We start from the raw sequence: 72089 nt of genomic DNA, 5'->3' as shown, positions 1-72089 counted from the left end.
CCAAATAAATAAATAAGTTGAGTAAAAAGAAGCGAAACTTACAATCTCCTCCTCTGTGGACAACATCATCGTAAAAGGCGAGCGGGCACGTCGGTGCTGCTTGCGGATGTCTGGCAATGCGTGTATGCCGGCCGGGGAGGTACAACAGCGGCGTTGAAGGAGGAGGGTGTGAACAAAATATGCCCTAGAGGCAACAATAAAGTTGTTATTTTATATTTCCTTATATCATGATAAATGTTTATTATTCATGCTTGAATTGTATTAACCGGAAACTTGATACATGTGTGAATACATAGACAAAATACCGTGTCCCTAGTATGCCTCTGTTTGACTAGCTCGTTGATCAAAGATGGTTAAGTTTCCTAGCCATAGACATGTGTTATCATTTGATGAACGGGATCACACCATTAGGACAATGATGCGATGGACAAGACCCATCCGTTAGCTTAGCATAATGATCGTTCAGTTTATTGCTACTGTTTTCTTCATGCCAAATATATATTCCTTCGACTATGAGATTATGCAACTCCCGGACACCGGAGGAATGCCTTGTGTGCTATCAAACATCACAACATAACTGGGTGATTATAAAGATGCTCTACAGGTATCACTGAAGGTGTTGTTGGGTTGGCATAGATCAAGATTAGGATTTGTCACTCCAAGTATCGGAGAGGTGTCTCTGGGCCCACTCGGTAATGCACATCATATGAAGCCTTGCAAGCAATGTGACTAATGAGTTAGTTGCGGGATGATGCATTACGAAATGAGTAAAGAGACATGCCGGTAATGAGATTAAACTAGGTATGAAGATATCGACGATCGAATCTCGGGCAAGTAACATACCGATGACAAAGGGAATAACCTATGTTGAATTTGCGGTTCAACCAATAAAGATCTTCGTAGAACATGTGGGAACCAATATGAGCATCCAGGTTCTGCTATTGGTTGTTGACCGGAGAAGTGTCTAGGTTATTTTTACATAGTTCTTGAACCATAGGGTCCGCACGCTTAATGTTCGATGATGATATGTATTATATGAGTTATGTGTTTTGGTGACCGAAGGTTGTTCGGAGTCCCGGATGAGGTCACAGACATGACGAGGAGTCTCGAAATGATCGAGATGTAAAGATTGATATATTGGAAGGTAGTATTCGGACACCGGAAGGGTTCCGAAGTGTATCGAGTATTTTTCGGAGTACCGAGAGGTTACTGGAACCCCCCGGGAGAAGCAATGGGCCTCATGGGCCATAGGGGGGAGGAGGAGGCAGGCCACAGTAGGTGCCCTCCCCCCATGGGGAGTCCAAATTGGACTAGGGGAGCCCCCCTTTCCTTCTCCCTCTCTCTCTCCCTTCCCCTTTTCCCCCTCCGGAAAGGAAGGGGGGGTCCAAATTGGACTGGGAGTCCTAGTAGGACTCCCCCCCTTAGGGGCGCGCCCTAGCCGACCCTCTCCCCTCTCCCTCCTTTATATACGGGGGCAGGGGGCACCCCAAAAGCACATCAATTGTCTTAGCCGTGTGCGGTGCCCCCCTCCACCGTTTACTCCTCCGGTCATATTGTCGTAGTGCTTAGGCGAAGCCCTACGCGAATCACATCATCATCACCGTCACCAGTCCGTCATGTTGACGGAACTCATCTACTCCTTCGTACCTCTACTAGATCAAGAGTTCGAGGGACGTCATTGAGTTGAACGTGTGCAGAACTCGGAGGTGCCGTACGTTCGGTACTTGATCGGTTGATTCGAGAAGACGTTCGACTACATCAACCTCGTTAGGTTAACGCTTTCGCTTTTGGTCTACGAGGGTACGTGGACACACTCTCCCCCTCTCGTTGCTATGCATCTCCTAGATAGATCTTGCGTGAGCGTAGGAATTTTTTTGAAATTGCATGCTACGTTTCCTAATAGTGGCATCCGAGCCAGATCTATGCGTAGATGATATGCACGAGTAGAACACAAAGAGTTGTGGGTGGTGACAGTCATACTGCTTACCACCAATGTCTTATTTTGATTCGATGGTATTGTTGGATGAAGCAGCCTGGACCAACCTTACATGACCGCGTTCATCAGACCGGTTCCACCGACAGACATGCAACTAGTTTTGCATAAATGTGACTGGCAGATGTTTGTTTTTCCAACTTTAGTTGAATCGAATTTGACTGCGCTGGTCCTTGTGAAGGTTAAAACAAGAAACTTGATAAATCACCGTTGTGGTTTTTGTGCCGTAGGTAAGTATTGTTCATGCTCGAAGCCCGTAGCAGCCACGTAAAACTTGCAACAACAAAGTAGAGGAAGTCTAACTTATTTTTGCAGGGCATGTTGTGATGTGATATGGTGAAGACATGATGTGATATACGTCACTGAATGAGATGATCATGTTTTGTAAAAGTTATCGTTAACTGGCAGGAGCCTTATGGTTGTCGCTTTATTGTATGAAATACAAACGCCATGTAATTGCTTTACTTTATCACTAAGCGGTAGTGATAGTTGTAGAAGCAATAGTTGGCGAGACGACCACGACGCTGTGATGGAGATCAAGGTGTCAAGCCGGTGACGATGGAGATCCTAACGTTGATTTGGTGATGGAGATCAAAAGCACAAGATGACAATGGCCATATCATGTCACATATTTTGATTGCATGTGATGTTTATCTTTTATGCATCTTATTTTGCTTAGTATGGTGGTAGCATTATAAGATGATCCCTTACTAAAATTTCAAGGTATAAGTGTTCTCCCCAAGTATGCACCGTTGCGGAAGTTCTTCATGCTGAGACACCACGTGATGATTGGTTGCGATAAGCTCTACATTCAAATACAACGGGTGCAAGCCAATTTTGCACATGCAGAATACTTGGGTTAAACTTGATGAGCCTAGCATATATAGATATGGCCTCGGAACACTAGAGACCGAAAGGCTGAACGTGAATCATATAGTGGATCAACGTAGAGATGTTCACCATTGATGACTACTCCATCTCACGTGATGATCGGACATGGTTTAGTTGATTTGGATCACATATCATTTAGATGACTTGAGGGATGTCTATCTAAGTGGGAGTTCTTAAGTATTATGATTAGTTGAACTTTAATTTATCATGAACTTAGTCCTGATAGTATTTGCAAATTATGTTGTAGATCAATAGCTCGCGTTGTAGCTTCCCTATGTTTTTTGATATGTCCCTAGAGAAAACTAAGTTGAAAGATGATAGTAGCAATGATGCGGACTGGGTCCGTGATCTGAGGTTTATGCTCATTACTGCACAGAAGAATTATGTCCTTGATGCACCACTAAGTGACAAACCTATTGCAGGAGCAGATGCAGACGTTATGAACGTTTGACAAGCTCTATATGATGACTACTTGATAGTTTAGTGCACCATGCTTTACGACTTAGAACCGGGACTTCAAAAATGTTTTGAACGCCACAGAGCAAATGAGATGTTGCATGAACTGAAATTGGTATTCCAGAATCATGCCCATGTCGAAAGGTATGAGACCTCTGACAAGTACTTCGCCTAAAAGATGGAGGAGAATAGCTCAACTAGTGAGCATGTGCTCAGAATGTCTGGGCACTACAATCGCTTGAATCAAGTGGGAGTTAATCTTCCAGATAAGATAGTGATTGACAGAGTTCTCTAGTCACTATCACCAAGCTACTAGATTCGTGATGAACTATAATGTGCAAGGGATAACAAAAAGATTCCCGAGCTCTTCACGATGCAGAAATCGACGAAGGTAGAAATCAAGAAAAAGCATCAAGTGTTGATGATTAAACAAGACCACTAGTTTCAAGAAAAGGGCAAAGGGGAAAGAAAAGGAACTTCAAGAAGAATGGCAAGCAAGATGTCACTCCCGTGAAGAAGCCCAAAGTTGGACCTAAGCCTGAAACTGAGTGCTTCTACTGCAAAGGAAATGGTCACTAGAAGCGGAACTACCCTTAATATTTGGCAGATAAGAAGGATGGCAAAGTGAACAAAGGTATATTTGATATACATGTTATTGATGTGTACCTTACTAGTGCTCGTAGTAGCCCCTGGGTATTTGATACCTGTTCGGTTGCTAAGATTAGTAACTTGAAATAGGAGTTGCAGAATAAATAGACTAGTTGAGGGTGAAGTGACGATGTGTGTTGGAAGTGATTCCAAGAATGATATGATTATCATTGCACACTCCCTATACTTTCGGGATTAGTGTTGAACCTAAATAAATATTATTTGGTGTTTGCATTGACCATAAATAAGATTAGATCATATTTATTGCAATACAGTTATTCATTTAAGACAAAGAATAATTGTTATACTGTTTACATGAATAAATCTTCTATGGTCATACACCCAATGTTAATGGTTTATTGAATCTCGATCGTAGTGATACACATATTCATAATATTGATGCCAAAAGATGCAAAGTTGATGATGATAATGCAACATATTTGTGGCATTGTCTTTTGGGTCATATTGGTGTAAAGCGCATTAAGAAACTCCATACAGATGGACTTTTGGAATCACTTGATTATGAGTCATTTGATACTTGCGAACCGTGCCTTATGGGCAAGATGACTAAAACTCCATTCTCTGGAACAGTGGAACAAGCTAATGACTTATTGGAAATAATACATACCGATGTATGCAGTCCGATGAGTATTGAAGCTCATGGCGGGTATGGTTGTTTTCTGACCTTCACAGATGATTTGAGCAGATATGGGTATATCTACTTAATGAAACACAAGTCTGAAACATTTGAAAAGTTCAAAGAATTTCAGAGTAAAGTGGAGAATCATCATAACAAGAAAATAAAGTTTCTGCGATCTGATCGTGGAGGTGACTATTTGAGTTACGAGTTTGACCTTCATTTAAAAAAATGTGGAATAGTTTCACAACTTACGCCACCTAGAACACCACAATATAATGGTGTGTCTGAATGTCGTAACCACACTTTATTAGATATGGTGCGATCTATGTCTCTTACCGATTTACCACTATCGTTTTGGGGTTATGCATTAGAGACAACTGCATTCACATTAAATAGGGCACCGTCAAAATCCGTTGAGACAACACCGTATGAACTGTGGTTTGGCAACAAACCTAAGCTGTCGTTTCTTAAAGTTTGGGGATGCGATGCTTATGTAAAAAGGCTTTAGCTCAATAAGCTCGAACCCAAACCGGAGAAGTGCGTTTTCATAGGATAACCTAAGGAAACAATCGGGTACGCCTTCTACCACAAGTTCGAAGGCAAAATCATTGTTGCTTAGAACAGAACCTTTCTAGAGAAGGAGTTTATCTCGAAAGAAGTGAGTGGGAGGAAAGTAGAACTTGATGAGGTAGTTGTACCTTCTCTCAATTTGGAAAGTAGCTCATCCGAGAAATCTGTTCCCGTGATGCCTACACCAACTCGATAGGAAACTAATGATAATGATCATGAAACTTCAGATCAAGTTGCTACAAAACCTCGTAGGTCAACCAGAGCACCATCCGCATCAGAGTGGTATGGTAATCCTGTTCTGGAGGTTATGTTACTTGACCATGATGAACCTACAAACTATGAAGAAGCTATGATGAGCCCAGATTCCAATAAGTGGCTTGAGGCCATGAAATCTGAGATAGGATCCATGTATGAGAACAAAGTGTGGACTTTGGTGGACTTTCTCGATGATCGGCGAGCCATAGAAAATAAATGGATCTTCAAGAGGAAGACTGATGCTGATGGTAATGTTACTTTCTATAAAGCTCGACTTGTTGCAAAAGGTTTTCAACAAGTTCAAGGAGTTGACTATGATGAGACTTTATCAACCGTAGTGATGCTTAAGTCTGTCAGAATCATGTTATCAATTGCCGCATTTTATGATTATGAAATCTGGCAAATGGATGTCAAAACTGCATTCCTTAATGGCTTTCTTAAAGAAGAGTTGTATATGATGCAACCAGAAGGTTTTGTCAATCCTAAAGGTGAAGCTCCAGCGATCCATTTATGGACTGGTGCAAGCATCTCGGAGTTGGAATATACGCTTTGATAAGGTGATCAAAGCATATGGTTTTATACAGACTTTTGGAGAAGCCTGTATTTATAAGAAAGTGAGTGGGAGCTCTATAGCATTTCTAATATTATATGTGCATGGCATATTATTGATTGGAAATGATGTAGAATTTCTGAATAGCATAAAAGGATACTTGAATAAGAGTTTTTCAATGAAAGACCTCGGTGAAGCTGCTTATATATTGGGCATCAAGATCTATAGAGATAGATCAAGACGCTTGATAGGACTTTCACAAAGCACATACCTTGATAAAGTTTGTTCAAAATGGACCAGTCAAAGAAAGGGTTCATGCCTGTGTTACAAGGTGTAATGTCGAGTAAGATCCAAAACCCGACCACAGTAGAAAATAGAAAGAGAATGAAAGTCATTCACTATGCCTCAGCCATAGGTTCTATAAAGTATGCTATATTGTGTACCAGACCTATTGTGTACCTTATCATGAGTTTGGCAAGGGGGTACGATAGTGATCCAGGAGTAGATCACTAGATAGCGGTCAAAGTTATCCTTAGTTACCTAAGAGGACTATGGAAATATTTCTCAGTTATGGAAGTGATAAAGAGTTCATCATAAAGAGTTACGTCGATGCAAGCTTTTACACTAGTCGAGATGACTCTGGATCTCAATCTAGATGCATATTGAAAGTGGGAGCAATTAGCTAGAGTAGCTCCATGCAGAGCATTGTAGACATAGAAATTTGCAAAATACATACGGATCTGAATGTGACAAACTCGTTGACTAAAACTCTCTCACAAGGAAAACATGATCACACCTAAGTACTCTTTGGGTGTTAATCATATAGCAATGTGAACTAGGTTTTTGACTCTAGTAAACCATTTGAGTGTTGCTCACATGGTGATGTGAACTATGGGTGTTAATCACATAAAGATGTGAACTATTGGTGTTAAATCACATGGCGATGTGAACTAGATTATTGACTCTAGTGCAAGTGGGAGCCTGAAGGAAATATGCCCTAGAGGCAATAATAAAGTTGTTATTTTATATTTCATTATATCATGATAAATGTTTATTATTCATGCTTGAATTGTATTAACCGGAAACTTGATACATGTGTGAATACATAGAAAAATACCGTGTCCCTAGTGTGCCTCTACTTGACTAGCTCGTTGATCAAAGATGGTTAAGTTTCCTATCCATAGACATGTGTTGTCATTTGATAAACGAGATGACATCATTAGGAGAATGATGTGATGGACAATATCCATCCGTTAGCTTAGCATAATGATTGTTCAGTTATTGCTACTGCTTTCTTCATGTCAAATACATATTCCTCTGACTATGAGATTATGCAACTCCCGGACACCGAAGAAATGCCTTGTGTGCTATCAAACGTCACAACGTAACTGGGTGATTATAAAGATGCTCTACAAGTACCTCCGAAGGTGTTTGTTGGGTTGGCATAGATCGAGATTAGGATTTGTCACTCCGAGTATCAGAGAGGTATCTTTGGGCCCTCTTGGTAATGCACATCAGATGAAGCCTTGCAAGCAATGTGACTAATGAGTTAGTTGCGGGATGATGCATTACAGAACGAGTAAAGAGACTTGCCGGTAACGAGATTGAACTAGGTATGAAGATACCAACGATCGAATCTCGGGCAAGTAACATACCGATGACAAAGGAAATAACGTATGTTGACATTGCGGTTCGATCGATAAAGATCTTCATAGAATATGTGGGAACCAATGTGAGCATCTAGGTTCCGCTATTGGTTATCGACCAGAGAAGTGTCTCGGTCATGTCTACATAGTTCTCGAATCCATAAGGTCCGCACTCTTAATGTTCGATGACGATATGTATTATATGATTTATGTGTTTTGGTGACCGAAGGTTGTTCGGAGTCCCGGATGAGATCACGGACATGATGATCGACGAGTCTCAAAATGGTCGAGAGGTAAAGATTGATATATTGGAAGGTAGTATTCGGACGCCGGAAGGGTTCCGGAGTGTATCGGGTATTTTTTGGAGTACCGAGGGGTTTCCGGAACCCCCCGGGAGAAGTAATGGGCCTCATGGGCCATAGGGGAGAGGAGGAGGCAGGCCACAGGAGGTGGCGCCCTCCCCATGGGGAGTCCAAATTGGACTAGGGGAGGGGGCGTGGCCCCCTTTTCCTTCTCCCTCTCTCTCTCCCTTCCCCCTTTTCCCCCTCTGGAAAGGAAGGGGTGGTCCGAATTGGACTGGGAGTCCTAGTAGGACTCCCTCCCTTAGGGGCGCGCCCTAGCCGGTCCTCTCCCCTATCCCTCCTTTATATACAGGGGCAAGGGGGCACCCCAAAAGCACATCAATTGTCTTAGCCGTGTGTGTTGCCCCCCTCCACCATTTACTCCTCCGGTCATATTGTCGTAGTGCTTAGGTGAAGCCCTGCGCGGATCACATCACCGTCACCGTCACCACGCCGTCACGCCGATGGAACTCATCTACTCCTTCGTACCTCAACTAGATCAAGAGTTCGAGGGACGTCATTGAGCTGAACATGTGTAGAACTCGGAGGTGTCGTACGTTCGGTACTTGATCGTTTGATTCGAGAAGACATTTAACTACATCAACCACGTTAAGTTAATGCTTCCGCTTTTGGTCTACGAGGGTACGTGGACAAACTCTCCCTCTCGTTGCTATGCATCTCCTAGATAGATCTTCCGTGAGCGTAGGATTCTTTTTTGAAATTGCATGCTATGTTTCCCAATAGGGTGTGGGTGCAAAGCAAGGGGGGAAGGGGCGGATTAGAAGAAAATGGGACCTGAAGGGGGATTTAGTGGCCCGGGGGTGTCGGAGTCCTACGTGGGTATTGTTCGGACTCCCTCGGAGGCCCCCCTCCCCAACATTATCTCTATTTTACGAGAAAGGTGCGTCTGGACAACTCGACGGACCGATATGGGCCTGCATTGGATGGTACAATACGTCCAGACCGTGCGGTCCGGACGTATGTGGGCAATTTGAGGGCCCGCATTAGAGATGCCCTGATGGAGAATGTTGCATGAAAATCAAAAAAATTCCTACGAAACACCGAAGATCTAATCTAGGAGATGCATAGAAACGAGTGGGGAGTGTGTCTACCTATCCTTATAGACTGAAAGCAGAAGTATATATAACACAGTTAATGTAGTCGTACTCTTCGCGATCCAATCACGATCCAAACTGATCTAGCACCGAAAGGATGGCACTTTCGAGTTTAGCACATGTGCAACTCGATGTCGTCTCCTCCTTGATCTAGCAAGCGAAAGGGTAAGTAGATGGGATCACAACCAACACGATGGCGTGGCGGTGATGGTGGTGGTGGAGTACCGGTAGGGCTTTGCTAAGCAAAACCTAAGGGGAAGGGAAAGACGTGGAGGGATGCGGCTAGGCAAAGGGGTGAGGCCCTCCCCTTGCGCCTCCACCCTTTATATAGGGGTGAGGGAGAGGGGTTGGTGGCCTTAGGGAGGTGGCTTGCCTCCCAAGCCAAGGGGACGCCCCTCTTATAGGGTTTCCCTGTTGGGAAGCGTGGCATGCAATTTCAGAAAATTTCCTATGCTCACGCAAGATCTATCTAGGAGATGCATAGCAAAGAGAGGGGAAGAGTGTGTCCACGTACCCTCGTAGACCGAAAGTGGAAGCGTTAACTTAACGCGGTTGATGTAGTCGAACATATTCTCAAATCAACCGATCAAGTACCGAACGTACGACACCTCTGAGTTCCGCACATGTTTAGCTCGATAACGTCCCTCGAGCTCTTGATCCACTAGAGGTACGGAGAAGTAGATGAGTTCCGTCAGCACGACGGCGTGGTGACGGCGATGGTGATGTGATCCGTGCAGGGCTTCGCCTAAGCACTACGACAATATGACCAAAGTAGTAAACGGTGGAGGGGGGCACCGCACACGGCTAAGACAATTGATGTGCTTTGGGGTGCCCCCTGCCCCCGTATATAAAGGAGGGAGAGGGGAGAGGGCCGGCCAGGGCGCGCACCCAAGGGGGGGAGTCCTACTAGGACTCCCAGTCCAATTCGGACTCCCCATGGGGGGCACCACCTTTTGTGGCCTGCCTCCTCCTCTCCCCTATGGCCCATGAGGCCCATTACTTCTCCCGGGGGGGAGGGGGGTCCGGTAACCCCTCAGTACTCCGAAAAATACCCAACAATTCCGGTGTCCGAATATAACCTTCCAATATATCAATATTTACCTCTTGAACATTTCGAGACTCCTCGTCATGTCCATGATCTCATTCGGGACTCTGAACAACCTTCGGTCAGAAAAACACATAACTCATATAGTACATGTCGTCATCGAACGTTAAGCGTGCAGACCTTATGGGTTCGAGAACTATGTAGACATGACCGAGACACCTCTCCGGTCAATAACCAATAGCAGAACCTGGATGCTCATATTGGTTCCCACATATTCTACAAAGATATTTATCGGACGAACCGCAATGTCAACATACGTTATTTCCTTTGTCATCGGTATGTTACTTGCCCGAGATTCGATCGTCAGTATCTTCATACCTAGTTCAATCTCATTACCGGCAAGTCTCTTTACTCGTTCCGTAGCGCATCATCCCGCAACTAACTCATTAGTCACATTTCTTGCAAGGCTTCATATGATGTGCATTACCAAGAGGGCCCAGGGATACCTCTCCGATACTTGGAGTGACAAATCATAATCTCAATCTATGCCAACCCAACAAACACCTTCGGAGATACCTTTAGAGCATCTTTATAATCACCAGTTACGTTGTGACATTTGATAGCACACAAGGTATTCCTCCGGTGTCCGGGAGTTGCACAATCTCATAGTCAGAGGAATATATATTTGACACGAAGAAAGCAGTAGCAATAAAACTGAACGATCATTATGCTAAGCTAACGGATGGGTGTTGTTGGGGATATTACCACTAGGTGTAAACCGGCCTATTTGGGCCGGGTTAACTTCATTAGTGGTATAAGCAGATGAAGGCCCAAGGCCTATAGTCGGTTTAGAACCTGTAGCCGTAAACCGGCCGGATATGTAACTTGTATTATAAGTTAGGAACAGAGAGATACCAACCGGGATACGAGTATGGACCGGTTGGGACTCTTCGTACCGACGGGCGTCACCCGTGTATATAAGGGGACGACCCCGGCGGCGGTTCAGGGACGACAGACGACAACTCGAGTCTAGGCGAAGCTTGTTTGCTCCCTAGCCACCGAGACCACATCAATTCCATCACAACTAGACGTAGGCTTTTACCTTCATCGAAGGGGCCGAACTATTATAAACCCCTCGTGTCTTTGTGTCCGCTTTAACCCCTTCAAGTAAACTCGTAGCGATGGCTCCACGACTAAGTCCTTTCGCTAGGACATCTGCCGTGACAAATCCACGACAGTTGGCGCCCACCATGGGGCCCCCGCACGATGGTTTGACGATCTTGGAGGGCAAGCTCAAAGGACTCGAAGACTATGCTGTGGGCCAGATGACCAAGAGTCGGCGTGGCAAGATCTACATCGACAATGCAGGATGGGGTCCCAAGGCCGATTCGATTGAGTACGGGTACCGGGTTCCCTTTGGTGACATACATGTTTTCATCGGCAAGATCGGTGAGCCGGGGCCTGAGCCGGACATCTGCATCAACCTTGTCGAGACGGCTCAGCGCGCGAGATCTACCCAAGCTAAACCGGCCGTGAAGCGTGCCTTCGTTGGGGTCATCCACGGAGGAGAGCATGAGGACGAATCAGAACACGGTAGCGAGACCGTCGTCTATTCCGGCGACGAGTCCTCGACCGGAGAGACCGAATCACTATACCAGTTACAAGACGACCAGGTTAGGGGCTGTTCCGATGGCGACAGTATTCCGGACCCCCCAGGCCAGGTTAACCGGGTTGGAATATTCATGGCCGGCACCCAGGCGGCGAATCACTCTTCGACCGCCGCACCGATGCTCTCCGGATCAGCGGCGGCAGCAGCAGCAGGGGCAGGAGGCCTTGTGCGCCCGCCGGTTCAAGTTCTATCTGATCTGTTTGATGCACTAGCCGCGCTCATGGCAGAGGACAATCCGGCGGATCAGGAGGCCCATAATGCAGAAATTGCGAAGGTGAAAGAGCAGATCGTGCAAGCCAAAGTGGATCTGGCAGCAGAAAAAGACAGGATGGCCGCAGAGCGGGCCGCCTTGGACGCCCAGGCTCATAAACTCATGCTTGACCAAAACGCATCACAGGAGGTCTTAAAGCGGAAGCACAGATCACGCCTGCCGTTAGGGTTTGATCCCCGGAGTCTCTTTCACACTCCAGGAGCTGGACCCAGTAATCCGCCGCAGCACCTGGAGGCAAACCGGATTGAGGCACCAGGACCAGGGGGGACGGTCCAACCTCGCCTGATGGGACCTCCTCAGCAGAACATTGTGAATTTTCCGCCGGTCCAGACGCCCCCAGGTCATTATTCTAATCCTATGGACAACCTTGTTGCAGCTGCCACGTGATTAGAGGCTATCCCAGTCGAAGGGGACTCTCCGCAAGCGATAGAGACGCGCCGGGTTAAGGATCTTCTCCGGACCGCGCTGATTCAGCAGGAAGCCTACTCGTACAGCCGTGATCGGATTCACTCTACGCCCCGTCCAAGCCGGAGCTATAGCAGGCGCATGGATGAACCGGCCATATCGAGCAATGCGCGAGGCCGTGAAGCAGCCTATGGCAATAACCCGGCAGGCGGTGTTCGCGATGCTCAGGATGTGGTGGACCGGGCCCGAGCATGGAGGGAAGCCGAGTTAGTAGCGCAGGATGATGCGGATCAACTTACACCGGTTCGCCCTACCACCTTCGCTGGACCAGGAGTCGCATCTGCTTTGGGAGTGCCTTGTTTAATCCCCGCTTTACGCAATGTGCGCCTGCCCAAAGATTTCAAGGGTCCATGCAAGGTGCCGAGTTACACTGCTGATTTATCCCCTGGAGCGTGGATAGAAAGTTATGAGATGGCCATGGAGATGTTAGACGTGGATGAGGCCGCATGTGCAAAATACTTCACCATGATGCTTGAAGGCACGACGCGTACCTGGTTGAAGAGCCTACCGCCCGATTCTATCGGCTCATGGGACCAGTTGCGGGCCCGGTTTATCCAGAATTTCAAGGATACGTGTAAGCAGCCCAAATCCATAGTAGACCTGGCGGCTTGTGTCCAGGGGGAAGGAGAATCAACGACCCATTGGGTGCGCCGCATTTCGGAAATTTTGCACTCGTCCGACAGGATTAATGCTGACTCTGCGATCTTAACCCTGGAAGGCAACTGCCGGTTTGAGCCCTTAAAATTGAAATTGGGACGCATGAAGCGGTTCTGTAATGACATGGGAACCCTCATGGCCGCTCTAGCGAAGTATGCTGATTCGGACAGTACCAAGGATCCCGAGACTGATGATGATGAAGCAGGGAAGGGAAGGAAGAATAGCAACTCCAAACAGCAGCAGTATAAACCAGCGGGTCATGGAAACGGAGGCAAGCGCAAGGTGGACGGCAGCATGGACTTTGTGGCCAACACTAATACACAGGACAGGGGGCAGCGGCGCAGAGGTAAAGCGGCAAATCGTAATGGGACTCCCAATCCTAACGCAAGCCGTTTGAATTATTTGCTGAATCAGCCTTGCCCGAAGCACGGGACGAAGGAGGTGCCGGCTAACCACCTTTGGAAAGATTGTTATATCATGCAGGAGTTCAAAAACTCTAATGCCTTCCGGTATGATCACGGATCAGGTGGCGGTTCAGGGTCCGGTTTCCACGGGCCGGATCACGATGGAGCTTTCGGTTCAGGTCGCAATCAGGGCGGTCACAATCATTAGAATAATCAGAACAGCTAGCAGCAGCAGCAGCAGCAGTCGGGTTATCAGAGCCAGCCAAAATAGTTGAATAATGGGCAATATCATGTTTTCACAACTAGTTTGGATAAACGCGACCGAAAACTCCACAAGCGAGCGGTGAATTCTGTTGAACCGGCCTTACCACGTTACTTGTGCTGGTCGGAGCAGCCTATCGTGTGGAGCAGAGAGGATCACCCGCCCCGGGTTGATAATCCGGGCTAGCTAGCATTAGTGGTAGACCCTCAGGTGGGGGGTTATAAATTCACCAAGGTACTCATGGATGGAGGAAGCAGTATTAACATACTGTACTATGAGACATTCCGCCGCATGGGTTTAACAGACAAAGATCTCAGACCGTCGAATACGGTGTTCCATGGTGTGGTGCCTGGCAAATATGCGTATCCTGTTGGTAAGATAGCCCTGGATGTGGCTTTTGGGGACAAGTACGACTCCCGGTCGGAAAAACTAACATTTGAGGTGGTGAAGATCCGGAGCCCGTATCATGCCTTGTTTGGCCGGCCGGCTTACGCCAAGTTCATGGCGCGGCCGTATTGGACTATTCATTTTGATGGATCCAGGCAATTGGAAGGCTCGGGGGCTGGAGTCGTATTAACTTCCCCACGAGGTGATAAGTTTTGTTATGTTCTCCGCTTAATGTTCCCTTGTACTAATAATGCAGCTGAGTACGAAGCCTTGCTCCATGGTCTCCGAATGGCTAAAGAGATGAATTTAAGCCGGGTTAAGTGCTTTGGTGACTCGAACCTAGTGGCTCAACAGGTGTCTGGCACTTGGGATTCTAAGGACCCGCTCATGGCTGCATATCGTAGGGAAGTGGATAATATTGCGGGTTGTTTCAAGGGTTATCAAGTGGATCATGTGGACCGTCGGAAGAATGAAGCGGCAGATGCTTTAAGCCGGTTGGGCTCTCAGCGTAAACCGGTCCCGCCTAACGTCTTTTTGGATGTGTTGCACAACCCGTCAGTCAAGCTCCCAGGTGAAGCGGATTTGGCTATTCCTGATCCGGAGGCTCAATTGGTGGCAGCTCTGCATGTTATTCCGGATTGGGTAGTTCCTTATCTTGCGTACATGAGCCGGGGGAGTTACCAGAGGATGAGATTCTAGCCAGGCAGATAGTCCGGCGATCCAAGTCTATGACGATTGTCAATGGTGAATTACATCATTGCAGTGTATCAGGGGCGTTTCAACGTTGTGTTTCTCCTGAGGAAGGTTGTGAAATCTTAAGAGAAATCCATGAAGGGGATTGTGGACACCACGCCGGTTCAAAGTCTCTGGTGGCAAAGGCGTTTCGTCACGGGTTCTACTGGTTGATAGCGCATGCTGACGCGGAGGACTTGGTTAAACGGTGTGATGGATGTCAGAAATTTTCAAGGCGTGCTCATGTGCCGGCTCAAGAATTGAGGATGATCCCAATAACATGGCCGTTTGCAACTTGGGGGCTGGATATGGTTGGACCTTTTAAAAGATCCAAGGATAAGAAAACCCACCTTTTGGTGGCAGTTGACAAATTTACCAAGTGGGTTGAAGCGGAGCCTGTCAGCAAGTGTGATGCAGCAACAGCGGTGCAGTTCATCAAGAAGGTGATTTTCCGGTTTGGTTTTCCACACAGCATCATTACTGACAATGGTACCAATTTATCTAAGGGCACTATGAGGGAGTTCTGTGAACATGAGCATATCCGGCTTGACGTGTCGTCAGTGGCACACCCCCAGTCCAATGGACAAGCAGAACGAGCTAATCAAGAGATATTGCGAGGCATCAAACCCCGGCTTATGGTCCCATTGCAAAGAACACCAGGATGTTGGGTTGAAGAGCTACCATCTGTGCTATAGAGTATCAATACTACGCCAAACCGATCCACAGGATACACGCCATTTTTTATGGTCTACATAGCGGAGGCAGTTCTCCCTAGTGATATCCGGCATGATTCGCCTCGAGTGGCAGCTTATGTTGAAGCGGACAATGAGACAGCCCGGCAAGACGCTTTGGACCTATTGGACGAGGAGCGTGATGTAGCAGCTGCCCGTTCGGCAATTTACCAACAAGATCTTCGTCGCTATCACAGTCGCCGGGTTAGAACCAGAACTTTTCAAGAAGGAGATTTGGTGCTTCGACTCATCCAAGATCAGATGGATATGCACAAGTTATCCCCACCTTGGGAGGGACCTTTCGTGGTCAGCAAGAATTTGCACAACGGGTCGTACTATCTGATGGATATTCGAGAGCATGAAGATTCACGTACATCAGAGGAGGAGACCAATAGGCCGTGGAATATAGCTCATCTTCGGCCTTACTACACTTGAGCCATCGGCTCTATCTATGTACATATCATGACAGTGTATATATTATCTTTGATATAATAAAACCGGAGCCTCAGCTAAAGCGGGGTCTCTGTCTTTCTTATCATGCGTGGTTACCTGGAGTGGTTCTGTTTTTAAAGCAGCCTCCGGTTTTCCCCTTGACATTTGCTTTTTATATATCACTTGGGGCCTTGGTCGTGTCCGAACCAACGCGACACCTTTTGATAGGCGACAGCCACCAGATCACTTGGGGACATGGTCACGTCTGAACCAGTCACGCCTCTTGATCGGCCTAAGGCCACAAAATCACTTGGGGGCTTGGTCGAACCCGAACCATTGCCACGCCTCTTGATCTGGCATATATGCCATGAATCATTTGGGGACCTGGCTGACTTGAATCATTGTCACTCCTATTGGGGGCTTGGTCCTGTCCGACCATGGTAACACCATCTGATCAGCTCAGTATAGCATATTTTTTGCAAATGGTTTTTATCATTGCCTTTGCTTCCATGTTATTTTCATGGTTTGTTTGTTCTTTGTTTTTGTTGGATTTCTTTTATGTCAGCAAACACCCCTTTTTCCGGTTCAGCCGATGGATTTGATTTCCCTTTAATCCGGAGAAGTATGCCCGGTTTACCTTTTCTTTTACGGGAGCTGTTTTCTCCCCCCTTATTGATGGTAATGGTTTATAAAACCTCCGCTTCAAGCTTGGCTAAGCCAGCTTCATGCCCATACATGGCAGGAAATATGAATTGAAGTTTTTCGAACAAAAACTTCAGTACTTATGCGCGAAGGCATATTCAAGGCAGAAGTATTAACTATTCTATTACAAGGCAGCACGGTGCCCAAATAAGATCATTGTTCTTTTGGAAAGATGCCAAAGACAGCTATCCAAACCGGCTTCCGGTTCAAGCCTGCTCTTCATCATCCGCCACTTCAGCTTCCTCGTCTCTACCCATTGGCTGGAAATCAACAGTGGTCCAGTCGATTCCCATTAAAGCTTGGAAAACAACCTCTTCGTGGATTAGGGAAGACGGTTCAATATCAGGAGCGTAAGTGTGCTTACGGATTGGAGGGATTAGATTCTCCGCTTCAAGAGTTGGGGCAGGCACTCGCTTGTTCTGGTCATTGTATTGAGCTTGATAATGCGTCAAGTCTGCCTCTTCAGCTAACTGACAAGCCAGAGGGCGCACTGCACGGTTTATTGCCCTTAAATCCTCTTCGTTAAATTCAGAGCCATCTTCCTTCAGGCTGGGATAGCCTTGAGATGCTTCCACAGGGTCGAAATCTGGCACCCATGCCTTTGCCCGGATCAAAGCGTTAATAGCTCCGGTTCGAGCAGCAGATTTCTTCAGCTCCTCCATCCGGGCCGGAAGCATTGACAACTTGCTAAGAGTGTCCTGGATTAAAGAGGGCGCCAGGTTGTTGTGAGAAGCTGTGGTGATGATCCGTTGGGCTCCGGTATACAATTGTTCCACCAAGGTGTAGGCAGCTTTCAATTTCTTCCGCACATCATTTCCTAAGTGCCCAATACGTGTGCCTACAACAAGATTGGAATGATCTCAAACCGGATTTACGCTACAGCAGGTTCAAATTATCACAGAAGTTACAAGGAGCTTACCAAAGATTGCAGCAGTCATGGAGTGTATTTGTCGCTGTACGGCCGTCAGTTCATCCACCACCAGTTTAAGGGCAGCTTCAGCATTTTCCGCTCTTTTGGTTAAACCGGCCTTCTCAGTGGCCCAGTCAGCCCCCTCTTTCTTGAAGCCTTCTTTCAGCCGTTCAGCAGTGCTCAAGGCGCTAGTTAATTCTTGCTTTGCCTTATCTGTTTCAGCCTGCTGGGTTTTCAAGGCCTCCTGTAAATCGGCAATCCGGTCCTCCTTGATTTTCACCTCAGCCTGCATACAGAAAACGTTTAAGCTTTGCACAGGCGATCCAAGAAATTGAAGTATCAATCACATAACAAAGTTATATGCCTGACACTTGGGGGCTAATGCACCTTCAATTTTTATATATTACTCGATTACAAAGTCCCAAGCTCAATACAAGTATTCAACTTGGCAGTTGGGGGCTAATGGCTATTTGATCAAGTTATGTTCTAAGAACAGTTTTCTATTGGAGCCCCGGTTTACTTATGCTAAGTTAGACTGGCCCTTGCGGGTTATACTGATCGGTTTTAAAAATGTTCAGGATCAAAGTCCCGGTTTGACCAACGTTACAAACCGGCCCTTGGGGGCTAGAAGGATGGAGGTAATGGCAGCAAGGAAAGAAGTAAGTTACCTCAAATTTATCCCTCATCATTTTGACCAGGCCAGCTTCACAGTCACGGCTAGTGTAAAGCCGGTTTAAATAGCCGGAGTGAAGATCTTGGGCACTCAGAGCAGCATATGTCTCTAGTTCAACATCCCATTTTTCTTTGTTCAAAGCGGAAAAATCCTCTTTGATGGTGTGCTTGGTAAGGGTGACAGGATTCCCGGGTTCAGAGTGTCCCACACCGGTAATCACAACATCATCATCTTTGGACTTGCCAGTTTGTGTTGGCGCGGCCGTTTGGTCAGCAGGAGTGTGGGATTTCTCAATCTGGATGGAGCTGGCAGGCGGATCAGCAGAGGCTGGAGTATTAATAAGCCCTTCTTCGGGAATAACATCGTCTTGCAAAGGAGGATCATTGGGGATATCTTCAGAAGTAAACATTTCACGATCCGGCGCTTGGTCATGTTCTGAGGCCACATCTTCTTCAGCCGCTTTATCCAGGCGGGCTTTCTTGCTCGGTTTAGGTTTGGCCCTGAAAGAAAATCAAAGAGTCAAGGAAAAGAATAGGCCATTGCATAGTGTACTGGAAGCATATGTTCAGCTTAGCTTACCCAAGAACCGTTTTTAATGGTGGCAGTTGAGTGGCCGACGATTCACCAGAAGATGAATGAGAAGTAACCTGATAATTGGAGTCGGATGGGTTAAGAGGTTGACGGAAGAAACCCGCTTTAGGATGTAAATCAACAAAAAGGTCAGAGACCTCGGAGCGGCGTTTTCGAACCGGACTGTTAGGTAAACCGGTGGAGGTAACTACCTGGCCACTATGCCGGGTTGTGCGGCGAACTTCATGTTGCTGAATCTTCATATGAAATTTAGGATCCAAATAAGCAAGAGGATGAGAAAATTTAACTTTCCGTTTTGCCTGTCGAAGTTTTGGCAAGGGCAAGATTTCTGAATCAGAAGAGAGAATAGTTACCTCAACGAATTCCGCATTGCTGGCTTCAGCGTCATCCTGACAAGCATCATCATCAATAAGGCGTGTAAAAAATAAGCCAAGCGAGTCAAGTTCTACCTCAAGGTCCGGGTTACCCACATCATCATCAATAGCTGGATCAGATGAAGCGGTGGTTTTTCTCTTATGAGCTGGCTTCTTAATAACCTTGGTCTTGGGACGGATTGGCCGCCCTGCTTTCTCCATTTTTTCTTGAGGAAGTTTCTTGCTCCAAAACGGATTATCGCCCTGGATCAGCAGTAATTAAATGGCAAACATATAAAGCAGTAACCGGTTCAACAATAGAGCAATTAAAATATTACCGCTGGCGGTTTGTTGGTGGTGCAGTAAGGAGGCAGACCGGTTTGAGCACAAAGGTGCTCCGGTTCATTCAGTATCTTTTTCACAGATTCTGTGACTTCGTCATCGGGGAGTTGGATTTTAGTGTGTCGGAGTGGGTCATCGACACTATCAGTATACTGGCACATCAAACTAGAGCGTCGGCTCAGAGGTAGTATGCTCCATGATATCCAACAGCGGGCAAGATCTATTCCCGTTAAGCCGTTGGCCATAAAAGCTCAGAGCTTGGACAATTGTGGAGCGTATTTAATCCTTTCCTTGGCGCTTAGTCTTTGTGGTAAAGGGTGCGTGTTGCTGAGCCGTTCCGGGCGGAAGCCGGGCAAGGGATTTTCATTATCAGGGGAGGTATCCTTGCAATAAAACCAAGTTGCATTCCACTCCTTGGGGTGACTATGGAGTTTGATGTGGGGATAAGTGATCTCCTTCCTCTTTTGAATGGCCATACCGCCCAATTCAGTGTTGGGGCCATCGGTGAATTCAGTGCGACGGTTTAAATGGAAGAGGTCTCTAAACAACTCAACTGAAGGCTCCTCTTGAAGGTATGCCTCAGAGAGCACTTGAAAGTGGCATAGATTGGTAACAGAGTTGGGGCCAATATCCTGTGGACGGAGCTGAAAATTGGCTAACACATCCCGGTAAAATTTAGAACCGGGCGGTTTGAAGCCCCGGGCCAAGTGATCTGCAAAGACCACAACCTCTCCTTCCTGTGGGGTGGGAGGACATTCATTTCCAGGAACCCTCCAATGGATCGTATCTTTACTGTCTAAAGCGCCGATCAAGACTAGATCGTCCAACTGTGATTCCGTGACGCGAGAAGGAACCCAATTGCACTCATACACTTGTTTGGCCATGGCGAGATCTACAAGAAATAGGTGATCCGGTTCAAGAACATGCTGGATAAAAGAAGGTGTTGATCTAAATATGGTAGACCGGAGGCAGTACATATAAACCAGTCTTCCATAATGCGACATCATGTGGATTCTGGCGGTTCAACCAGGGGACTAATGGTATATATCGGTTTGGTAACTTTTTGTCTATGATAAAGTTAAACCGCCTGATCTAAGCATCGGAAGAAATTGAATCTACGGATAACTAGATATGCAGAAACAAGTTTCACAGGATCTTATCACAGCCGCGGATCTACAGCGAGCTCACAAAAATAGAAAATATTCTGGAGAGTAAGGCAGAAACAGAAGTGAACCATTGAGCGGGTATGTGCGAGAAATATATGGACTTAGATGAGAAACTATAGGTGGATGCTTAAAGGCTACTACTAAACGCAACAGGGGTTCACAGATTCATTCAAGGTCAGAAAACAGGTATGAGCATGCGATGAACACAGCGCGAACATGGAACCATAAGAACAGATCTAGGGCAAGAGGAGGAGAAAGCTTACCGGGAACGGAGAAGATGCGGAAAGATGCCGCAATGCTCTGGTACGTTCAGGTTGATGCAGCGGCCCAAGGCGAGGCAGAGGTTGACGGTGGTGGCGGAGCTCCAAGGCTGGCGACGCGAGGAAGACGAAGAAGAAGGGACGAAGGGAAAGGGAAAGAAATGACCCTTCGGTCTTATTTATAAGGCAACAGAGCTAGGTCAAGCACGCGGATCCAGGAGCTATTATTAAAAGAGGGCGTTATAAATGATAAAATTTCATGATGACGTCATGCCGGTTCACAGCAACCAGAAATGATGACGACATGGCGGTTTACCAATTACCAGAAGATGTCCAAGACACAAGATTTTGTGAAGGATTGACATGAACCAGTTCAAATCAATCTGGGGCCTAATGTTGGGGATATTACCACTAGGCGTAAACCGGCCTATTTGGGCCGGGTTAACTTCATTAGTGGTATAAGCAGATGAAGGCCCAAGGCCTATAGTCGGTTTAGAACCTGTAGCCGTAAACCGGCCGGATATGTAACTTGTATTATAAGTTAGGAACAGAGAGATACCAACCAGGATACGAGTATGGACCGGTTGGGACTCTTCGGACCGACGGGCGTCACCCGTTTATATAAGGGGACGACCCCGGCGGCGGTTCAGGGACGACAGACGACAACTCGAGTCTAGGCGAAGCTTGTTTGCTCCCTAGCCACCGAGACCACATCAATTCCATCACAACTAGACGTAGGCTTTTACCTTCATCGAAGGGGCCGAACTAGTATAAACCCCTCGTGTCTTTGTGTCCGCTTTAACCCCTTCAAGTAAACTCGTAGCGATGGCTCCACGACTAAGTCCTTTCGCTAGGACATCTGCCGTGACAAATCCACGACAGGTCTTGTCCATCGCGTTGATACGTCTCCAATGTATCTACTTTTCCAAACACTTTTGCCCTTGTTTTCGACTCTAATTTGCATGATTTGAATGAAACTAACTCGGACTAACGCTGTTTTCAGCAGAACTGCCATGATGTTGTTTTATGTGTAGAAAACAAAAGTTCTCGGAATGTCCTGAAAATCCACGGAGGCACTTTTTGGAATTAATAAGAATTTCTGGGCGAAAGAAATACACCAGGGGGCCCAGGGCCTGTCCACGAGACAGGGGGGCGCCCCCCTGTAGGGCGCGCCCCCTATCTCGTGGGCCCCCTGGAGCTCCATCGACCTCAACTCCAACTCCATATATTCCGTTTCACGGAGAGAAAAATCAGAGAGAAAGTTTCATCGCGTTTTACGGCACGGAGCCGCCGCCAAGCCCTAATCTCTCTCGGGAGGGCTGATCTGGAGTCCGTCCGGGGCTCCGGAGAGGGGGATTCGTCGCCGTCGTCATCATCAACCATCCTCCATCACCAATTTCATGATGCTCACCGCCGTGCGTGAGTAATTCCATCGTAGGCTTGCTGGACGGTGATGGGTTGGATGAGATTTACCATGTAATCAAGTTAGTTTTGTTAGGGTTTGATTCCTAGTATCCACTATGTTCTGAGATTGATGTTGCTATGACTTTTCTATGCTTAATGCGTGTCACTAGGGCCCGAGTGCTATGATTTCAGATCTGAACCTATTATGTTTTCATGAATATATGTGTTCTCTTGATCCTATCTTGCAAGTCTATAGTCACCTATTATGTGTTATGATCCGAGAACCCCAAAGTGACAATAATTGGGATACTTCTCGGTGTTGACCGTAGTTTGAGGAGTTCATGTATTCACTATGTGATAATGCTTTGTTCCGATTCTCTATTAAAAGGAGGCCTTAATATCCCTTAGTTTCCACTAGGACCCCGCTGCCACGGGAGGGTAGGACAAAAGATGTCATGCAAGTTCTTTTCCATAAGCACGTATGACTATTTACGGAATACATGCCTACATTACATTGATGAATTGGAGCTAGTTCTGTGTCACCCTATGTTATAACTATTACATGAGGAATTGCATCCGGCATAATTATCCATCACTGATCCATTGCCTATGAGCTTTTCATATATTTTTCTTTGCTTACTTACTTTTCCGTTGCTACTGTTACAACTACTACAAAAACCCAAAAACATTTATCTTTACTATTGCTACTGTTACCATTATTATCATACCACTTTTGCTACTAAACACTTTGCTGCAGATACTAAGTTATCCAGGTGTGGTTGAATTGACAACTCAACTGCTAATACTCAAGAATATTCTTTGGCTCCCCTTGTGTCGAATCAATAAATTTGGGTTGTATTTCACCCTCGAAAGCTGTTGCGATCCCCTACACTTGTGGGTTATCAAGACTAATTTCTGGCGCCGTTGCCAGGGAGCATAGCTCTATTCTCTGAGTCACTTGGGATTTATATCTGTTGATCACTATGAAGAACTTGAAAGACGCTAAAACCAAGATTTTGCCCTCAACTACGAGGGGGGAAAGGAACTGCCATCTAGCTCTACACTAGATTCTCCTTCCGTTATTAGTAGGCTTGCGACACCTAAACCTGCTACTTCTATGAATTCTGATATGTCGCATGTTATTGATGATGCCACTTCTGCTATGCATGATGAAACTACTTCTGTGCGTGATACTACTTTGCCATTAGGTGAATTTCTTGATGAACTACTTGCTAGAGTTAGGGGGAATGAAAATATTGAAGATGCTATTATTGATGATAGTGATGATGAAGGTTCTCCCAATGATTATGTATTGCATGTTGTTCCTAAGGGTTATGTTATGAATGAAGAAGCTGCTAGGGAAATCTTTGCTTGCAATGATAGATCTGATCTTAAAAAATTATTAGCTAAATGGAAGCAGCAGCCTCTTAGTGCTAGAATGAAACTCGACCCTGCTTTTGCTACTTCACCTATCTGTGTTACTGATAAGGATTATGAATTCTCTATTGATCCTGAGATTATTACTCTTGTTGAATCTGATCCTTTTTATGGCCTTGAATCTGAAACTGTTGTGGCACATCTTACCAAGTTGAATGATATAGCTACCCTGTTTACTAATGATGAGAAGTCTCACTATTTTTATATTGTTAAGATATTTCTGTTCTCATTAAAGGGTGATGCTAAGACTTGGTATAATTCTCTTGCTCCTGGTTGTGTGCGTAGTCCCCAGGATATGATTTATTACTTCTCTGCTAAATATTTCCCTGCTCATAAGAAACAAGCTTCCTTGTGGGAAATATATAATTTTGTGCAAATCAAAGAAGAGAGTCTCCCACAAGCTTGGGGGAGGCTTCTCCGATTACTTAATGCTTTGCCTGATCATCCTCTTAAGAAAAATGAAATACTTGATATCTCTTATAATGGACTAACCGATGCTTCCAAGGACTACTTGGATAGTTGTGTTGGTTGTGTTTTCAGGGAAAGAACAGTCAATGAAGTTGAAATATTATTGAATAATATGTTGACTAATGAAAATAATTGGACTCTTCCTGAGCCAATTCCTGAGGCAATTCCTGAACCAATTGAGTCAACTCCTGAGCCTATTCCTAAACCCACTCCGAAGAAGAGAGGTGTTTTATTTCTCAGTCCTGAAGATATGCAAGAGGCAAAGAAATCAATGAAAGAAAAAGGTATTAAAGCTGAAGATGTTAAGAATTTACCACCTATTGAAGAAATACATGGTCTTAATATACCGCCTGTTGAAGAACCATATTGTCTTGATAACCCTACACAGGTAGTAAAGGTAAATTCTCTCTATAGATATGATAAAGTGGAAATCCCCTCTACTAAATTTCATAGCCCATTCTTAGATGAATTTGATGACTTTATGGCTAGACAAGAAATTTTTAATGCTTATGTTGGTAGAGAGTTAAAGAATAATGCTTTCGAGATAGGACGTGTAAGTGATAATCTGGCTAGAGTTAAAGATGAACTTCACCTCGTTAGCAAATATGCTTCTATGGTTGCTACTCAAGCTGAGCAAGTACTCAAAGCTCAAAATGATTTGCTTGAGGAATTAAATAATAAAAATGATTTTGCTGATACAGTGGCTACTAGAACTGGTAGAATGACTCAGGAACCTTTGTATCCTGAAGGCCACCCTAAGAGAATCGAGCAAGATTCTCAGAGAAATAATTTAGAGGCACCTAGTTCTTCTAAAAAGAAGAAGAAGAAAAATAATAGGACTTTGCATGTTTCTTGTGAAACCACTGTAGACACACCTGAGAATCCCAATGATATTTCTATTTCTGATGCTGAAACACAATCAGGTGATGAACATGAACCTAGTGATAATGTTCATGTTGATGCTCAACCTAGCAAAAACAATGATGTAGAGATTGAACCTCCTGTTGATCTTGATAACCCACAATCAAAGAATCAACGTTATGATAAGAGAGATTTTGTTGCTAGGAAGCACGATAAAGAAAGAGAACCATGGGTTCAAAAACCCATGCCCTTTCCTCCTAAACCATCCAAGTCAAAGGATGGTGAGGATTTTGAGCGCTTTGCTGAAATGATTAGACCTATTTTCTTACGTATGCGCTTAACTGATATGCTGAAAGTAAATCATTATGCTAAGTATATGAAGGATATCATCACAAACAAAAGAAAGATACCGAAAGCTGAAATTTCCACCATGCTTGCTAATTACACTTTTAAGGGTGGAATACCAAAGAAACTTGGAGATCCGGGGGTACCAACTATACCTTGCTCCATTAAAAGAAATTACGTTAGAACTACTTTATGTGATCTTGGAGCCGGTGTTAGTGTTATGCCTCTCTCTTTATATCGTAGACTTGAATTGAATAAGTTGACACCTACTGAAATATCTTTGCAATGGCTGATAAATCAACTGCTATACCTGTCGGTATTTTTGAGGATGTGCCTGTTGTGGTTGCAAATGTCACTATCTTAACGGACTTTGTTATTCTTGATATTCCCGAGGACAATAGTATGTCTATTATCCTTGGTAGACCTTTTCTTAATACTGCAGGGGCTGTTATTGATTGAAACAAAGGCAATGTCACTTTTCATGTTAATAGTAGTGAGCATACGGTACACTTTCCGAGGAAACAATCTCAAGTTCATAGCATCAATTCTATTGAAAAAGTTCCAACTATTATTTTAGGAGGTTTTGAATTTCCTCTCCCTACTGTCAAGAAAAAGTATGATATTCTTATTGTTGGGGATTTTCATATCCCCGTTGAGGTAACTTAGTGTTATTCGAATTTTCTCTGGTTCCGTGTTGTTCGGAATGAGTTTGTTAACAAGACTTGATCAACCTTGTTAGTGGATTCATTTTGATGATCATGAGATGGATGAAACTAGAAGGCACAACCTCCTGTACCCTCTTTTTACTTTCTGTTATTTAGGATAAATAAAGCAAAAATAGTATTATTTGTCTGTTTTCTGATTTATCCGTGCATTAAAAAATAGTCCGAACATAAAAGTGCTCCAAATGCCCTGCAAATTTAGTATGATTTTTTCTGGAATATTTGAGGATTTTAGGCACTGAAATCACAGCAGGAGGGGCAAGCACTAGGCCACAAGAGTGGAGGGCGCCCCCCTATCTCGTGGGCCCTTGGTGGCCCCCCTCCACTTATGCCAGCACCCACACACTTCATCTTCTACCCAAAAAAATCCCCATCCAGCTCAAGCACGAGTTCTAGCTCGTTTTGCTGCGATTTTCGATCTCCTTGCTCAAAGCTCCATTCACAAAACTGCTTTGGGAGATTGTTTCTTGGTATGTGACTCCTCCATTGGTCCAATTAGTTTTTGTTCTAGTGCTTTATTCATTGCAAATTTTTGCTGCATAGGTGACCTTGTTCTTGAGCTTGCATGTTAAAATTTTGAGGTCCCAAGCAATTCCAATGCATGATATAGGCTCTAGGCACTTGTAGGAGTAGTTTCTATCAATCTTGTTTAGTTTTATTCACTTTTATTTTGAAGTTACTAAAAATTTCAGAAATTTTCAGAAAATGTTGAGGAAACTTTTGAGGGGCTCTTCTAGCCAAGGCTCTCAGGAAAAACAAGCCAAAGAGAAGGAAAAGGCCAAGTATAATCTTCCTCGCTTAGCGGAAGTACGGTCGTGTGAATGACCATGTGAGGATTTCTTGAAAGAAGCTGGAATTCATGAAGATTTTTATTCTTTGATCGAGACTGCAGGCCTCACCGATTTCATCAACGACCGAATCGATAAGTATCTCTTACTCACAAATACTTTCGTGCAAAACTTTTATTATTATCCTAAGAAGTCACCGCCTGCAGTATCATTTCATTTATATGATGAATTTAGAGAAATGTCTTTATGTAATTTTTGCGCGGTGTGTAGGATACCTTATGAGGGAGAATTAGAGGAACCCCATCGTAAATATGTGGATGGCTTTGTTAATACTATCGCTATAGAGGAGCCAAAGAAGGGTTCCGAGGCAAAAGTCTCTAGCATACACTTTCCTGTTTTACGCTACTTTGCCATATTCGCTAGTAGATGCGTGATTGGTCGTGGAAATAGTGGAAACTTGAGCGTTCCTGATATTATCATTCTTCAACATGCCTTGCTTGGAGACAATACTTTTAGTATGGGTTCCGTCGTTGCTAAACGGCTAGCCCTGAATCGTACAAAAGGCCCCATATTTGGAGGTATCTATGCTTCACGTCTTGCTAGACATATTCAGATACCCATTAGGCACCTTGAGAAGGGGGAGATAAAATTGCCTCCTCACATTTTGGATTACAAGAGCATGGTAGCACACAAGTTTATTGTTGACAACAAAGATAGAATGCTCTTGAATAAACTTAGATTCAATAAGAAACACATTGAAATTATTATTTTGCCTGCGCCTTTGTTGTTTGATTTGCTTGCAGAAAATTTTCTTGTCACATCGGAAGCAGGGAACAATCATCGAGCCCAAGCTTTTACTCCAGGACCTGAACCTGAGCCGGAACCTGAGCTGGACCCTTATCGTGCATCATCTGTCCAGTGGGATCCGTAGATGACTAGCTAGTATTATCCTGATTACACCTCTCATTACACCGGAGAGAGTAGCGGCGGTCCTTAGTTCTAGACCAACTTAGGCCAAAAGCCTAAGCTTGGGGGAGTACGTATTTCTCATCGACTTTACATTCATGTTCACACACTAGTCGTCGGTGCTCATACTCTTTCATTGTATTATCCATGCTAGTTTAAATTCCTTTTTATAGTTTTCTTCTTGTGTGTTTGATAAATCTTGAGAAAAACCAAAAAAATCAGTTAGTTTAATTTCCATGCTTGTAGCAAAAATTAAAATGAAAACCCAAAAAGATTTCTAGTTCTTCTTCTTACTTGTTGGGAGCTTTCCCATGTAAATAGTTTTATTTTCTTTTCTTTCCTTTGGGGGTCGAGAAGACCGTATTGAAAATGCTTAGTGGCTCTCATATGCATGACTGTTTATTTAACTTAGAGCCCATATTATCTTGTCTTCTCTTTTGAGTTGAATGCTTGCAGATTCCAACTTAGTCCAATGCACGTGCACTCTTATTATTATACACATCGTTCGGTCGTGCAAGTGAAAGGCAATAATGACGATATATGATGGACTTATTGCGATGAGAAAAGCTGGTATGAACTCGACCTCTTTTTTTTTTGTAAATATGATGAGTTCATCGTTTCTGAGTCAGCTTATTATGAAGTAAACATATTTGCAATGACATTTAGAGATTATAGTTGCTTGTGCCATGCTTGATTAGCTTTGAGTTATAATGGTTTACCTTGCGTGCCAACATGCTATTAGAATGATTATGATGTGGTATGATGGGATGGTATCCTCCTTTAAATGAATTGAGTGACTCGACTTGGCACATGTTCACGCATGTAGTTGAATCAAATCAACATAGCCTTCACGATATTTATGTTCATGGTGGATTATATCCTACTCATGCTTGTACTCGGTGTGAATTAATTTTAATGCATGTTTATGACTGTTGTCGCTCTCTCACTTGGTCGCTTCCCAGTCTTTTGCTAGCCTTCACCTGTACTAAGCGGGAATACTGCTTGTGCATCCAAACTCCTTAAAACACCAAAGTTGTTCCATATGAGTCCACTATACCTTCCTATATGCGGTATCTACCTGCCATTCCAAGTAAATTTGTATGTGCCAAACTCCAAACCTTCAAATGAAATTCTGTTTTGTATGCTCGACCAGCTCATGTTACAACTAGGGCTGGCTATATCTTCCATGCTAGGTGGGTTATTCTCACGAGGAGTAGACTCCGCTCCTCATTCACGAGAAAGGGCCGGTAACCGGGATGCCCAGTGCCATGATCCAAAAAGATCAAAGCAAATCAAAATAATTAAACAAAACTCCCCCAGGGCTGTTGTTAGTTGGAGGCACTCGTTGTTTCGAGCAAGCCATGGATTGATGCTTGTTGGTGGTTGGGGGAGTATAAACCTTTACCATTCTGTTTGGGAACTGCCTATAATGCATGTAGTATGGAAGATACAACCATCTCATAGTTGTTGCGTTGACAGTGAAAGTATGCCGCTCAAAATGTTATTCAATCTCTGTTTTAAAATTGAGCTCTGGCACCTCTACAAATCCTTGCTTCCCTCTACGAAGGGCCTATCTATTTACTTTTATGTTGAGTCATCACCCTTCTTATTAAAAAGCACCCGCTGGAGAGCACATTGTCATTTGCATTCATTACTATTGGTTTATATTGGGTATGACTTGACTGGATCTCTTTTACCATGAATTACAATGTTTAGTCAGTCCTTGATCTTTAAAGGTGCTCTGCATTTATGTTTTGCGGTCTCAGAAAGGGCTAGCGAGATACCATTTTGTTATATCATGTTATGATTATTTTGAGAAAGTGTTGTCATTCGAGTTTTATTATTATGGCTCGCTAGCTGATTATGCTATTGATATGAGTAATTGTGAGAGCTAAGTGTTATTGTGAGAATGGTTAGTTCATAATATTTGCTGAAACTTGAATGCTGGCTTTTCATGTTTACAACAACAAGAGCAAACAGAGTTTGTAAAAGTTTTTCTTTATCACTTTCAGTTTATCAACTGAATTGCTTGAGGACAAGCAAAGGTTTAAGCTTGGGGGAGTTGATACGTCTCCAACGTATCTACTTTTCCAAATACTTTTGCCCTTGTTTTGGACTCTAATTTGCATGATTTGAAAACTAATCGGACTGACGTTGTTTTCAGCAGACCTGCCATGATGTTGTTTTATGTGTAGAAAAGAAAAGTTCTCGGAATGTCTTGAAAATCTACGGAGGCACTTTTTGGAATTAATAAGAATTTTTTGGGCGAAAGAAATACACCAGGGGGCCCAGGGCCTGTCCACGAGACAGGGGGGTGCGCCCCCTATCTCGTGGGCCCCCTAGAGCTCCACCGACCTCAACTCCAACTCCATATATTCCGTTTCACGGAGAAAAAAATCAGAGAGAAAGTTTCATCGCGTTTTACGACACGGAGCCGCCGCCAAGCCCTAATCTCTCTCGGAGGGCTGATCTGGAGTCCATTCGGGGCTCCCGAGAGGGGGATTCGTTGCCGTCGTCATCATCAACCATCCTCCATCACTAATTTCATGATGCTCACCGCCGTGCATGAGTAATTCCATCGTAGGCTTGCTGGACGATGATGGGTTGGATGAGATTTACCATGTAATCAAGTTAGTTTTGTTAGGGTTTGATCCCTAGTATCCACTATGTTCTGAGATTGATGTTGCTATGACTTTGCTATGCTTAATGCGTGTCACTAGGGCCCGAGTGCCATGATTTCAGATCTGAACCTATTATGTTTTCATGAATATATGTGTGTTCTTGATCCTATCTTGCAAGTCTATAGTCACCTATTATGTGTTATGATCCGACAACCCCGAAGTGACAATAATCGGGATACTTCTCCGTGATGACCGTAGTTTGAGGAGTTCATGTATTCACTATGTGATAATGCTTTGTTCTGGTTCTCTATTAAAAGGAGGCCTTAATATCCCTTAGTTTCCACTAGGACCCCGCTGCCACGGGAGGGTAGGACAAAAGATGTCATGCAAGTTCTTTTCCATAAGCATGTATGACTTTTTACGGAATACATGCCTACATTACATTGATGAATTGGAGCTAGTTCTGTGTCACCCTATGTTATAACTATTACATGAGGAATCGCATCCGGCATAATTATCCATCACTGATCCATTGCCTATGAGCTTTTCATATATTGTTCTTTGCTTACTTACTTTTCCGTTGCTACTGTTACAACTACTACAAAAACCCAAAAACATTTATCTTTACTGTTGCTACTGTTACCATTATTATCATACCACTTTTGCTACTAAACACTTTGTTGCAGATACTAAGTTATCCAGGTGTGGTTGAATTGACAACTCAACTGCTAATACTCAATAATATTCTTTGGCTCCCCTTGTGTCGAATCAATAAATTTGGGTTGTACTTCACCCTCGAAAGCTGTTGCGATCCCCTACACTTGTGGGTTATCACACATCATTCCACTAATGATGTGATCCCGTTTATCAAATGACAACTCATGTCCATGGCTAGGAAACTTAACCATCTTTGATCAACGAGCTTGTCAAGTAGAGGCATACTAGGGACACAATGTTTTGTCTATGTATTCTCACATGTATCAAGTTTCCGATTAATAAAATTCTAGCATGAATAATAAATATTTATCATGAATAAGGAAATATAAAATAATAACTTTATTATTGCCTCTAGGGCATATTTCCTTCAGTCTCCCACTTGCACTAGAGTCAATAATCTAGATTACATTGTAAGGAATCTAACACCCATGGAGTCTTGGTGCTGATCTTGTTTTGCTCGTGGAAGAAGCTTAGTCAATGGGTTTGCAACATTCAGATCCGTATGTATTTTGCGAATCTCTGTGTCTCCCTCCTTGACCAAATCTCGGATGGAGTTGAAGCGTCTCTTTATATGTTTGGTCTTTTTTGTGAAATCTGGATTCCTTCGCCAAGGAAATTGCTCCAGTATTGTCACAAAAGATTTTCATTGGACCCTATGCACAAGTTATTACACCTAGATTGGATATGAACTTCTTCATTTGTTGCTTCCGAAGCAGCTACGTATTCTGCTTCACACGTAGATCCCGCCATGACGCTCTGCTTGGAACTGCACTAACTGACAGCTCCACCATTCAATAAAAATATGTATCCGGATTGTGACTTAGAGTCATCCGGATCAGTGTCAAAGCTAGCATCGACGTAACCACTTACGACAGGCTCTTTGTCACCTCCATAAACGAGAAACATATCCCTAGTCCTTTTCAGGTACTTTAGGATGTTCTTGATTGCTGTCCAGTGATCCACTCCTGGATTACTTTGGTACCTCCCTGCTAAACTTATAGCAAGGCACACATCAGGTCTGGTACACAGCATAGAATACATGATAGAACCTATGGCTGAGGCATAGGGAATGACTTTCATTTTCTCTCTATATTTTGAAGTGGTCGGGCATTGAGTCTGACTCAGCTTCACTCCTTGTAACACACGCAAGAACCCTTTCTTCGACTGATCCATTTTGAACTTCTTCAAAACTTTATCAAGGTATGTGCTTTGTGAAATTCCTATCAAGCATCTTGATCTATCTCTATAGATCTTGATGCCTAATATATAAGCAGCTTCACCGAGGTCTTTCATTGAAAAACTCTTGTTCAAGTATCCTTTTATGCTATTTAGAAATTCTACATCATTTCCAATCAACAATATGTCAACCACATATAATATTAGAAATGCTATAGAGCTCCCACTCACTTTCTTGTAAATACAGGCTTCTCCAAAAGTTTGTATAAAACCATATGCTTTGATAACCTCATTAAAGCATATATCCCAACTCCGAGATGCTTGCACCAGTCCATAAATGAATTGCTGGAGCTTGCACACTTTGTTAGCGCCTTTAGGATCGTCAAAACCTTCTGGTTGCATCATATACAACTCTTCTTTAAGAAATCCATTAAGGAATGCAGTTTTGACATCCATTTCATAATCATAAAATGCGGCAATTGCTACCATGATATAGACAAACTTAAGCATCGCTACGGGTGAGAAAGTCTCATCGTAGTCAACTCCTTGAACTTGTTGAAAACCTTTTGCAACAAGTCGAGCTTTATAGACAGTAACATTACCATCAGCGTCAGTCTTCTTCTTGAAGATCCATTTATTCTCTATGGGTCACCGATCATTGGGCATATCCACCACAGTCCACACTTTGTTCTCGTACATGGATCATATCTCAGATTTCATGGCCTCAAGCCATTTATCGGAATCTGGGCTCATCATAGCTTCTTCATAGTTCGTGTTGGGGAACGCGGTAATTTCAGAAAAATTCCTATGATTACGCAAGATCTATCTAGGTGATGCATAGCAATGGGAGGGGAGAGTGTGTCCATGTACCCTCGTAGATCGATAGCGGAAGTGTTTAGTTAATGTGGTTGATGTAGTCGAACGTCTTTGCGATCCAACCGATCAAGTACGGGACGCACGACACCTCCGCGATCTGCACACGTTTAGCTCGGTGATGTCCCTCGAACTCTAGATCCAGATGAGGCCGAGGGAGAGTTCCATCAGCACGACGGTGTGGTGATGGTGATGATGAAGTTACCGGCGCAGGGCTTCACCTAAGCACTACGACGATATGACCGAGGTGAAAAACTGTGGAGGGGGCACCGCACACGGCTAAAGATCAACTTGTGTATCTATGGGGTGCCCCCTCCCCCGTATATAAAGGAGGGGAGGAGGGGGTCGGCCGACCTCATGGGGCACGTCCCAAGGGGAGGAATCCTACTCCTACTAGGAGTAGGTTCCCCCTTTCCTAGTCCAACTAGGAGGGGAAGGAAATAGGAAGAGGGACAGAAGGAAAGGGAGGTCGGCCCCCTCCCCAATTCGGATTGGTCTTGGGGGGCGCACGCCTCCACCTGGCCTCCTCCTCCTCTCTTCCACTAAAGCCCATGTAGGCCTATTAACCCGCGGGGGATTCCGGTAACCCCCTTGTACTCCGGTTTTAATCCGAAACTTCTCCGGAACACTTCCAGTGTCCGAACAGAGCTGTCCAATATATCAATCTTTATGTCTCGACCATTTCAAGACTCCTCATCATGTCCGTGATCTCATCTGGAACTCTGAAAAACCTTCGGTACATCGAATCACATAAACTCATAATACCAATCGTCATCAAACGTTAAGCGTGTGGACCCTACGGGTTCGAGAACTATGTAGACATGACCGAGACACGTCTCCGGTCAATAATGAATAGCGGAACCTGGATGCTCATATTGGTTCCTACATATTCTACAAAGATCTTTATCGGTCAAACCGCATAACAACATACGTTGTTCCCTTTGTCATCGGTATGTTACTTGCCCGAGATTCGATCGTCGGTATCATCATACCTAGTTCAATCTCGTTACCGGCAAGTCTCTTTACTCGTTCCGTAATACTTCATCCTGCAACTAACTCATTAGTTACAATGCTTGCAAGGCTTATAGTGATGAGCATTACCGAGAGGGCCCAGAGATACCTCTCTGAAACACGGAGTAACAAATCCTAATCTTGATCTATGCCAACCCAACAAATACCTTCAGAGACACCCGTAGAGCACCTTTATAATCACCCATTTACGTTGTGACATTTGGTAGCACATAAAGTGTTCCTCTGGTATTCGGGAGTTGCATAATCTCATAGTCTGAGGAACTTGTATAAGTCATGAAGAAAGCAGTAGCAATGAAACTGTAACGATCATAATGCTAAGCTAACAGATGGGTCATGTCCATCACATCATTCTCCTAATGATGTGATCCCGTGATGCCCCACAAGTGTAGGGGATCTATCGTAGTCCTTTCGATAAGTAAGAGTGTCAAAACCAACGAGGAGCAGAAGGAAATGACAAGCGGTTTTCAGTAAGGTATTCTCTGCAAGCACTGAAATTATCGGTAACAGATAGTTTTGTGATAAGGTAATTCGTAACAGGTAACAAGTAACAAAAGTAAATAAGGTGCAGCAAGGTGGCCCAATCCTTTTTGTAGCAAAGGACAAGCCTGGACAAATTCTTATATAGAGAAAAGCGCTCCCGAGGACACATGGGAATTATCGTCAAGCTAGTTTTCATCACGCTCATATGATTCGCGTTCATTACTTTGATAATTCGATATGTGGGTGTACTGATGCTTGGGTACTGCCCTTTCTTGGACAAGCATACCACTTATGATTAACCCCTATTGCAAGCATCCGCAACTATAAAATAAGTATTACGGTAAACCTAACCATAGCATGAAACATATGGATCCAAATCAGCCCCTTACGAAGCAACTCATAAACTAGGGTTTAAGCTTCTGCCACTCTAGCAACCCATCATCTACTTATTAGTTCCCAATGCCTTCCTCTAGGCCCAAACAATGGTGAAGTGTCATGTAGTCGACGTTCACATAACACCACTAGAGGAGAGACAACATACATCTCATCAAAATATCGAACGAATACCAAATTCACATGACCACTTATAGCAAGACTTCTCCCATGTCCTCCGGAACAAACGTAACTACTCACAAATCATATTCATGTTCAAAATCAGAGGGGTATTAATATGCATAAAGGATCTGAACATATGATCTTCCACCGAATAAACCCACTAGCATCAACTACAAGGAGTAATCAACACTACTAGTGACCCACAGGTACCAATATGAGGTTTTGAGACAAAGATTGGATACAAGAGATGAACTAGGGTTTGAGAGGAGATGGTGCTGGTGAAGATGTTGATGGAGATTGACCCCCTCCCGATGAGAGGATCGTTGGTGATGATGATGGTGATGATTTCCCCCTCCCGGAGGGAAGTTTCCCCGGCAGAACACCTCCGCCGGAGCCCTAGATTGGTTCTGCCAAGGTTCCGCCTCGTGGCGGCGGTGTTTCGTACCGAAAGCTTGCTTATGATTTTTTCCAGGGTAAAAGACTTCATATAGCAGAAGATGGTCACCGGAAGCCTACCAGGGGGCCCACGAGGCAGGGGGCGCGCCTAGGGGGGTACGGCGCGCCCCCACCCTCGTGGCCAGGGTGTGGGCTCCCTCTGGTACTTTATTCGCCCAATATTTTTATTAATTCCAAAAATGACTTTCATGTAGTTTCAGGACTTTTGGAGTTGTGCAGAATAGGTCTCTAATATTTGCTCCTTTTCCATCCCAAAATTCCAGCTGCCGGCATTCTCCCTCTTCATGTAAACCTTGTAAAATAAGAGAGAATAGGCACAAGTATTGTGACATAACGTGTAATAATAGCCCATAATGCAATAAATATTGATGTAAAAGCATGATGCAAAATGGACGTGTCAACTCCCCCAAGCTTAGACCTCGCTTGTCCTCAAGCGGAAGCCGAAATCGAAAAATATGTCCACATGTTTAGAGATACAGGTGTTGATAATATAAAATACGGACATGAGGGCATCATGATCATTCTTATACAGCAATATATATATATATATATATATATATATATATATATATATATTGTCATATGATCTCTTATGTTCAAGTGACAATCTATTCACAATGTCAAGTATGAATCAGAAATTTCATTGAGAACCAACATACTCAACTATCATTTAGTCTTTTACAATTGCTAACACTCACGCAATACTTATGGGTATGGAGTTTTAATCGGACACAAATAAAGATAGGGGCTTATATTGTTGCCTCCCAACCTTTGACCTCAAGGGTAATGTCAACAATAATAGTTAATGCTAACTTACATCCAATTGGATATATATATCAGGATCTTTCCAACACAAGGTGCTTGCCAAAGGATAAAATATAAAAAGGAAAGGTGAAGATCACCATGACTCTTGCATAATGTATAAGACAAGAATAAAAGATAGGCCCTTCACAGAGGGAAGCAGAGGTTGTCATGTGCTTTTATGGTCGGATGCACGAAATCTTAATGCAAAAGAACGTCACTTTATATTGCCACTTGTGATATGGACCTTTATTATGCAGTTTGTTGCTTTTATTGCTTCCATATCACAAGATCGTATAAAGTTTATTTTCTCCACTCTAATAAGTCATACATATTTAGAGAGCAATTTTTATTGCATGCAACATGACAACTTACTTGAAGGATCTTACTCAATCCATAGGTAGATATGGTGGACTCTCATGGCAAAACTGGGTTTAAGGATATTTTGAAGCACAAGTAGTATCTCTACTTGGTGCAAGGAATTTGGCTAGCATGAGAGGGAAAGGCAATCTTGACATGTTGGATGATCCATGACAATATACTTTGTTTCGGATATAAGAAAACATAACCCATTATATTGTCTTCCTTGTCCAACATCAACTCTTTAGCATGTCATATTTTAATGAGTGCTCACAATCATAAAAGATGTCCAAGATAGTATATTTATATGTGGAAACCTCTCTTTATTTACTACTTCCTATTAATTGCAACGATGACCAAAACTATGTTTGTAAACTCTCAACAACTTTTATTCATCATACTCTTTATATGTGAAGTCATTACTCTCCATAGGATCAATACAATCTCTTTATTTCTTTTATTCCCTCAAGATCATCGCAAGATAGCAAAGCCCTTGACTCAACACTAATCTTTATTATATATAGCTCACGGACTCGATTACATAGAAGGATCATAAGGCAAAACTCAAAACTAAATCATACCAAAACTTTATTCTACTAGATCAAGATATTACTAAAAGGAATGAACTAAGAAAAATGGTAAAGATTGGAGTGTGATGGTGATATGATACCGGGCACCTCCCCCAAGCTTGGTAGTTGCCAAGGGGAGTGCCCATACCCATGTGATTATGTCTCCTTCTTCGGAGGTGGTGGTGTGATATTCTTGGTGATGATGCCCCTTAGGATACGATTCTCCTCCTCGAGCTTATTGACTTGCTGCTTGAGGTCCATTATTTCATTCTGGAGCTTACCCGTGACGGCTAAAGCTCCTTTCACCCATGGATGTTGCATAGCTGCTGGAGAAGAAGTGACACTCTTTTTCATATTTTCATAAGAAAGAAATCTAACATTGGAAGGGATGACCGAGTTTGGAATAACTGAGCTCTGTAGTTCCTCTATCGTGAATCCGGCTCGGAGGAGAGAAGTAACTTCTTGATCTTCCTCCATGGCATATATCCTTTTCAAGTCGGCCTCCATCTCCTGCTCCGTTGATGGCCCAAAGTGATAGGCCTCGTTGTTTGCTCCTGGACCAGGTGTTGGATGAGACACTCGACTCTCCCCGACAGACTCTTAAGAAGACATCTCGCTCTAAATCTTTTGCAGAAATAGCTCGAAATAAAAACAAAAGATATTTGCTTGATACGATGGTCAAAACCTTTGGGAGATTATATAATGATTTTTTACAGACCAAAAGAAGTATCCTGCAAGAAAATAGAGTCCGGAGAGCACACGAGGTGCCCACGAGGCAGGGGGCGCACCCAGGGGGGTAGGGCGCGCCCTCCACCCTCGTGGATGCCTCGTGTCCTTCCTGGACTACTTCTTATTTTCCTATTTTCTTAAATATTCCAAAACGGAGGAAAATTGCTATTAGAACTGTTTTGGAGTCGGTTTACTTACCGTACAACATACCTATTCCTTTTTGGAGTCTGAAACATTCTGGAAAGTGTCCCTTATGTATTCCTCCGTGGTTATGATTTCAATAACATTAGTTTCAACATTTATAGGATTACCTGAGATGTAATGTTCGATCCTTTGACCGTTCACCACCTTCGGACTTCTGCCTTCGAAGTTGTTGATTTTTATGGCACCGGAATGATAGACCTCCTCGATAACATAAGGGCCTTCCCATTTAGAGAGAAGTTTTCCTGCAAAAAATCTTAAACGAGAGTTGTATAGCAAAACATAATCACCTACATTAAACTCATGCTTTTGTATCCTTTTGTCATGCCATCTTTTAACTTTTTCTTTAAGTAGTTTGGTATTCTCGTAGGCCTAGGTTCTCCATTCATCAAGTGAGATAATGTCAAATAACCTCTTCTCACCGGCAAGTTTGAAATCATAATTGAGCTCTTTAATGGCTCAATATGCCTTATGTTCTAGTTCTAGAGGTAAGTGACATGCTTTTCCATAAACCATTTTATATGGAGACATACCCATAGGATTCTTATATGCAGTTCTGTAAGCCCATAATGCATCATCAAGTTTCTTGGACCAATTCTTTCTAGATCTATTAACAGTCTTCTGCAAAATTAACTTGAGCTCTCTATTACTCAGTTCTACTTGACCACTAGACTGTGGGTGATATGGAGATGCAATTCTATGATTAACATCATACTTATCAAGCATTTTGCAAAAGGCACCATGAATAAATGTGAACCACCATCAGTCATTAAGTATCTAGGGACTCCAAACCTCAGAAAAATAACTTCTTTAAGCATCTTAATAGAGGTGTTATGATCAGCACTACTAGTTGGAATAGCTTCTACCCACTTAGTAACGTAATCAACAACAACTAAAATATGTGTATACCCATTAGAGGAAGGAAACGGTCACATATAATCGAAGCCCCAAATATCAAATGGTTCAATAACAAGTGAAAAATTCATAGGCATTTCTTGACGTCTACTAATATTACCAATTATTTGACATTCATCGCAAGATAAGACAACTTACGGGCATCCTTGAAGAGAGTAGGCCAATAAAAACCGGATTGCAATACCTTATGCGCAGTTCTATCTCCAGCGTGGTGTCCTCCATAAGCCTCAGAGTGACACTTGCGTAGGATCTGTTCCTGTTCATGCTCAGGTACACAATGTCACCATCTACTCCTTTATAAAGGTGTGGGTCATCCTAGAAGTAATGTCTTAAATCATAGAAAAACTTTTTCTTTTGCTGGTATGTGAAACTAGGTGGTATAAATTTAGCAACAATGTAATTAGCATAATCAGCATACCATGGAGTAGTACGAGAAGCAGTTATGACAGCTAATTGTTCATCAGGAAAGCTATCATTAATAGGTAGTGGGTCATCAAGAACATTCTCTAACCTGGACAAGTTGTCTGCAACGGGGTTCTCAGCTCCCTTTCTGTCAATAATATGCAAATCAAATTCTTTTAATAGGAGAACCCATCTAATAAGTCTAGGTTTAACATCTTTCTTTTCCATAAGATATTTAATAGCAGCATGATCAGTGTGAACAGTTACTTTAGAGTCAACAATATAAGGTCTGAACTTATCAGAAGCAAATACAACTACTAAGAATTATTTTTTAGTAGTAGCATAATTTCTCTGGGCACTGTCCAGAGTTTTACTAGCATATTGAATAACATTTAGTTTCTTATCAACTCTTTGTCCTAGAACAACACCTAAAACATAATCACTAGCATCACACATAATTTCAAAGGGTAGATTCCAATCAGGTGGCTGAACAATAGGTGCAGAAAATAAAGCTTTCTTAAGTATTTCAAATGCTTCTACACAATCATCATCGAAGACAAAAGGAATATCTTTTTGTAAGAGATTAGTCAAAGGCCTAGAAATTTTAGAGAAGTCCTTGATGAACCTCCTATAAAAACCGGCATGACCAAGGAAACTTCTTATACCTTTGATGTCCTTGGGACAGTGCATCTTTTCAATAGCATCAACTTTAGCTTTATCAACTTCAATACCTCTTTCAGAAATTTTATGCCCCAAGACAATGCCTTCATTAACCATGAAGTGGCACTTCTCCCAATTCAAGACAAGACTAGTATCATCGCATCTCTGCAAAACTCGATCAAGGTTGCTCAAGCAATCATCAAAAGAAGATCCATAAACAGACAAATCATCCATGAAAACCTCAATAATCTTTTCACAAAAGTCAGAGAATATAGCCATCATGCATCTTTGAAAGGTAGCAGGTGCATTACATAAACCAAAAGGCATACGTCTATAAGCAAAAGTACCAAAAGGGCAAGTAAAAGTGGTCTTTTCTTGATCCTCTGCTGACACAGGTATTTGAGAGAAACCAGAGTAACCATCTAGAAAGCAAAAATGTGTACGTTTAGATAATCGTTCTAGCATTTGATTAATAAAAGGTAGAGGGTAATGATCCTTTTTAGTAGCTTTATTTAATTTGCGGAAATCAATTACCATCCTATAACCTGTAACAATTTTTTGCGGGATCAATTCATCTTTATCATTCGGAACGACAGTAATACCTCCCTTCTTAGGGACACAATGGACAGGACTTACCCACTGACTATCAGCAACGAGATAAATTATACCTGCCTCCAGGAGCTTTAGTATTTCCTTTCTTACCACTTCTTTCATCTTAGTATTTAACCGTCCTTGCTGATCAATAACTGGTTTGGCGTCTTTCTCCAATTTTATTTTGTGTTGGCATAGAGCGGGACTAATGCCCTTAAGAACATCAAGAGTATATCCGATAGCAGCACAATGCTTCTTCAGAGTTTTCAATAATTTTTCTTCTTCCCGCTCTGAAAGGTTAGCACTAATAATAACATGATATATGTTATTTTCATCAAGATAAGCATATTTAAGAGTATCAGGTAATGGTTGAAGCTCAAACACAGGATCACCCTTGGGTGGTGGAGGATCCCCTAGAACTTCAACAGGCAAGTTGTGTTTCAAAATAGGTACCTGTTTAAAGAATACTTCATCTATCTCCCTTCTTTCATTCATAAACATATCATTTTCATGGTCTAGCAAATATTGTTCTAAAGGATCATTAGGAGGCACGACAATAGAAGCAAGACCAATAATTTCATCCTTACTAGGAAATTCTTTATCATGGGGTTGTCTACGAAATTTAGCAAAATTAAACTCATGAGACATATCCCCCAAACCAATAGTAACAATATCATTTTCGCAATCTATCTTAGAATTAACAATATTCAAGAAGGGTCTACCAAATATGATGCGACAAAAGCTATCTTGTGGGGAATCAAGAACAAGAAAATCAGCAGGATATTTAACTTTCCCACACAAGACTTCAACATCTCTAACAATCCCATCTGGTGAAATAGTATCTCTATTGGCAAGCTTAATTGTAACATCAATTTCTTCTATCTCAGCAGGTGCAATATCATGCATAATTTCTTTGTATAAGGAATGAGGTATTGCACTAGCACTAGCACCCATATCACATAAGCCATGATAACAATGATCTCCTATTTTAACATAAATAACAAGCATGCCTACAATAGGTCTATGTTTAATCTTAGTATCTGGTCTAGCAATTCTAGCAGCTTCATCACAGAAGTAAATAACATGCCCATCGATATTATCACCCAAGAGATCTTTAACCATAGCAATATACTAGGTTCAACTTTAATTTGCTCAGGTGGTGTAGGTGTTCTAGTATTACTCTTACAAACCACAGTTAAAGCTTTAGCATGATCCTTTATCCTAACAGGGAAAGGTGGTTTCTCAATATAGGTAGTAGGAACAATAGGATCATTATAAGCGATAGTCTTTTCTTCAACTTTAATAGGTGCAACTACTTTTACTTCAGTGGGAGGATTATATTTAAACCACTTCTCCTTAGGGAGATCAACATGAGTAGCAAATGATTCGCACAAAGAAGCTACTATCTCAAAGTCAAGTCCATATTTAGTGCTAAATTCACGAAAAACATCAGTATCCATAAAAGATTTAACACAATCAAACTTAGGTGTCATACCTGACTCCTTACCTTCGTCGAGATCCCAATCTTCAGTGTTGCGTTTAATTCTTTCCAATAAATCCCATCTGAATTCAATAGTCTTCATCATAAAGGAACCAGTGCAAGAAGTATCGAGCATGGAGCGATTGTTGAGAGAAGGCCGAGCATAAATTTTTTGAATAATCATTTCTCTTGAGAGCTCATGATTGGGGCATGAATATAACATTGACTTAAGCCTCCCCCAAGCTTGAGCGATGCTTTCTCCTTCGCGAGGCCAAAAAATATATATATATAATTAGGATCATGATGAACAAGATGCATAGGATAAAACTTCTGATGAAATTCCAATTTCAATCGGTTGTAGTTCCATGATCCCATATCATCACATAGCCTAAACCATGTCAATGCCTCTCCCTTCAAATATAAAGGGAAGACCTTCTTCTTGAAAACATCGTCGGGCATACCTGCAAGCTTAAATAACCCACAAACTTCATCCACATAGATTAGGTGCAAATCGGGATGCAATGTTCCATCTCCTGTAAAAGGATTAGCTAGCAGTTTCTTTATCATACCCGAAGGAATTTCAAAGTAAACATTTTCAGTAGGTTCAGTAGGTTGAGGAGCAACTCTTTGCTCTACTGGTCGGGGTGAAGATACCCCGAACAAGACCCTCAAAGGATTATGTTCCATAGTAACAAGTGACAGAAAATTTCAGCACACTATATAAATTTTTCCTTACCAAGTTCCACTTACCAAAGGCACTTCACTCCCCGACAACGGCGCCAGAAAAGAGTCTTGATGACCCACAAGTGTAGGGGATCTATCGTAGTCCTTTCGATAAGTAAGAGTGTCGAACCCAATGAGGAGCAGAAGGAAATGACAAGCGGTTTTCAGTAAGGTATTCTCTACAAGCACTGAAATTATCGGTAACATATAGTTTTGTGATAAGGTAAATCGTAACGGGTAACAAGTAACAAAAGTAAATAAGGTGCAGTAAGGTGGCCCAATCCTTGTAGCAAAGGTCAAGCCTGGACAAATTCTTATATAGAGAAAAGCGCTCCCGAGGACACATGGGAATTATCGTCAAGCTAGTTTTCATCACGCTCATATGATTCCCGTTCGTTACTTTGATAATTTGATATGTGGGTGGACCAGTGCTTGGGTACTGACCTTTCTTGGACAAGCATCCCACTTATGATTAACCCCTATTGCATGCATCCGCAACTACAAAAGAAGTATTAAGGTAAACCTAACCATAGCATGAAACATATGGATCCAAATCAGCCCCTTATGAAGCTACTCATAAACTATGGTTTAAGCTTCTGTCACTCTAGCAACCCATCATCTACTTATTACTTCCCAATGCCTTCCTCTAGGCCCAAACAATGGTGAAGTGTCATGTAGTCGACGTTCACATAACACCACTAGAGGATAGACAACATACATCTCATCGAAATATCGAACGAATACAAATTCACATGACTACTTATAGCAAGACTTCTCCCATGTCCTCAGGAACAAACGTAACTACTCACAAATCATATTCATGTACAAAATCATAGGGGTATTAATATGCATAAAGGATGTGAACATATGATCTTCCACCGAATAAACCAACTAGCATCAACTACAAGGAGTAATCAACACTACTAGTGACCCACAGGTACCAATATGAGGTTTTGAGACAAAGATTGGATACAAGATATGAACTAGGGTTTGAGAGGAGATGGTGTTGGTGAAGATGTTGATGGAAATTGACCCCCTCCCGATGAGAGGATCGTTGGTGATGACGATGGTGATGATTTCCCACTCCCGGAGAGAAGTTTTCCCGGCAGAACTGTATCATCCCAAATTTTCAATTTGGAATGTTATACATTAGATCATCATTACATATCTTATTGTATTGCATTCTTGGTTGATCCTAGAAATTCTAAGCAACTCAAGGACCGACGGAGAGAGTTGGGGATTTCGTTATTTTCATATTTGAGTTTTCCCAAATTTGAAAAGAGGATCATTTGATTTTAATTATTTTTCTCTCCGAATATTTCCAAAATGAATTTAAAGAGAGGGAATAAAATGACTTCTCCAAAATAAAGAAATATTGGAGGAAAAATGTTAAAATCAAATAAGAATTTTATTCTGAGTTTTATTGCTATTTTATTTGAATTAGGAAAAAAAATGTGTTTTTCAAAATTGCATTAGAGGCCCAAATAAATGTTTACCTTGTCCGCTATATTTTTTGGAGGACGGGCAAAATTTATTTCAGGATTTTTGGAGTCCATTTAGTATTTCTTTTATTTATTTTTCTGCGCATCGGAATTATTTTAAAAAAGTCAAACCGCCTTACCGGGCCGTGTCCGCCGAGGACTCCGACCCGACCAGCCCTAATAAGCCAAGGCTGAGGCCCCCGCCAGCCCAAGTCGCCGCCGTCCTGCAAACCCTAGTCGCCAGCGCCGCTACCGCAGCCGCCGACGCTGCTGCCTTTACCGCGCGCCGTCGCCCGTCCTAAACGCCGCCGCCGCCGCCCCGCCGCCCGCCGGAGCTGCCCGCCACCGCCGGAGTAGCCGCCGCCGCCACCGTCACGATAGCCGAGGTAGCCGCTAGTTTTTTTAAAACCGATTGGTTTTATTTCACAAACCCTAGATTCGGTTTTTTCTGTTAGATCGGTTTGGTTTTCTTCGGTTTAGTTAAACAACGGACGTTCATCCATACGTTCGTTTTAACGAACGATGTTCACCCGTTAGCCACAGACAGCGAACGTTCGTTCGTTAGCCTGTTCGTCAGTTTTTCTTTTCCATGGTTTTTCCACGATTATTTTCGATCACGATTTCTGCCCTGATCTTCGTTTTAGTTTTTATCTTTTGGGCCGTTTATCGGAATCAGGCGATTCAAGCGCCTAGATCTTTGTCTCGAAGCCCTCTTTCTGTTTAATCAACTTGAACAAGATTTTGGTATTGTAAAATTTTACTTTAGTCTAGATTAGTAATCAGATCTTGTTTCTTTTGCAGTTTGAGTTTCGTTGCTCCGCTTGATTTGATTCTTTTTGCAAACCGGAGTTCTTCAGTTGAACTTTCTGGTTAGATCTCCTATTTGAGTTTTACCCGTGCTTTAGTTGAGTGCTTATTGTGTGCTTTGTTTGTTTGCAATAGAGTACCCGGAGTGCAAAGCGTGCTACTACGAGTCTCTAGGTTTTACGGATCATCAACAAGGCAAGTTCATACTTTGATCATATTTTCATACCCAGTTTTTATGCATTAGCTTCAACCCTCAAACATTGCACGAGTAGGTTTGATATCATGTGGGTACTGGGAAGTAGTTGATGAGGTAGGAACCTATTGTCTTATATTCAAACCCTTGGGTGTTACTACATTATGCTTATACTGCTATGCTATGCTCGTAGACGTGGATTGGTTTTGAGAGAATTCATGAAAGATGTGCGAGTTATTGTTAATTTAAGGTTGAACTTAAGGTGGCTACTTTAACATACATCTGGGTGGATTGGTTGGGGCACCCTGGAGCACCCAGTGGTTTGCCCGGGCACCTGGAGAACCCAGTGCTTGCCCAAGGGGATCCCGGAGTACCCGTGTGATCACCCTATGGAATGCCACCCAGGCTCAAAGAGATCATAAGATTATTCATGCTAGAAACTTCCGTGTGCAGCCACAACTCATTATGGGCTCTGGCATAGTTGAGTAAGTTGCGTAAACTCTTGAAGAGGTAGACTAGCAGATGTAGGGGATGTAGGTGGTACTGTCTACCTGGAGTAGAGAGTTAATGCTTCTAAAAGACTGTGTCTCGATCATCCGTTTCTCAAACATCATGAAGTGCGAGAAATTCAACGGAGGAGATCGAGTCTTGTGGGGAAAAGTGCGCAAACCTCTGTAGAGTGTACAAACTAATCATGGTTAGCCGTGTCCCCGGTTATGGACATCTTGAGTATCTGGTTCTTGGATTATCATGTTGATCTCATCACTCTAAACTAATTTGATTGGGTTAATGATGATGCTTAATTGGGATTGAGTTGGAGGAACCTTCTTAATGTTTAACAACCACCATGATACACTACAAAAAAAAGACACATCCGTGACATTTTGAGCCGAACGAAATTTTTTTCTGTCATACTTATGACTTCTATGATGATAATTGTGACAAAACCCGGTATCATCATAGATGTGGTGGGCTCCTACTTCTATGACAAAAAATCATGATAGAAAATGGGCTTTTCGTCTTGGGTGGGCCGGAGACGCAGCTGCATGAGATTCTTTGGGCGACCATGATGGAAAAAACCGTGGTAGAAGCGAGGGAAAGGAAAATTTCGGGGAGTTCCCGGTTATGGTGGGTGGTCAGGGGCCGAGTGATGCGCGTTTCTCTCGTACACGTACGCGTGTGTGTGCGAGGCGTTGGGCTCTAACTGAACCCGAGCGAGGCGTTCGCCTATACTGAACCCGAGCGATTGCACTGTAGGCTACCTTTACTGAACCCGAGCGATCGATCAATGGCTGTTAACTGAACCCGATCGAGTGAGTTCTTCGCTACTGCTGCTAACTGAAGCAAATCGATGCTGCCTCTAGATGAATAATGAGTGTTGTGGGAGGTTTGGATGAACAGTGAGCGGTGGGGGTGGATGAACAGGAACCCATGGCGTTGCCTCTAGATGAACAGGACCCCATCGATCGAGCCGGTTAGGGTTGGATGAACAGGACCCCGTGGAGGGATGGATGAACAGGACGACCCCGTGGAGGGCTGGATGAACAGTAGACGGTGGAGGGGTGGATGAATAGTAGCCCATGGAGGGGTGGTTGAACAGGAGCCCATGGAGAGGGGTGGTTGAATAGTAGCCGGTGGAGTAGCGCGCGGTGGAGGCTGGATGAATAGGAGCCCGTGGATGAACAGTCGCAGGTGGAGGTTGGAGGAGGTCGACGGTGGATGAACAGTAGCCCATGGAGGCTGGAGGAGGTCGACGGTGGAGATGAACAGTATCCCGTGGAGTCCCGTTTTGTGGTACGCCACACCCCTCCCGATGAACAGGACCCCCATTTCGACCGTAGTGCTCCAACACAAGTCCGTTTCGTCCGTTTTGCGGTACGCCACACCCCTCTCGATCAACAGGACACCGTTTCGACTGTAGGAGGTCCAACACAAGTCCGTTTCCTCCGTTTTGCGGTACGCCAGACCCCTCCCGATGAACATGATCCCGTTTCAAACGTGGTCGGTCGAACACAAGGCCGTTTCCTCCGTTCTGTGGTACGCCAGGCCTCGTTTCCATCGCCTGTTCCATCCAAGCCGGTTGGCTCCCACGCGTTCCGTTGCCTCCCAATGAACACCACGCATTCCGTTGCCTCCCCATGAACACGACGCATTCCGTTGCCTCCCCATGAACACGACGACGACGCAGTTTCTCCGTTCCGACCCAGCCATGTACACGAGCCCTGGCCGTACATATGCACGAGTAGGCATTCGAGACCCCGCCCGTATGTACGTACATGGTCGTATTTTCTTTCTTGCACACTGGCCGATGTACGTACATGTACATGCTACGTGCGCGCCTCTACTACGACACATGCGCGCCTCTACATCCACCAGTATGTACGTACACGTTCGCGACCAGAATGACAACGTTACGTACACTTCGACCAGGTGGGTCCTGACTGTCAGGCACTTCCTTGGGTGCGAAGATGTAGCTGGTGGGTCCGAGCAGTCGGGGGGCGAATCATTTTTTTGCCCCGGACGCACTTCCTTGCGTGCGAAGATGTAGCTAGTGGGTCCCAACAGTCAGGGGGGAATTGTTTTTTTTTGCGAAATACAGTGGCTCGTCCGGTGGGTCCCTGCTGTTAGGTGGAGGTATCATTATTTTCCGCGTAATAAGGAGGCACTTCCTTGCTGCGGCCATGGACCCAGCTGTCAGCCTCTCCACGTACAGTCCACGTCTGATGGAAGTTGTTCCTTGACCACATTAACCACGCCGTGCCGAGAGCACCACGACGATGGACGACAACGAGGCCTAGGAAGGGGACGATATGGAGCCGGGGAAGACGCTGTGGTGGATACCCACGCGGAGAGGAGTACGAGGGTTCACTAGTTTGGCTATGGTGTGAGGCTGCCATCGCCGCAGAATAACATGGGGTGTGGTTGAGTAGAGGGATGGCCTGGCCAGCGGTGGGAGTAGTATGGGGGCGGTGAGGCCTCCGCGGCAGCATAGCCGGCCATGGGAGGCAGGAGTAGGCGGCACGACCGGCACTGCTTTGGGCAGCTGGAGCAAGAAGACCAGAGGTTGAAGAAGCACTATGGCCGTTGGATGGACATCATACGGTCACTGGAGTATTGACTAAGTTGACAAAGCCCTCCATCCCCGTCAACTTAGTAGGCCCACAAGTCAGCCACCCACTATGGTGGGTCCCAGCTAGCAGGGGGTATTCATTTTTTGTGCGTAATAAGCAGACACTTCCTTGCGTGTGAAGATATAGCTGGTGGGTCCGACCTGTCAGCGGGGGGAACGTTTTTTTCATGAAATACAGAGGCCCTTCTGGTGGGTCCCAGATGTCAGCTGGAGGAATCATTATTTTGTACGTAATAAGGAGGCATTTCCTTATGTGCGGCCGTGGACCCAGCTGTTAGCCTCTTCATGTACAGTCCATGTCTGATGGAAGCCGTTCCATGACCATGTTGACCACGCCGTGCCAAGAGCACCAGGGCGGTGGACGACGGCGAGGCCTAGGAAGGGGATGACGCGGAGCCAGGGAAGACGCGACAGTGGATGCCAGCGCGGAGAGGAGTACGAGGGTTCACTGGTTCGGCTCCGGTGCGAGGCTGGAGTCGCCGCAGGGCCTGGATAGCGGTGGGAGTAGTAGGGGGCGGTGAGGCCTCAACGGCAGCACAACCGGCCACTGGAGGCAGGAGCAGGCGGTCTCGCCGGCGCTGGTTTGGGCGGCTGGTGCAAGAAGAGCAGCACTTAAAGAAGCAGCAGGACCGTTCGATTCAAATCCAATGGTTACTGCTGCTATAATCGTTTGTTGACTAAGTTGAATAGCCCTGCGTACGCGTCAACTTAGTAGGCCCACAGGTCAGCCTCCCAACCAGTGCGCCCAGATGTCAGTGGGAGGAATCATTTTTTCTGCGTAATAAGGAGGCAGTTGATTGTGTGCGGCTAGGCCAGCAGAGGGAGTAGGGTGGGCCGGGGAAGCCTGCGCGGCATCATAGCGGGCCACAAGAGGAGGGAGCAGGCAGTCCCGCCGATGCTAGTTTAGGCGGCTGGAGCAGGAAGATCAGAGATTGAAGAAGCACATCGGCCGTTGGATGGACATCCAATAGTCACTACTGCTAGAATCGTGTGTTGACTGACAAAGCCTTGTGTAAACAAGTCAGCCTCGAAATCTGTGGCGTGTACAACCCATTTGCTATTAGTTTTATAAAATTTACTCATTTTTTAATTCATATGGAATTTATTGCAGCCCGTTTTCCATTTTTAGAATTGCTGCCCATTTTCTGGTCAGTACCAGGATTAAAACAATTAACTAAATATATGCGAAATTTTGAAAATTCGCAAATTTTTGATGGGGAATAAAATATTCTTAATCCAAAAGTTAGTAGCCATACTAAAACAAATTTAAAAATAAATTAGTACTATGTCATGTTAAATCCAATGAAATACTATAAAATATCAGTGAAGAACAAAAACAAAAAAGAAACTAATATCCCATTTGCTATAATTTTTTGGAATTTTCAACCCCTTTGATATTACTTTTAACAGACACCGACCATACTCTTTGGCCAGGCCGGAATGCATCCCTTCTCGTCTTGAAAGATTTGCAGCCCAGTAAGTCGGAGAAAACAAATAGGCCTAGCTTGGGTATTCTTCAAAAAGAAATACTGGGCTACCTATTTTCCCAAAGAAAAACCTGCTGGGCTGGTCATGTTGTTAGACGGGCCACAGAGACCGCACAACCCAGTTTATAGCCTGCTCCTCGAATTACTACTCAAAAAAAGTTGTGCAATTCTGTCGTTAATTGACTATACGTTAAAAATGATGTGGGTCCCGGATATCAGCAGGGTGGATTAGAGTAAAAAACGAGGGGTGCATCTGAGTAGTAAAAGAGGCGCTTGCTTGTGTTCGGGAGTGGACCTGGTGGGTCCGTACTGTCATACTCACAACTACAGTTCTCTCCCGATTCACTATGTTGACAGGGACCGTTTCGAAAAAAACTATGTTGACAGGGCCGGACGGCGGCGCCGCGGCGAGCGCACCAAGGCGGAGGATAAAGTGCTGTCGCCAACGTGCTGGGCTGGGTTGGACATTCTTATTAAAAAATAAAAATGGACCGGAACTATTTACGACGTTGACTACGATTTGCATGGGTCCGCTGGTTGCAGGAAGAAAATGCTGGGAGAAAAAGACTGGTCGCTATCTTTGCCTAAGAATAATATCGACTGAATGTAACAACACTATCATAAGCAATAATATGCTCATGTTAAATCATGAATTTAAAGAGCTGGTGCATGAGCATTTAGCTTTATTTATCTATTTACTTATTTATGTTTATGGGACCATGATCATGTACCTGGGCCGGATTCATGTGAGAGCCTCCCTTCCAGTTAATTATGGGCTCCTCTATTGGGCCTTCATTAGTGGGCTGCATGTTATCAACGAGTGGAAAATGTGTTCCGTACGAAAAATAGTATGCGTTACGTACGGTATGGGGCACTAAGGATCGAACCGTGCAACGACTTCCAAAACATTGTGTTTGTCGTTCTAACAACACATTTATTCAACCAACAGACGAAATATACTACTGATTGTACATTGAAAACAACAGCAGCAACAACCAGGGCTGGGGGTGTAACAGAAGCAGTAAGCGGGTCAGAAGAGTGAAGACGCAACTCTCTCTTCCAAACCAAACATCAGCCATTATTACAAAAGGGCTACCAAAAAAGAACAAGTGTATGCATCAAACTAAATAAAGATCCTACTACACCAAGTGTACGCATCTAACTAACTGGCTCAGTTAGACGTTACTATTTATTAAGTTGTGGAGATTGGCTGACGGCTTGAACCAGATGGGTGCCTGACGGGGGAAACTCCAGCCAGCAGGTCGAAGTGTGATACTTGCGACCCTCTCTCCTACTTTGGGCTGCAGAGCGTGGCGGCACATGCATGCAGAGACGCATGGTACGCTGTGTACACACAGTTTTGCCCGATGAACGAAACCGCACTGCCATCAAATAATTCAGTCCGACAAACAGTGAGCGTGTACCAAGGCTACTTACTAGCCTCCAGTCAAAAATTCCTGAAGGCCTAGAGAAGCTGAGATCCTGCTCAAAGACCTTGCAGTGACTGTGATTGTATTCCACGAAACAACGCGTCCGGTACGTGGGAACAATCATCAATTGTTCGTCGTTGTCTGATCGATCCAGGAACCACCTACAACTGCCATGCCGCTTTTCTTTGAAAGGTTCTGGGATTAGGAAGGGTATGGACACCAGGCGACCTACAACATCATATCAAGTTGGAGTCCAATAAAAAAGGGCTCTTGATGCAGTCAATCTTAAGAACAGTCTGTTATGAGCATGAATATTTTTTCAGTAAATGTTGACAGTAATATAAGCAAGCCGTCATGATATCATAGGAAAGTAACATACCGCTGTAACAGCCATTTGTAGCGATGACTGGAGTAGGCCAGCAATACGTCCAGCCATAGAAGGAGTCGACAGCGTAAATGAAGCCCTTGTGTTCAATCGCATCAGAGAACCATGGAGGATGTATGATCATGCGATGGACTTGCAGATTTATCCACTTACCGCAGTGACCTGTCAGATAGGCGAGACCGCGGTTGAAGAACGCAATTATCCCGAAGTCTTTATAATTCACAGATCTTGTGGGCACTTGGCAGATTACAACCTTGAGCAAATCAAACTTGGTATCATGTTGGCTACTGTAAGATTCCGAGTATTCTGGGCCGTGGTGCCAAAGCAGTGCCGTGTTAATCGAAGGAAGGGGGATCAATCTCCGGGTGTAGACCTCCACGAGCATCCAGCTGTCGCGACCATCGACGAGCACCATCCGAGACGTGTTCATGCCAACCTAGTACATACCGTTAATGTAGTTGAGGGTGAAGGGGATCAGATCGCAGTCACGGGGGTTGATGCTCGCCACCCTACGATCGTTATGCTGCGTGACATGCCGTTTCTGAAGATCAGGCGACATCAGCAAGCAAGGAGCTGGCTTAAAAAGCTCCAGCCTGAGGGCTTTGAGTAAATGGTACAGCCCCAACGAGCACGCGGCGAGCGGCATGTTACTGAGATTGTCCACGCGCAAAACAATGAGCTTGATTACCTCCATGGGGAGCAAATTCCAGCCACTCTTTCGGTGGACGCTGCTCGGTTCTGCCATTGTTAGTTCTTGGGTTTCGCACGAGGGGGGGGGGGAGGCGCCTTAGCGGGGATGGAAGATTGGACGAGATTATGTGCCGACAAAGGTAGAGAAGCGAATATGTGCCGCGGGAAGTGGACAGGTGATGATGACTACAGCACGCCTCTTGACTTATGAGACACATACCAGCAGTGTAGGGTCATATCGGTGCCAGACAACTTGCTTGAGTGATCACAGTACTGGTACTCCCTACAGTACCTACTACTATGCCCTAACTTGCTTGAGTAGAGTAGTAGAGTGGGACTCTGCTCTACTACTAGCACCGGAGGAGTAGTATATTCTAATCTAAAATATTTACAAACTTCAATGCCCGAGCATGGAACGACTACGAACCGTGCTAACTCCAATCCCCAGCAAACATTCGCTGGGAGACATGGCATTTGCAAACGCCCGCGACGCAGTTACAATATGTGTGTATGGCTTAAAAACAGGCCACTGTCGGATGGAAATCTGACGGTTATGTAGGATTCACCAGGATTGAGCTCGTACCGAACAATCGCCAGATATCATTACTAAAAAAAGGTTAAAACACCCGGGGCAATAACTTGCACCGGCTGACCACTAACAATGATACTAACATCCCATAAAAAAACAATGATACTAACATAGTTGTAAAATGGTCCAAGACCATGTCTACGTGGTGTTTGGAATTACATGCAAAAAATAGCAAGATGCCCGTGCATTGCATGACACACCATCATCACCAACTCGGTTTTTTCTCTACTCCTACTCCTATAAAAGACTCATTTGGTGATGATGGAGGCGAGGAGGCGTGTTCAGCCGGGCGTGCAGCGGACGGCATGGTACTATTCAATTTGTTATAAAAAACAAAGAAGAGTAGGAGAGATAGAGATAAGAGTAGAGATAGAGACTTAGGGAGGAGCACGAGGTTGTGGGAGATAAGGATGAATGAGGCAAGGCCTTATCTATAAATGTTGAGAGAGGTGCGGGTATCTTTTGTAAAATTGTCATAGTTGGCTTTCTATCCGTCAGATATAGATCGGATGGTCTATATTACAAGATGGCAGGCACACCATCATCACCAACTTGGTTTTCTATAAGAGTAGAGACTAGGGAGTACTAGTAAGGACACCATCTACTGCTTCGTGTGCTACTCCTACACCCCATTCGGCGGCCGCAACGTCCCCTACAGCCACTCCCTCCTGCACTCCATTCGGCGGGCGCTGTTGAAATTTGGGGAGCGCACTCTCGCGACTGCTGGCAGCCATGACTTCACCGACTACGACTTCTTCCCCGACCTCGGCAACCTCTTCCTCAACAACATGGGCGAAAACCTCAACGCCAACGGTGCTGCTCGCGTTGCACCGTATGTGTTTATGTCCTTCCTGTTTGAAATCATGGTAGAATTCATGTTTCTACTCTGTATCCTACTACTATGCTAGTCCACATGATTAGTTTCATCTCTGTTATAGCCTTCATGATTTATTTTGTGCTTATTCAGATTAAATCTCGTAGTAACTTGCTCATATATTCAACTGGCGCAACGTCCCCTACAGCCACTCCCATTTCATGGACATCCTGGTTGATGCCTCCAAGGATCCCTTCGTCTATTGCTATGAGTGCATGATGCCGTTTTGGGGCTCGTCGGCGGACATGGTGCATCACCTCATGGATGCGTGCAGCGGTCACTACTGGCCCTTGGCGGAGAACATCAAGTACGAGACGTGCTACCCGTTCACCATGCCGGAGTCGCTGGAGGATCACTGCCACCTCGTAGTCTCGGAGGAGGACGGCAGCATCTTCCTCTTGATCGTGGGCACCGATGAGGCCCGCGCAGGACGCCGCCCCGTCTCTGTAGTGTGCATTTGGGGCGACGCCGCTAACGCTAACACTGACACGAGGCTGATGTACGGGTGCGTTCTCAGTGTTACTACCCCTCCGTGTCACGTGGGCGGCGACATCGGCTACATCGAACTGACTTGGACTCTGCGGAGCTGGGACCTTCCCGCCGATGTGGACTTGGAAAACCCATGGTGTTATTTACCCGCCAACGCAGTGCACGGGGACTCCAAGGAGGTTCTCCTGGACATACGCATTATCAAGTTAAATGCTGATCATTAGTCTTCGCTCAATGTAATCCATTGTTTAAGCATGTGGAGACTTCCATGCATGATCTTTCTCTATTGGAGTATCGCGCATGAATAAAAGTGTATCCGTTTATGGTTTAGTCTAGAATCTTCCATGTATGAACTTTTACTACAGTACTGGTGAAAGACTTACTATGAACCATTTCTTACATCTCCTCTGCCCCTTCCAAGTGATCCTGATTTAATCCCTCCGTCTAGGTGTATAAGGGCATGGTTAATACTTAATAGTATAGCCAACGGTTGACTACAAGAAAGTGCCATGTCATCTGTAGCCAACATGTATAACAATCGATACTCAAAAACTAATTCTTAAAGATCATTTCTTGCAAAGCACAATAAGTGTTATTTCTTCACAAGTTTTGGATGTAGGTTGAACAGTTGAACGCTTTTGATTGCAAAAGATACCTTTTCATCTATTTCACCCGGATGTTTGTGAGCTCTAGAGATGAAATAATATCTGAAGAAACCTATCGATACCCGTTACACATGAGATGACCCCCACATCCTTTGTCAAAATAAACAACTCCTCGATCAATGCATTTCACTCTTTCGTGCAACGCACAGGCACCTTACTACTATAGATTAGTACGACCAAAAATCGAACTAACATTATATATAGTACAATAAATGCTGATGCATGTCACCTAAAATTATATCATTCAAAACTATGTTCAAATACGAATCCAACGATATAGTATTTGTTGACATGCACTAACATTTTGTCAGTTAAATCTTCAGTCAAATTCAATGGGGGACTAATAAACCACGACCGATGTAGTACAAGTGTAGAGGGCGGCGCTGCATGGGAGTCTCACCCTGCTCGTGGCGCGACAGTAAAGCCGTCATATCACAAAACCCAACCACTGCCAGTAATAAGTGGTCTGGTAAAATAAACGGACAAGCAACCATCACATCCCTCCGTCTTTTTTGCATTTCATCTCTCTGCATTTACTTTCTCCGATTCATCTCGTACACTCGATCCCTAGCAACTACTCCTAGTATCCCTAGCTACTACTCCTAGGGCCAGTTCTTTTGGCGGCTTAAAAAATCTCTTCCCCAGCTTTTCCCATAAGACTAGTCACAGTGGAGAGTAACATTAAGGCGCCTCAGTCATTTATTTGGGCTTCTAAACTACTACTAGTACTCCCTTCATTTTTATATACAAGGCCACAAACTCAAATTACAGGTACCAAGATAAAAATCAATGTGTGCTTTACAAGTCAATTTATTTTCTCGTTTATAGGGTTAATTAATAGGGTGCATGCACATTAGAAGAAATTGAGTGGCCGTGAGAGAGGAAGTAGATGAGTTTGTCATTATCATCCACTACATGCATGTTAGTAATTAAGCCATAGGTTACTAGTACGAGGAAACATCATTAATATGTGTCTCGATTACTGTTGGTGGCCTTGTATAGATGCAAAATATTTTTTTTATAGTGGCCTTGTATACAAAAATGGAGGGAGTACCTCCGTCCTTGTTTATTCATCACCATTGTAATTTGTGGTAAATTTTGACCAAAGATTTACCTGATAAAATGTTAGTGCATGTGACATCACAAACATTTCATTAGTTAAATTTATGATCAAAATTTGACACAGATTACAATGGGGACCAATAAACCAAGACGGAGCTAGTAGTAATGGGGTTACTACTAATCTAGAAGCCTAAACGAACTGGCCCCTGGTACTCCTACTAGTAGTACTAGTACTCAAGTTGGAATTCCAATTGCATGGCACAACTTGTTAGGCAAAAAAAATTATACAGGGTGTAGGAAGCGGTTTGGGAATTTGCATGCCTTTCCGACCAGTGAGATACTCCGTACAAAGTACGACTGAGAAATAACCACAGAGAAGGAAGCTAAAATTAAACAATCAAACGAGCATTTTTGCATTTGTTTTGCGTTGAATCATTTCACAAGCTTGACTAGTGCTATTTTTCTACTTTTACAAAAACTGCATAGTAATGTTAAAATGTGTATTTGCCCGTACATAAGTAATAGTATTACTCCCTTCGTCTAGGTGTATAAAGTCTTCCCTCCTTCTTGGTCACGGTGCACAACCAAAGACGACTTATTCACCCGGACGGAGGGAGTAGCACAGTCTGCAAGCATATATAGAGAGAGACGTGTAGTGCGATAGTATATAGTACTAAAGTTTGTGATGTATGCACCAACTTACAAAATGCGTACGGATACACAAGGTTTCCAAACTTTCCCTCTTACACACTTAATTAAGGACGCTGATAATTCCTGAACATTCGGGATTTATCATTTGCGTCCCAAAACTAATGAGATCACCTTACGAAACTAAATTATACTCCTACTAAAAGCCACGACGCTCGTAGGAGCGTGCGCGGCGCCACGAGTGCCCTGGTGCACGGATGTTTCCCAGCGCGCCGACACAACGCCTCTTCCTAAGCCTCGCAACTCGCGAGATGCTGATTGGTGGCTTGCCGGCGGGCGAGCGCGATCTCATCGGTGTGGTGATCCGGCGCCAGCAGGTACTCCTCCTTGCTGGAAGCGTGCACCCGGACCACGTATCGCCAAGCGTAGATGAGGCGCTTGGGCCCAACTGCACTCAGGGCTTTGGCACGGGCGTCCTCCGCCACCCTCACGGCCCTTGCACGAGCCTTCTGCCAAAGAGCCAATCGCCTGAATCTCTCGGACGCGACATAGACCTGCCAGGCAGCTTGCCCCGAGGCGCGCTTCTCTTCCTCGACCTTCTTCTCTGCCTCTATTTTGGCGGGCTCTGCCGGCGGCAAAGCCTCCCACATGGCGACATCCATTTCTTTCCAAAGCTCCTCAAGGCTAGGGAGCTCTGCGGGTGGCGTGGCATTCTCCTCGTAGCGGGGAGCCGATGCGTCCTTTTGACGCGCGTGCTGGCGAGATTGGGAACGCTAACGCGTCCACGTCAATGCATCGCGGCGAGGAGTGGAACGAAAATGCGTCCTCCTCGACTAGTGGCGGCGAGGAACGGAACGGCGACGCATGATCGTCCGGGCGGTGCAGCGAGGGGCGTCTAGGGCTTGGGAGGGGAGATGCCATGGTGGTCGCGTGAGAGGGAGGGGGAGGAGATAGCGATGAATGTGAGTATTCTTCCGAATGCCGTGGAAGGCGTAGTATTTATAGCGAGCAATGGCACACCTACGCAAGATATGGACTGAGCTGCACTGACTTAACTGTTGGTCAGTTGCATCACTGACATGTGGGCCAGACCCTTGTTGGGCCCATATGTCAGTGACCCAATGCACCTGCAGTTAAGTAACTAAAGCAGCGTCCCGGAAGATATGTTGCGTGATTAACATAACAACTACGTGGGCATATTTGTTGGACTAAATTACAGGGGAGGGAAGGGGTGGAAAATATTGTGGGTCACAACGGATTGGATGAGCGTGGGGGGAGGAGAGTCATGCATGCAGATTTTTTCCACACGGGGTGGAGTGGTGGGACCGCCGGAGGGAGAAGGAGAGTCTGGTAGACATATTGTTTCCACACATTGAGAAGAAAGGATTTGGAGACGAACGGGCTTCCTGTAGGTATGGGGAACGGTGCATAATAAGTCATCTTGCACTCCGGGCTAGGTATAGTCTCAAGTCATTAAAAACATACATGCCCCACACATGTTCATATTTCAAGGTGCACTAAATTATTGCATGCGATGGTTAAGGCTAGCCATAATGGTGGTATCTTAGCTGGTATCATGCACACGGGAATAGCAAACATGCTGATGTGGCAAAGAATTAAAGAAGAGAGGGGGGGGGGGTTAGAGTAACTAGTGTTCATGCATGCATGGGTTAACACATTTTTTTGTGAAGAACGACAACATTAGTTGAGTACTTTTGCAGACTACAAAAACTATTCCGCCGCCTCTACTCCCTCAGTCTAGGTGAGTAAGTCATCTTAGGCTGTGCACCGTGACCAAGGACGAGGGGAATACGAGTGACATTAATGTTTATTTGCTAATTAATAGTATTGCATGTTGGAAATATGCCCTAGAGGCAATAATAAAATGGTTATTATTATATTTCCTTGTTCATGATAATTGTCTATTGTTCATGCTATAATTGTATTAACTTGAAACTGTAATACATGTGTGAATACATAGACCATAACATGTCCCTAGTGAGCCTCTAGTTGACTAGCTCGTTGATAAATAGATGGTTATGGTTTCCTGACCATGGACATTGGATGTCATTGATAACGGGATCACATCATTAGGAGAATGATGTGATGGACAAGACCCAATCCTAAGCATAGCACAAGATCATGTAGTTCGTTTGCTAGAGATTTTTTAATGTCAAGTATCTTTCCTTAGACCATGAGATTGTGCAACTCCCGGATACCGTAGGAATGTTTTGGGTGTACCAAACGTCACAACGTAACTGGGTGGCTATAAAGGTGCACTACAGGTATCTCCGAAAGTGTCTGTTGGGTTGGCACTAATCGAGACTGGGATTTGTCACTCTGTATGACGGAGAGGTATCTCCGGGCCCACTCGGTAATGCATCATCATAATGAGCTCAATGTGACTAATGAGTTAGCCACGGTGTCGTGGAATTGTCACGCCAGATGTCCTAGTGAAAGGACTTAGTCGTGGAGCCATCGCAACTAGGAAGCTTAAAGGGGTTAATTGGGACAAAGGACACGACGTTTATACTGGTTCGGCCCCTTACGGTGAAGGTAAAATCCTATGATCCAGTCTTGAGTGGGATTGCTTATGACTCGATTACTAGGGAGCAGAATCGCTTGACCTAGCTCTCGATCTGATGTTACTTGTCCTGAACCGCCACCGGGGCGTCCCTTTATATACATAGGTTGACGCCCCGCGGCTCACAGAGTCCCGGCCGGCTTATAAACAGTGTCCGGCTCGGTCTCTAACTATTCCTGCCTTACAATACAAGTCATGTACATATGGCGGTTTATCTCTACGGGCCGTAAGTCGCCTCTGGGCTTTGGGCCCTTAACTGAACCGCTATCTTCAACCTTGGTCTTGAGCTTCAAGAGTACTTGTAGGTATAACCCGACCCCTCCTGGGCGGGTCATACTAATAGTTATGTCCCCAACATTAGGCTCCAGATTGATTTGAACTGATTCATGTCAATCTTCAACACTTTAAGAAAAATCTTCTGCTCTTTGCTTATGAAATTTTTGTAACCCGGCATGATGCATCCTTTGGATTTGCGGTAACCCGCCATGACGTCACCTGCCATAAATGCACATTTTTTCCAATATATCTCAACAGATCTTTATCTTAATGACCATCTGAAAATCGAGGCATCCTTGTAGTTGGATAACTTATGTTTTTGGCCTCCTCGTTTTTTGCGCCCACTTAGCAGTCTTTCCTTATAAATAGACCCGACTAGGTCTCTTCTCATTCTCCCCTTTCTTCATCTTCCTCCTCTCGCACCCCTACTGCCGCTCGAGCTCCGCCGCTGCCGCAGCGCACCTCGTCTCCATCGTCTTTGGCCGCTGCATCGACCTAAATCCGTCCAGAGAACGGCGGTGCCCCTCCGCAACAGATCTGCCGCTGTAAGTTTTCACCTTTCTGCATTTTTAGATCTATGCTAGGGTTTGCGAGTTCCTCTGTACACTTCGTAGTTCATCTCGGTTTCTCCATGGTTCTTCTACCGCGACCTCTTTTGATACAATAGCAGCATAGAACTCATGCGGTAGCTGCTTCGCATCCATTTTTGGCACTAGCAGATCCCTTTTCCTTGTTAAGAAGCCTCATTAGAACACTTGAACTCCTCTGTACCATGTTTTTAGGTCTAGAAATTTTTCTTTTCTGAACAACCATTTGATCCAAAATAATATCTGCAACCTATGAAACTTTTTTGCGCAACACTTAGGCAAAAACTGTATTTGTTAGATCCACCTAGCCATGTCGACTCTTATCACCGGCTTAAAAAAGAAAGCAGTGCTTAATTGATAATCTTGACCACCCACGGCGGTTTAGATAACTTTAACTGCTCATGGAGCCCATGGTGGCTTAAATAATCTTGACATAATTATCCTTATTCCATTAGGCCCCTTATAAGCCGCCATCTTGAGTATGCATTGAAATATTTCTCTCTGGCTTAATTTTGAACCGGTAATTTTTACTCTGTCTTAGGCTTTTGTCACAATGGCACCGAAAGCACATACTTCCTGCAACTGGGTCAAATCCATCATCACAGACAGTATGCTGGATGACTTTGTGAAGACTGGCTATCTGCCCAAGAAGGAAATCATGTCCTATCGTGCTCCTAGCCCAAAGGAGGAATTTCCTCAGCCAAAAACGGGGGAGGTTATTTTTTTCACGGATCACATGAACCGGGGTTTCTCACCACCCGACTTGAAATTCTTCAGGGATGTCTTGCACTTTTTTGACCTCCGCCCTCAAGACATCGGACCCAATTCCGTGTCTAACATTTGCAATTCCCAAGTGTTTAGTGAAGTATACCTCGGAGAAGAACCCAACATATTACTCTTCAGAGAGTTATTTTACTTGAATCGCCAGAATAAATGCGCCAACGGCCAGAGCTTGGAACTTGGTGGTGTCTTGATCCAACGTTGGAGAGACATAATTTTTCCTTATGCCAATCCGCCGAGTCATCCCAAAGACTGGAACCAGACATTGTTTTATTGCCAAGACACCTCTCTGGCTGGTGAGAACCCTCTGCCCGGGTTTCGTGATCCACGTCTTGGTTCCAACCATCAGCTTCCTGACAAGATTACAGCCACCGAACGCAAAACACTTGCCCCTACTCTAGCTAAGACCAAAGCTCTTCTAGGGAACGGGTTAATAGGCATTTATTTATTCCAGGTTTGGCTCGCATGGTGGGTCATTCCATTGAGCCATCGCCCCGGCTTGATGTGCACCTACACAGGCAAAAAGGATGACCCTCTCCGGCACAACCCTAATGACTTGCCTGAAGATGTCATCAACGATATGACGAAGTCCCTTTTGAACGAGAGCTTAGCAGACTGCGGTAAGGTGGGCTTAGCTCCCTTCTGCGAAGCTAACCCGGCTCCAGTGGTAAGCCGCCCATATGAATAAATTACTTTGATTTTCCGATGTTTTATCCATACTCATACCTCTGCTAACTCTCACAGGCATGTGACAAATTTTGGAAGGTCAAATATGACCATGAAGCTGCGAAGAACCGAGGAAGGCCAAGAGAGCCGCCAGGAAAGAAGCTGCAAAGAAGAAGGGCAAGAAAGCCACCGCCTCTGACTTGCTTCGGCTAGAAGATTCTTCTAAGTCGGTGGTAGCCCTTGACTCTCTTGACTCCTTTTTTAACCATCTTATTGACACTGATTATCAACAGGAGGACACAGGAGCAAGCCATAGCAAGGATGAAGAGGTAACTATCATTTCCTCTGACTCCGAGCCTTTGCCAAGACAGAAAATCCGCAGAGTAACCCGGAAAGTAAGATTTTCACATCCCTTAGCTTATCAAGATCCTCAATTTCTTTTGAAGCGACAGATTCATGAGAGCCAGAGGCACACCCGGACCAGCAAGGATGCAGAGCTCTCCTCCGGCTTGCCGAACACCCCAAGGAAGCACCGGAACAAGGTCACCTCTGATTTAAATCTCTTTTATCCTTTGGCGGGTCCCACTCGTCAACCACTCAATTCTTCTGACTCGTATTATCAGGAAACTTCCCCTTCTTCTAGCGACTCAATGGAGTTCAATCTGCCGGCTTTCAAGACCGCTCCAGGGTAATGATAACCTGCTTATCCTGTATTCATTTCAATCCGTTGTATTTGCCCTAACCTTTTGATTTTATGAAGTGGAAAAGCAAAACCCAACAAAAGGGTCAAGAAGAATAAGCCGGCCGAAGGAACGGTCTTAACAGAACCGGAACTTGGAACAGTCGCGCCTGAAACCTCCACTCATGAATCGCCACCTGAACCAGCACATGACATGCCAACGCCAACTGCTGACCCGCCTACCGAGCGAGCCGCCGATGGCTCGGAAAACCCGGAAGTTCCTTGCCCGGTCAGGACGGATGATCCTCAAGACAATGATGTCGAGATCACCAAGACCGGCTTTGCTGAACCGGGGAGGCCAACCGTGCTGGACAAGTGCTCTGCCAAGGAGGAACTTCTGGAACGCCACCGGGTCAAACTTGATGTTGCTGATTATAATCACATGAGTATTGGAGAAGTCTTTTCTGGCTATATGAGCCAAGTGCACAGCAGCCGTGACATCAAAATTGACATGGCGAAGCAGATGCACAAGAAGTTTGAGGTACAATCCTTTCTCTGTACTCATTTATCCTTACTATGCCAGCCCCCAAGTCTATTGCTTATGATGAATATGGTGTAGACTTAGAAACAAACTTAGTGACATTAGGAACATATTTGGATAACATATATAAGAAATCCGGCTTACTCCGTAGTCCCCAAGGGGCAGCTTAACCAACATGGTTGAGCCGGTCCTTCATATAGTTGTATAGAATAAAGTATTTGAAAAGCTTGAACAGCAATATGCATTAGCCACCAAGTGCCAAATATTGTTGCTTTCAAAGTGCTTGGGACTTACTGTCATGAACCGCCACTTTAAGTAAAATTCTTCAGTAGACATTAGCTCCCAAGTGCCAAGTGTTATTGCTTGCAAAATGCTTGGGACTTAATATTGCATCATGATTGTCCTGATTTTCACCCGACATTTGTACAAGCCGCCACTAGTCAACTTGAATCAGAAGTGTCTGATCTGAAGAACCGCCTTGAGGCCCAAGAGACGGAAACCCAAAGAGTTGATTCCAAGTTTAAATTCAGCGTTCCTGAACAAGAAAAACTGAAGAAAGACTTTGAAATGGAGAAAAAGGCTCGAGCTGATTAAAAAATTGCATTGATTAACCAAGTTGAGAAGGCAGAGGCGGCTCTTGAAGAGGCAACCAGTGAATTATCCGTCTTAAAGCGCCATGTCTCTCACATGGTCTCGGCGATCTTTGGTAAGTCGCCCTGCAAGTGTTAAATACTTGAACCTTTAAATTAATCATATAAATTGTAATTAACTCACCTGACAATGTTTATGCAGGCCCCAGGAGTTCAAATCTGAACCAAGATATGCTGATTAAGCTGAAGGCGGTTTATATGCTGGTGGAACAACTGTACACCGGGTCTCAGCGTGCCTTAGCCACGGTGGCCCTGTCCAATGAAGTACCCACACTCCTGGTAGATGTACTAAAGAAACTTTCTGTGCTACCCCAGCGATTCACCAAACTGAGGTGATCGTCTGTATGAGCCGGAGCTGTGGCTGCCTTAAGTCTGGCCAAAGCTTGGCTACCAGAGTTAGACTCGGCCGACCTTGCCACTAGTTATCCAAGCTTTAAGGAGGATGGCACTCCCTTTGAACAGGAAGACTTTGCCGCTTGCATGAAAGAGATACGCCCTTTGGCCACCCTGATAGCTGATGAAGCAGATCTCTCCAAGTACCAGCCGGGCTATGATGCAGAGAACCGGAGAATTCCAATGCCTCATTACGAAGTGACCAGCCTGAGCCCCCCACTCCGTAAGCATACCTTCGCCCCTGAAGTTGACCCGGCCAGACTAGTTGATGATGAAGCTGAATTTGAAGCTTTGAATGTCATTGACCGGTCATCATCAACCTTCCAGGAAAGGGAACAGGGCGAAGAAGCGGAGAGGGCTAACCCGGACGCTATGGGCCAACACGAGAGTTAATCCGCCGTGGCGGCTCATACCTGTGATGTGCTGGAATAAACAATCTTAACCATTCAGACTCGGGGAGTCATGTAATAGAGTAGAAATAACTTTTTTTTGTCGTGCCATCGTGCACATTTTGATGCTTAATACTATTAAGCTGCCATATTATATTCACCCGTGTTATACTTATCATCTGCTTTCCTTATGCTTGACCAAGTCTTTAAACTGTCCTGCACATAGAAATAGATCACAAGACCCCTTGGTGGCTTACCGCAAGGTGGGTCATAATATCTTGACATAGTACCATTAAAAAAGAATCACAGATAAACCTGTTGTAACATATAATGTTGAAACACAACTATAATCTCATACCTGTGATCTTTTGATTTGTACTGCCGGCTTATATAACCCGAACAGTAAGGGTGATAACCCAATTGTTGGAAACCAATATTTCCAAAGGTATGATGATGCTCATATATTGGTGACTTATCAGCCAAACTCAAGCCGGGTTAAAGTTAACCACACATGTACTTTTACACCTCAAAAAAGTCCCAAGTCAAATAAAGGCCGCTTTCAAAGAAAGCTTAAACCAAATAGAATGTAAAAAATTCAAGGCTTCTGATTCGAATACGATCAGTAAACCGTTCCAAAGGGGTTAAGCTAGGATTCGAATATGATCATGTAGCCCCCGGTGGCTTTGGCGTTGCGCCGATCAAGAGGGTACCGACAGCTATGTTCTCTTTGGTTCGAATACGACCTATGTTTGAACAGGAATCCCCCTAATGACCTTGAGAGTTTTTTAACAACTCTTATTCGAATACAATCAAAGTCGGTTCCCAAAAGGGGTTGAGCGATGATTCAAATACGATCAAGAAGCCCCCTAGTGAGCTCGGCAGTGTGCCAATCAAGAGGGTACCGACAGCTATGTTCTCTTTGGTTCGAATACGACCTATGTTTGAACAGGAAGTCCCCTAATAATCATAAGGTTTTAACGGCTAGATTCGAATACGATCATAAGCCGGATCAAACGGGTCAAGCTAGATTCGGATATGATCAGCCCCCAAGTGATCATTTGAGATGACAATGACAACGACAATGACATATTACCTTTGAGGATGAAAAAGGACAGAGGTCCTGCTTTATTATTTATCATAATATATACAGAGTCAAAATATGTACATCATGAGAGCCGGTGGCTCAAGTGTAGTAAGGCCGAAGATGGGCGATATTCCACGGCAGGCGGGTCTCCTCCTCCGACTTACGTGAGTCTTTGTGCTCTCGAACATCTATAAGGTAGTATGACCCATTGTTCAAGTTCTTACTGACCACAAAGGGCCCTTCCCAAGGCGGGGATAACTTGTGTGCATCGGTTTGATCCTGGATGAGCCGGAGCACCAAATCACCTTCCTGAAAGGTTCTGGACTTGACTCGACGGCTGTGATAGCGGCGCATGTCCTGTTGGTAAATTGCCGAGCGAGCTGTTGCCAAGTCACGCTTTTCATCTAACAGGTCAAGGGCATTCTGACGCGCTTGTTCATTGTCCGCCTCAACATAAGCCACCACACAGGACGAGTCATGACGGATGTCACTCGGGAGAACCGCCTCAGCTCCGTAAACCATGAAGAAAGGCGTATAACCCGTAAACCTGTTGGGAGTAGTATTGATTATCCATATCACAGAGGGTAACTCCTCAACCCAACCACCTGGCGTCCGTTGCAAGGGGACCAAAAGACGGGGCCTGATGCCTTTCAAAATTTCCTGATTGGCTCTCTCAGCTTGACCATTGGATTGTGGGTGAGCCACTGATGAAACATCAAGCCGAATATGCTCACGTTGACAAAATTCTTCCATGGTGCCTTTAGATAGATTAGTACCATTGTCAGTTATAATGTTGTGTGGAAAGCCAAAGCGAAATATCACCTTCTTCATGAAGTGAACCGCCGTGGCTGCATCACACTTACTAACTGGCTCTGTGTCAACTCACTTTGCAAATTTGTCAACCGCCACCAAAAGATGGTGTTCGCAGACGAACGCGTCACGTGTACCCTCGACGCCGGGGGTGATGCACCGCAGCTCACGTCGAAGGTGTCTCACCGGAAGCGCGATTCGCAAGTCGACCGACGAGAGCTTTTGAGGACCCGAAATCCCACACTCCCGGGAGGGACCCCGTCGGGGAGTGCGGTGGCTATGGGCTGCCCTAGGTCGGTCAAGCCGCCCCTAGAGCCTCGGTATTCGCAGCTCTCCAACATGAAGAACAAGGAAGAACTAGGGAGCAAGAACGAGGGAGAGACAAAATGTAGATGAAAAAGTATTAGATGTGTTTTTTTGCGATTGTGTGTTGTTCAATCGGCCGTCACCTCTCATCTATTTATGAGGCGGCTAGACTTCCCGTACAAGAAAAGGCCTAAAAATTCCGTCCAAAACATCAAAAACCCTAACCTAACTCAGACAGGAATCTTTGGTAATTTCTCGGACCAACTCGGTCTCACCGATTGGTTCATTTCGGTCCTACCGAGTCAACATTGCCAACTCTCTGGTAAATTTTTGGACCAACTCGGTCTCACCGATCAAATCAACTCGGTTGGTTCGAAATGACTCTGCAGCTTCTGTTTCTGACCTTGTTTTGCCTCCAAAGGTTGCATACGACCTTGGATTAAGACAATTTTTATATCAAAATCGACCGTTTCGACAAGACGAAGACAATTCATGTTGATAATGTTTCCATATGAGGACATCTTAATTGGGTTTCCAGCCATTCTTTAATCTGGTGTCAACATGAGCATCTCTGAACTTGTCATAACTTTTGCATCCGAGCTCCGTTTTAGACCATCTTCATATCCATCTTGATCTTCTTGAAAAGATCCATCCCATGGTGACCTCCAATCATAAGTTTGAATTAATATTGACATAGCTTAAAAAAACTTTTACCATTATGCCACTTTTGAGCGTCAACACATGCCCCCCTGTTTTTCGGCAAAGCTAGGGCACCGAAAAATAACTTGTACCATATTTGTTCTAAGGACGATGTCAACGCTCCATCGGCCATTTATATGTTCTTAGGGTGATAATTATATATCGGCCATGTTTATGCTAAGGGCGATAGCTATATATCGGCCGTTTGCCTATCTAGGCTTCTTGCCACACACTTGGGTGATACTTCTTTAAATATTTGCCATTGAGAGCTCGACGTAATAATGTGCCTTGTACGGATTCCACCAAATATGAGTTTCCGGGAACCACTCTTGTAATCTTAAAAGGACCTTCCCAACTTGGAGACCATTTCCCAAACTTTCTATCTTTTGAACCAATTGGTAGAATCACCTTCCAAACGAGATCGCCGACTTGAAAATTCTTCAACTTGACTTTCTTATTGTAAGCTATTGCCACCCTCAACTTATCTCTCTCTATGGCCTTGAAAGCAGCCAAACGTTTATCGGCAACTTCATCAATATTGTCCATCATCAAGATATAGAAGTCCACAACCGGTAAATCATTTTGTTTGGCTATTCTTAGAGCTTTCAAATTCACTTCCACTGGTAAAACGGCCCCGTGGCCATATACGAGCTCATATGGAGTCACCTTTGTAGCACCATGCCTTGAGATCCTATGTGCCCACAAAGCTTCGGACAATAGCTCATGCCATCTCCTTGGATTATCCTCAATCTTCTTCTTGATGAGCTTGATTAATATTTTATTACTAGACTCAGCTTGTCCATTGGCTTGGGCATAATATGGTGAGGAATTGAGCAACTTTATCTTATATGATTTAGCAAATTCTCTGACTTGATGTGACATAAAGGATGAACCTTGGTCCATAGTTAATGTTTGAGGAATGCCAAATCTATGAATAATATGCTCAGTTATGAATTGAATTACCTCTATATACGTCATATTTTTGAGTGGTATTGCTTCAGACCATTTAGTGAAATAATCAGTCGCCACCAACACGAAGCGATGCCCCTTTGAAGAAGAAGGATGAATCTCTCCAATAAAGTCTAATCCCCAACCTCTAAAAGGCCATGGCTTGATAATAGGATGTAACATAGCAGCGGGAGCCGACTGAATATCACCAAACTTTTGACAAGCTTCACATCCTTTATAATACCGGAAGCAATCATTAACCATCATCGGCCAATAAAACCCAGCACGTCGTAATAGCCATTTTATCTTGGGAGCCGATTGATGAGTGCCACAAATACCTTCATGGACCTCTCCCATAGCAACTCTCGCTTGGTCCTCGTCCAAGCACTTTAAAAGAACATCATCAACCGTTTGGCGATAGAGACCATCATCTCTCATTGTGTATTTGAAAGCCATACGCCGAATAGTCCTGTCCACCCTTTTACTAGGATCACACAAATAATCAATAATGGGTTTCCTCCAGTCTTGATTTTCTCCTGCATTAAATTTTTCATTAGTGGCCGAAACGGTGGGCTCCGGTTCGGCCTCCCCTATGTTGGCAAGACTAGACATCGGCCTTTGAGAAATATGAAACATGCCACGATCAACATGATAGCCGGATGCTTGTTGTGCCAACTCATTTGCTCTCCAATTGTCATGTCTAGATATATAAGCAATGCTAAAATAATCCAACTCTGAAATTATATCTAGACATTTATCAAGATAAACATTAAGTGATTTGTCAAAACATTGAAAGACTTTGGATATTTGTTGCACTACTAATAACGAATCACCAAAAGCCTCAGTATGTGTAGCACCTATGGCAAGCAACATCTCTAAGCCGAATAACAATGCTTCATATTCGGCTTGATTATTTGTGCAAAAGTATTCTAAGCGGCATGATGCTTCAAAAACAGCACCATGAGGAGATATATAAACAATACTAACACCTTGGCCATTGCTACACACTGAACCATCAAAATATAATCTCCATGGTACTAATGAGACAAGGTCTATATCAATATCATGCTTGTCATCAATCTGATGCTCAACAATAAAATTAGCAACAATTTGGCCTTTCATGGATTTCAAAGATTCATAAGCCAAATCATATTCAATTAAAGCAGGAGCCCACTTGCCAATTCTAGCACTAAGAATTGGCCTATGCAACATGTATTTGATGACATCGGTTTGACAAGCTATAATGCAAGTACTAGGCACTAGATAGTGTCTCAATTTTGTGCAGTCATAATATAAGCATAAGCATAGTTTCTCAATAAATGTATACCTTGTCTCGGCGTCCAATAACCGTCAGCTCAAATAAGTAATAGCATGCTCCTTTCCTTCGGTCTCTTGAGTCAAAACAACACCAATAACACCTTCCTCCGCTGGAACATAAAGTCTAAATGGCTCCATGTGCCTGGGCGCTTTCATAACCGGAGGAGTGCACAAATATTTCTTAATCATATCAAATGCCTCTTGCTGTTTTGCCCTCCAAGTAAAATCAACATCATTGTTTAACCGAAGGATAGGAGTAAATGCATCAACCTTCCCTGATAGATTGGCTATGAACCTCCTCAAATAATGGACCTTGCCAAGGAATTTTTGCATATCTTTCTTGCATGTTGGAGCCTCTACTTTCTGTATAGCTTCTATCTTTTTGGGATCAATTTCCACGCCATCTTCATGAATAATGAAACCCTGAAACTTCCCAGCCGATACACCAAAGGCACACTTCAAAGGATTCATTTCCAGCCCATATTTCTTCATTCTTTCAAAAGCCAAACGCAAATCGGCTAAGTGAGATTCAAAAGCATCCAATTTGACAACAATATCATCAATATAAACCTCAAGTATAACACCAAGTAAATCATGAAAAATTAAATTCATAGCCCTTTGATACGTGGCACCAGCATTTTTTAATCCAAAGGTCATCACTGTCCACTCAAATAAACCAAGAAAACCGGGACATTGAAAAGTCGTTTTGGACATGTCCTCTTCGGCCATAAAAATCTGGTTATACCCCGCATTACCATCAAGAAAGCTAATGACCTTATGTCCAGAAGCATCATTAATAAGCATACCGGCTATTGGCATGGGATACTCATCTTTAGATGTAGCTCTATTCAAATCTCTGAAATCAATGCACACCCGCAACTTGGCGGAGCCTTTCTTCTCTACTGGTACAATGTTAGAAATCCACTCGGCATACCTGCAAGGTATAATAAAATTAGCTTTAAGCAAACGGCCGATCTCTTCCTTGATCCGATCATACGTTTTTGGATTAAACTTTCTGGCCAATTGCTTGTATGGTCTAAAACCGGCCTTTATAGGTAACCGATGCTCCACTAGCTCTCGGCTTAAACCCGAAATCTCATGATATTCCCATGCAAAGCAACAAACATATTTTTCAATAGCTCGATCAACTTAGCCTTATGATTGGCTCTTAAATTTTCGTTTACAAATGTCGGCCTAGGAATTGAACCATCTCCTATATCTATCTCTTCTAATGGATCGGCCGATGTAAAACCTTGTCCTAACTCATATCATCTAACTCTTCTATGGACTCATACATATCGTTCTCATTGGACATATTCTACAAGATGCTTTTGTAACCACTCTGAGTTAGGATCCATTTAAATACATCATACCTTGGAGCCGATTATCGCCAACCGGCTTTAAAGAAATGGGCACGAAACCACTTTTTGTGGCGCTAAGAAAATCATATTCTGATAAGTCGCGCCCCGTCAAGCAAGTAGCATTGGGATGTTGCCAATCCACCGATGCATAGGCCAAAGCAACACAAGCCAAATTATCTGCATGAATGACTTCTACTTCATCATCGACCCATTGAATCAAAAACTGGTGCATAGTAGATGGCACGCATTGGTTCGCATGAACCCAATCGCGGCCTAATATCACATTGTAGTTACCTTGCACCTCGGCGACAAAGAATGTGGTAGCCAAAGTTTTGCTTCCCACCGTAAGTTCCACATATATCACACCTTTGGCTTCAGTTTTCTCTTTGCCTTCAAATCCATTAAGCACCATGTTGGTCTTTATTAACTCTTCATCACGCAACCCCAATTTTTTGAAGACCGAATATGGCATAAGATTCACCAGAGCACCACCATCGACAAGCATTCTAGCAACCGACGATCCATTAATATGAACTTTAATGAACAATGGCTTCAAGTGCGTCACCGGTTCTTTTGGCTTCTCGAATATAGCATTTTTGG

The sequence above is a fragment of the Triticum aestivum genome, chromosome 3B (genome assembly GCF_018294505.1).
Source record: "Triticum aestivum cultivar Chinese Spring chromosome 3B, IWGSC CS RefSeq v2.1, whole genome shotgun sequence".
In the NCBI taxonomy this organism is placed as follows: Eukaryota; Viridiplantae; Streptophyta; class Magnoliopsida; order Poales; family Poaceae; genus Triticum; species Triticum aestivum.
This window is presented reverse-complemented; position numbering follows the sequence as displayed.